The sequence below is a fragment of the Amblyomma maculatum genome, chromosome 4 (assembly GCF_055883805.1).
Source record: "Amblyomma maculatum isolate TAMU_Amacu chromosome 4, ASM5588380v1, whole genome shotgun sequence".
Classification (NCBI taxonomy): domain Eukaryota; kingdom Metazoa; phylum Arthropoda; class Arachnida; order Ixodida; family Ixodidae; genus Amblyomma; species Amblyomma maculatum.
Window position 1 is genome coordinate 118,339,612 of NC_139347.1, and position 59,151 is coordinate 118,398,762.

Below are 59,151 nucleotides of genomic sequence, written 5' to 3' on the forward strand. Positions count from 1 at the left end.
CTGTGAGTGCAGCGACATGAAGAGTTGGTTGTCGAGGGGGCGGAAGTGCGTCGGCAACTTGTTCTTGAATAACCTGGCGTATGGTCGGAGCCAGGTAGGAGCTGGAATGCGGAACGTTTGGAATTAGTGACAATTGCCGTGCAACGTCTTTCCGTACGAAGTCTGATTTCTTGAATAATTAAGTGTGGAGCTGACAGTGGCATCAGACATAACCGAGATCGTGGTTTCAGGTTGTCGAGGGACGATGCGTAGGCGACGAAGGTCGTCGTAGCTTTGACACATGACGACAACATAACGTACAGTGAGGGGCTCTTTGGCCATGAACATGTTGAATGCGCCTTCGTGGATTGCCCTCATGATGGGACGAATCTTCTCGGCTTCAGTAATCCATGTATTTACGCAATAGCATAAATTTAAAACGTCTTCAATGCAGCTAGTGAAGGTTTCTCCTGTGTGCTGCACCCGCTCGCGCAAACGGTGTTCGGCGCGAAGCTTGCGGACCGCAGGGGGACCGAAGACATCCACAAAGCGAGTTTCGAGCGAGGCCCAAGTAGGAATGTCAGCCTCGTGATTTGTGAACCACAACTTTGCTACTTGTGTGAGGTAGAAAATCATGTTCTTAAGCTTCAGGATGTCATCCCACTTATTGTGCGTGCTTACGCGTTCATACGAAGAAAGCCAGTCCTCCACATCCTGATCGTCGGTACCGCTGAAGACCGGCGGGTCCCTTTGTCGAAGCACCCCTTAGCATGGAATAGAAGGGGCCGAGGGAGCGGGCCGGTAGTGTTAGTGCTGGAGTCAGTCATTGAGGTCGGAATGCGGCGGCTGCGGAACTCCAAGGCGAGGAAATGAAAGCTAAATCCTGCTACCTCCACCAAGTGTTAAGCGGAGAGCCAGGCACTGGTAGCGTGCAGATCCGGATCGGTGGTGGCTTAACTTTAAGTCAGCTAATCCGCAAGATCACTTCCTCTGTCGCAGAGATCTGTCCGCTTAATTGGAACTTCTTCTGTATATATATATATATATATATATATATATATATATATATATATATATATATATATATATATATATATATATATATATATATATATATATGTGTGTGTATGTGTGTGTTTGTGTGTGAATGGAAGATGGTTGAAGCGCACCCATCTCTTCCTCCTCCAACTCGTGAGTGAGCTCTATGCCAAGGTTAATGCAAAAGGTCGCGCTACTTGGAAGGAAAAGCGTGCAGCTGCCCATTGTAAGCGGCATCAACTCAATGATGGTGATCAACGATACAAGGAGTCCCTGCGAACTGTGTGGCAAAATATTACAGCACAAAAAATAAGAATATTCCAAAGAACTAGAAAGTGAATATAATATTCACGCGCAAAACTTATTACAGTTTTCCTTTGTTTTGTAAGAAAAAACATGTCATGTTTGTAACACTATTTTAACTTGTTTTTACCGACCTCTCTCGGCCATTTAGTATCCGCTGCGTACTTGCGCAAAGCTCAAATACTCAGACCGAAGCTTTTTCACCCTCGAGTGGGTGCGCCCTTGGCCCCGGTTCAACGTTTAACGTTGCGTGATGCGTGCAAAGTGGGTTATCAGTGTCAAACAGCCAGTATTTTGTTTTTCTGGTTGTGGTGGAGCTTTACAGCACGGCGAAGACTGTGCGTGCTCGATGAGAAACTGATTGCCGCTGCATGTGCGCATTTTCAGACGATGGGACAACGCTGCGTCACAGCTCGACGGCTTAGCCAGCTCGGCCTCACAGGCACGTCGAAAAAGTGGCAGTATGTTTTACGGATACACGTTGGCACGTGCGGCGTCTCGCTGCATCTATTTTAATTGAACGGTTAAGGTGAAATTTGATTGCCCCCAGGACGCATGTCGCGGACGCAAAGCATTCCGTGTTTTACTTACTGCATCTCATTGTCGCACCAACGTTCGTTGAATGTGCTTTAGCTGAGTCACGGTGATGCTCCTATTGTCATCGGGATCTTTTTCATGGATATGTCAAATGCGGAAGTTTTAAATTTGTAGCCCTCACACTGGCTCTTCTTAGCGACAAATGAAGCGCGAATAAAAGAATGGAATCATGAACAGGGCGAGGTTTTAGTACTAAGGAGCGAAGCTGTATCGCAGATATTTTCACTTCTCAGACGCATTAACTTCTAAATGGCAACAATCCCCATTTGAATCTCTTACCTAAGCGCTTGCAGCTGAGTCTTCTAACGCTGGCGTTGCAGTTATTCCGTTCTTTTTTCTTTGACACTGATACGTACTTTGCTTGTTTCAAAATCTCTTACCTTTTTATAATCTTATCGCGTCTCGTTTGCAGACCTAGGCTCAGATAATTTTGGTATCGCGAGGATTTCATGAAGGTCATGAGAGACGAATGGTTGGAGCTCGCGTTTTTGCTGTTCAATGTTTGCATTGTCATGACGCGTGTATGTTAGTAATGGTGAATTAATAAAGTCTGGCTTTCGATGCAGCACAGCTTCACTCATTTATGCCCTTAGTGAAATCCCTCAAGCCATGGTGATTCTTATCCATGTGCTTGCCTTTATGTTCAGAAACCTGCCCGAAGAAATAGCCAGAATGCGTTTACATGACGCGCGACGAAAGACTAGGCTAACGATGACGGAGCCAGAACGATGCTATGATAAGGCGGTTGAAGATGTCGCAACATTTCAGTTAATGTAAAACTTGACAGTAAAAATCTATGTCAAGTAAAGTTGGCTGAACAGTTACGATGTCTTTTTTTCCGCCTTATCCGAGCATCGTTCTGCCTCCGTCGTCGCTAGCCTTGTTTTTCGTCCAAAGTACAAAACAAAATTTCCCCGTCAATGGTACGTTGCTGTGACGTCACGAGCTTTTTTGTAGTCACAAAGTCTCATGTTGTCGTTGGGGTAGAACGGGAAGATAGTGTAGAGGAAAACGTGGGTAGATTCTGGCATATGGCACATAAAAGAGGGAGTACCCGGTAACCTCGTAATGGGCCGTGTCAAAACGTACGTCACTTAAAGTAGTACTGCAACCCATTTGCGATGGTCAGACGAGACGTACATGAACAGCATGGTTGTCAGGGTGCGGTTGATGGGTTCTGTGAGACTGTTGGTTTACGGGTGATACGCTGTGCTATGTCGTTAGTCTGATCCACAAAGACGGGGCATTTCTTCCACGACTTCAGCAGTACATTGCCGTCCATAATCACTCATTATAACACGGGGTACGACATTGCGAAGAATAACAGAGTGTAGACAAAATATCTGCAGAGTTGCAGTAGCGAGAGGAGCAGTCTGCGCTTGCATGGTGAGAAAGTCTAGGCGAACAATAACCAAGCGGCGGCCCCCTAAAGTGCTTAGAAAAGGTCCAAGCAGGTCAATTACTTTTTCAAAAGTGAAGTAGGTGGCTTGATGGGCGGCATAGAACCGGCCGGCGTGGTGGTCCGCGGCTTATTCCGCTGCCTTTGTTCACATGCTGCAACGTACTGCTAAGCCGTCTGATAAGCTGATGATCAATAAAAACGTTGGCGAATTCGATACAGGGTACAAGAGAAGCCTAGATGTCGAGATGTGACGTCATCGTTCACAGCATGTAAAACGTGCGCGCGAAGACTTTTCGCGGCGTCCAAAAGCATGGCTGCACCATCAACTGTAAAATACCACATTTGATTGTAAATGTTGAATCTGCTCTGCCTCTTATAAAAAAGAGGCCACAGAGAGAGATTGCTGCGTTAATTTGTTTCCTCTAAAGGTCGCCGTACTGGGAAACCTGAGCGCGAACGAGGCTAAACACCTTTCGAAACCGTCTTCACCGTGGACTGAAGTCGGCAGTGCGTGGCGAGATAAGCAGCCTGCTTCACTGTTATGTCGCCCTCTTTTGTACGCTACACCGAATTCGTGTAGGCGTAATGGCCAGAGCGCCAGGCGACCAGATGTATAGCAAAGCCCGATGAGCCAGCATAGAGAATAATGGTCAGTAACGATAGTGAAATTTGGCCGTAACTTGTGCACAGCGAGACACTCCAATTCGGTGACTTTGTAGTATCGCTCACATTTTGTTAACGTGTGGCTGGCGTAGGCAATGACGTACTCAGCCCCACTATGCATTGCTGAATAAGCACTGCTACAAGACTGACGCCACTGTTGTCAGTGTGAATCTCCGTCACAGCTGTTGGGTCGAAGTAGCACCAGAGGGGTGCTGAAGTTAGAGAAGACTTAGCATCCGCACGAGGTGTCCACATGAATTGCAAATCCTTGTGCAGGAGAGGAGTGAGGGGGTGGGCAATTTGCGCAAAGCCAGCAATGAAGAGACGAAAATAATAAGAGTCTGAAGCGGTCCGAAGCCCTTTCAAGATGTGTGTAGTTTCGAAGTCTCGTACTGCAGCGATCATGGCGGATCCAGCCTGATACAATCCTTGTTGACGAGGAAGCCAAGGTTTGTCTATCTTCAAAATGGCACTTCGTTGAGTTCAAAATTAGTCCCGCTTTGCGGACGCACTCAAGAAAAATATGGGACCTGTCATTGTGCTTTTGGAAGGTCTTGCCGAAAATGGTGACGTCATCCCTGTAATTCATGCATGTTTTTCATTTTAAACCCAAAGGGATAGTGTTTATATTTCGCTAGAACGTCGTGGAGGCGTTGCATAATACGAACGTTATCACAATAAATCGTACCAACCATCTGGTGTTATCAAAGCAGTCCTCTCATGGTCGTATGGATGCAAAGAAATTTGCCAGTGGCCAGGTCGCAAATACAAGAAGGAGGAATAGGACGCCGAATGCAGACAATCGTTCGCGCCGTCAATACGAAGTAGCAGGTAGAAGTCTTTCTTTTTATCCGCATTCAAACGACGGTTGTCTGTGCAGATTCGCAAGGAATTGTATTTTGTTTGCACTAGTATCACAGATGCGGCGCACAGACTAGAAAATTCTTGGACTATTATTTTATGCAGAATTTCGTCCACCTGTTCTTGAATTATCTTGCGCCCCGAGGTTTTTGGCGAATGGAGGTTGCGATTCCTGCGTTAATTTCAGGATGTAGTCGAGGGACGGTGAAATGCTACCAGATCTTTGGAGGCCAAGTCGAGCACTTGAACGTTTAGGCATGAATCGTCAAAATGTCTTGCAGCATATGGCGTCACTGGACGGGAGTGATTTGTTGACCATGCGATCAATCTCAGAACGCCACTCGGACTGCCTTTTCGCAGCTCCTCTGCAATGAGAAATAGTTCCTATGGTGTGTGCGGCATGGTTCTCAAATTTCACGAGTCCTAAACCAGAACGAAACAGGCTTGTCTGACACGTTCACTATCCAGATGTGTGCCTGACCATCCAAAGCGTTCACGACCCCCCCCCCCCCCCCCCCCAGCGCGTGGCACCAAAATATTTTTTTTTTTTGCTCCGTTCGAGAGATCTGCCTCGACGTCTATTAAGTGTTTGCCCACAAAACGTTCGGATAATTTTACGGGCACAAATGTTGACGTCATCGCAAGCAAAACCAGATCATCCTGCACATAGAGAACGCCTTCATGACACAGGGACATGTTCTCTACTATTCTGCGGATAAATTTCGGCTTCAAATAAAATTCACCAACACTGAAGTGTACAGAAGCACCACACTCGCGCAAGAAGTCAACACCCAAGATCACTATGAGTGACACGTCTCAAAATAACTAAATATATACGGTAGCACAAATAACAAGCACGACTGCAGCCGAGCACAAGCCAACCAGAAATAGTTTCACCCCCAACTCCACAAAACGTACTGTTTTTGTTCCACACAAACATAACTTTCTGTCGAAAGCGGTTCTTAAATTAAAGGCTCATAACTGACACACAGGCACCAGTGTCAACAAAAGCATCTGCTTTAGCAGTGTCCACACACATTGAAATTTTATTTCTAGCATGATGATAGGCAGAGGTATTCGTGAAGTTGACTGTTCAGCGACTTTACCCCCATCGGTCGCACCACTAGTTTCCCAGCGGTGAAGAAACAAAGCGGCGACGGGGGAATAGCGCCTTTTCGCTGCGGCGGGGCAGTGATGCTGCGATCGGACTCGGGGACATTGCGTGCACCGTGTTGTGAAGAAAGCCGATAGAAGGTAGTGGGTGCCTTTTCCCACTAGGCGGCATTCTTGAAGCCATGGTGCTCGTTGTAGAGGGGCTCGAGAAATTTGGCGACGTGGACAAAAGCGGGAGATGAGTCCGCTGTACCCACAGCCGTAACATATCGGTGGCTGGCTACTCTGGTAGCTGACAGCAGGACATTTGGAGGCCGAGACGAGGTGACAGACACGCTACGATGTGCATCACGATGCACTTAATCCGAATTGGATGTAAGCTACCGAAAATAAGGGCGGGAGGCCGATTGCTGCGTCAGCTCAATACCGTAGTTGAAACTGTTCGCTCCTCGTTATCATCGAACCGATGTCTTCCGCCTGCCGGTTGTCTATATATATATAATATAAAATAATATATATATATATATATATATATATATATATATATATATATATATATATATATATATATATATATATATATATATATATATAGAAGTACGGCAGGAATATCTTATTATTAAAGCTCCTTTGCACTAATAGAGATATATTTAGGGGTGCATTCGGAGGTGTTAGACTATACCATTTTTTTTTTATTTGTTGATGCGCGCTGACGTTCACCTGTTTCTTTTTTAGGACGACGTCCTCTGGATGAGAGCATGGTTTGAAATGCCGCTCGCCGTGTCTGCTACCGCTGGCATCTTTCAGATCAAAGAGGAGTTGTCGGGTTCTAGTGGAGGGACGTTGTGCCGAAAGGTCAAACTGTTGCCTCGCGGCATTGAGGTATGTACACATTTTCTTGCAGACGCGCCCTCATAATTGCAACTGCATATCTGAGTCCTATAATAATAAAGAAAAGCTGAAAAACTTTCACCGCGTGCCTGTAGCCTCTGCCACCTGTCAGATAATAGGTGGGAAAAGCTACTTGCCAGCGACGAGGGGCGGCAAAAGAGAAAGTAAGGAATCCATTCTTTGCTCCTCTAAGGAAGAAGTGACATAGATGAAGACGGGGTTATAACTAATTATTCGGATCGAACGAAATTGCCAGATGTTTCAAAAAAACGAATGACAAAAGACATGCTAATAACAAAAACTTTTATATAACGAAACAGACAGGCATTGTGCTCCTTGTGACTGCATCAGCAAAGTAGAAATTACTGGTGCTTTCCTATTTACTCATCATCAATAGGATTGATTGCGATAACTTTTGCTTTATTTATTTGCTAAATGCATTATCTAAAATGCCTTGGCAGAATAAGCAGAACGTGTCATACAGAGATGCTTCTTTTTTGCTGCGAACAAGTATTACTGAGCGAAATAATATTTTATGCAAAATACCATAATATAGGACATTATTAACAATAATTCTTGTACCACAAACAATAGATCGCAGACAGACAGTTAAAGAATCGCAGTTGGAGCGAGTGAACATCAGGGATTCAACTGTCAAAGTAAAGGCATGTCTGTGGAAATATAAACAAGTAGCCTCGAACCACTCTCAATTTTATTTGGGAATTGAAATCTCTAAATAGATTAGAAACTTTGCATAAAGGTGGCTGTGAAAAGTGTTTCGACATTTTGTTACGCGTATCCGTCCAGTAAATCTGGTACCAAAAGGCCTATGTTTTAAGAAGAATTTCGCGGAAGTGTTCGGCCGCCCAGCAGCGCGTAAGCTTCGTTCCCAACAACGTTTACATGATCGTCCTCCTTGCACCGACGAGACGTTTGCAAGTTACATTGGGGAAATCGTTGACCTCTGCAAACGCATCAGCCCATTCATGCCGGAAGCGGATAATGTCGTACTGAGGACGCCTTTCAGATCCTGTTTCAGGATCAGAAAGATCCTGTCACCGTAAGTGAAATCGTGAAGTTTTGCCAGAGCTACAACGAGCTCCGCAAGCAGCGCGCTTCTACGCGGCGATCCGATGTGTGCGGCGAGGCCCTCCCCACAGCTGGTTTCTTCATGCACGTTCCTGCCTTCCATTCACCGTCGCAGGCTGAGCCTTCATTGCAGTCCCCTCTAAGGTTTCGTACTGCGGACAACCGTCCGATTCGCTACACCTATGGTCGGCCGGGCCATGTTGCACGCCTTTATCGCCAACGCCTTCCAGCTTCTCAGCCTGGCATGAGGTCCTACCCGAACTATATCAAGACACGCTCGCAGACTACTCAGCCTGGTCCTCACTTCGTATCACACGATTGCCAAACATATTGTTAAGGTTTATTTACAGAATGGTTCTGCACCTTAGCCTGATGTGCTAACCAACAGATGGTGAGCTTCCTCTTCTTCCACTTCTATCCCGGAGAGCCTCTTTTTGCACTTTGTTCTCTTCTGTTCGCATGCCTGACATTTCCCCCTTCGCAGACGAAGCCCATGGGCTGTCAGTCAGAGTCCCGAGCGAGCGTGGCAGCGCTTCATTCTTGCGACATGAACTACCTGTGTTTTCCGAGAGGGGCGACCTTGGGAACATTGGAGAGACACGACGTAGTTCAACTCATTGATGCGTTTGAGCACAATAAATGGGCCTGTGTAGTGCGACAACAGCTTCTGGGACAAACCACGCTTGCGGAGAGGTGTCCAGAGCCACACTAAGTCGCCGGGAAGATAGGAGACATCCTGATGCCGACGATCGTAGCGCTGCTTAGAGCGGTCCTGCGAGGCCAGAGTGCGTAATCGGGCGACCCGACGAGCCTCTTCAGCGCGGCAGAGGGTGCTCGAAACAGACGGCTCGGTGTCGAGCGAGAACGGCAAAATGGTGTCAAGAGAACGTCGAGGCGGACGGGCGTAGAGGAGGAAAAATGGACTATAGGAAGTTGTCTCATGCTTCGAGGTGTTATAGGCGTAAGTAATGAAAGCAAGCACGTCATCCCAGTTCTTGTGCCGCGAGTCAACATACATCGCAAGCATGTTCGTCAGTGTCCGGTTTGTACGTTCGACGAGGCCATTTGTCTGGGGATGGTACGGCGTAGAGTGACGCAACTGGCAAGTACAATAGCGCAGAAGCTGTTCCACAACATCTGCCGTAAACTGGCGGCCTCGGTCACTGATAATTACACGAGGAGGCCCATGACGGAGGACGACAGCGTGAAGAAGAAAGAACGAGACGTCAGCGGCGGTGGCGGAAGGGATGGCGGCAGTTTCACAGTAACGCGTCAGATCATGAACGCACACGATGACCCAGCGATTGCCTTTGGACGAGCGGGGAAACGGGCCTATGAGGTCAACACCCACTTGCTCATATGGTGTGGTCGGTGGAGTCACCGGATGTAAGTGGCCCGGCGGAGAAGTGGTGGGGAGCTTGAACCGCTGGCACTGCACGCAGGAGTTCACGTAACGCTGAGTCGTTCGACGCATATTTGGCCAGTAGAAACGTTCCTTAATGCGCGTAAGAGTCCTGGCAAACCCCAAGTGCCCAGCTGTAACGTCATCGTGCATAAAGTGTAGAACAGAGGAGTAGAGGCTAGCCGGAACGACTAGCAGAAAGCGTGCACCGCCAGACGAGTAATTTTTTCGATACAGCAAACCATCGCGAATGCAGTAAGGGTTCGCAGATGCCGGATCATGAGCTTTTTCAAAAAGTAACACCAAGTCTTAATATTTTCGTTGTTCTTGCTGGAAAGTTGCAAGATCCGGAAATTGTACGGAAACGGCGGCAAGATAGTCGTCAAAGTTGTCATCGCAGAGGGTAGTTGCGAGAGGCAGCCGCGAGAGGCAGTCAGCGTCAGCGTGTTGGCGGCCACTTTTGTAAGACACTGTAAAGTTGAACTCCTGAAGGCGTAATGCCCAGAGGGCCAGCCGACCGCAGGGGTCGCGTAGATTCACCAGCCAGCAAAGCGAATGATGGTCGGTGATGACTGTAAAGGAACGTCCATAAAGGTACGAGCGAAACCGCTGTACGCCAAAAACGACGGCAAGGCACTCTTGCTCTGTCACGGTATAGTTGCGTTCATACTTGCTAAGGGTGCGACTTGCGTAAGCGACAACGTATTGGTTTCCGTCATGCCGTTGTATGAGCACAGCACCCACGCCGATGCCACTTGCGTCAGTGTGGAGTTCAGTGGGAGCTGTCGGGCTGAAATGACGCAGTATGGGCCGCGAGGTAAGAAGAAACTTGAGCTGGAGAAACGCAGAATCACATTCAAGAGTCCATTTCAAAAGAATATCCTTCTGCAAGAGGCATGTGAGGGGGTAGGCTACTTCAGCAAACTTAAGGATGAAGCGTCGAAAGTAAGAGCAAAGTCCCAGGAAGCTCCAGAGTTCTTTCACAGACTTGGGCTCTTTGACGAAACTGACAGCTTCAATCTTCTGTGGGTCAGGCCTAACACCGTCTTTGTCAACCAAATGCCCAAGCACAACGATCTGTCGTTCACCGAAGCGGCACTTCTTAGAGTTCAGCACAAGACCCGCTTCCTCCACGCAGTTAAGGACCACAGCTAAACGGCTGTTATGCTCGGCGAAGGTCCTCCCGAAGATCACTACGTCATCTAGGTAACACATGCAAATTTGCCACTTCAGTCCACGCAGAAGAGTGTCCATAAATCTTTCAAAGGTAGCCGGAGCGTTGCATAGGCCGAAAGGCATCACGTTAAATTCATACAACCCATCGGGAGTCACGAATGCCGTCTTCTCCTTGTCTTTCGGATGCATCGGTATCTGCCAATATCCGGACCGTAAATCAACAGATGAAAAGTAGGAAGCTGAATGGAGGCAGTCAATGGCATCATCAACACGCGGGAGCGGGTAAACACCCTTCTTGGTGACAGTATTGAGGCGGCGATAGTCGACACAAAATCGCCAGGTGCCATCTTTCTTTTTCACGAGAATCACAGGGGCGGCCCATGGGCTAGATGATTCCTGAATGATTCCTCTTTGCATAATGTCACGGACCTGTTCGTCAATTATCTTACGTTCTGAAGGTGAAACACGGTATGGTGTCTGTCTAATCGGGTGTGCAGATCCAGTGTCGATCATGTGATGGGTGCGGGAAGGTGGAATCGGTGGTGGCTGATCTCGAGCAAAGTCGAACACGTCCGCATGTTTCATAAGAACCTCCATCAATATTCGGCGTTCGTTGGTGGGTAGCGATTGATTTATCATGGACTGAAACTGGGAATCAGCATGATCTGGACGTCTAGTTGAACGAGCAACGCCGTCACTGAACGCGGCGATATGCATAGAAAGGCGTTCTTCAAAGTCGGCGAGTTTCAAACCACGCGGCAATACGGCCGGTTCATTGGTATGGTTGACAGTCCAAAGCGTGGCACGGCCCTCGTTCACTCGAACAACGCTGCGGGGTACCAACACACTCTTTTTAGCACCGGAAAGGGAAGCGGGTTCCACCAGAGCGTCGAAGGCATTGGGAACCGCGTCCGAAGACACAACTGGGACGAAGATGGCGGACATCGCCGGAACGACGGTATCCTCGAAGACAGAAAACACTTGGACAGCCCGCGGCGATTCTTCTATGAAGGCCGATCGAAGGCTGGGGCTTATTGATATCTCGCCACTGTTGAAGTCGAGAGTTGCGCCACACTGCTGTAAAAAGCCAACTCTAGAATAACGTCGTGCGTAGAGCGAGGGAGCACCGTAAATTCAGTTCTAAACTCGTGTCCAGCGATCGCTACATTTACATACAAATACCAAGTGGAACCAACGATTCTCCCCCTACACCTCGAAATATGACAGTTCTATCCCAACCAAACATAATTTTGCGGCCGAGACGGTTCTTAAAATCTAAGCTCATCACGGAAACTGCAGCATCCGTATCCACTAAGGCCATAACACAAACACCATCCACTAACACTTCCAAGCGGTTCTTCAGCATAACGACCGGTAGAGGAATTGGCAATATCGATGACTTGGCGACCGCACCTCCATCGGCCGCACACGCTAGTTTCCCGGTGGCGGAGAAGAACGGCGGGGAGAAGGCGATTGTCGGGAGTGGCGGGCAGGAGGCGTCAGGCTGCGATCAGAAACTGGCGAGTCGTTGCGTGGTGGTCCGTAACGGTAGGAGCCCGAAGGAGGGGGATAGGTCGGGTCACGGACTTATGGACTCACGGTAGAACGGCGATTCCACCATTGGCGCTGGTAGCGTGGTGGCGGGTTCCGGCGGCGGCAGAATCTGGATATGTGGCCAAGCATACCACAGCGGTAACAGACGGGTGGTTCACGAGCACGGTCCAAATAATAGTCCTCGGTAACAGGATCGAAGCGATCAACAAAGTCCAGCCGCTGGGGTTGTTGCGGAGGAGGTGGCGCCCTGTAGTGGGTACGAGCTGGGGGAGCAGGGCCATATGAGTGGTTTGGGTGGTTACGGACGGGAGGAGGAGCGGTAGAACGCCAAGAAGTGCGCTGGATGGGAGCTGCCTGCAGGGAGCAGCTATCACAGGGGATTGCACTGCGGTTCACATCTTGATGGCGGGAGAGCTCATCACGGACAATTTGGCGAATCATGTCGGCCAAATGCGGGGGCTCATGTGAATGCTCGTGAGAATCCACGCTTGCAACAGTGGTCACGTTAGGCAGACGGCCGAATTTCGGGGTTATGCGACGCAGCTTTAAAGTTTCGAACGTACGACAGTGCTTGATCGCGGCCGTGGGAAAATCCAAGTTTTCTTTGGTAATTAAAAAGTTTTATACGTCCACCGCGATGCCCTTTAAGAGGTGGCCAACTCTGTCTTCGTCGGACATGCTCGGATCCACCGCTTTGCAGAGTTTTAGGACCTCTTCTATGTACATTGTGCATGTTTCACCAGGCCCTTGGGCTCGCTGGAATAAAGTCTGCTCAGCGCATTTCCGTTTTGCCGTGGTATCCCCGAAACAATTTCGAATCTCCTCTTCAAAACGCTCCCAGCTCGTTAAGGACGCTTCATGGTTCTCAAACCATGTCAGGGCTGTGGAGTCCAAGAAAAAAACATTTGCCAGCATTACAGTGGCATCCCAGCGATTGTACTTGCTCACCCGCTGGTAATTGGTGAGCCAGTCGTCCACGTCTTCGCCAGCCTTGCCAGAAAAGGTTAGCGGCTCACGGTAATGCTGCCATGCGGGTGCCGCTGGACCTGGCTGCCGTGCATCGCCGTCTTGAATCATTGTGGGTGTCAAAGGGGGGAGCCCAGCGAGTCGTCGGCTCGAACGAGGTAGAGAGGTATCCGTGGTTATCTTTCAGCACCTTCCACCACACTGTTAAGGTTTATTTACAGAATGATTCTGCACCTTAGCCTGATATGCTAACCAACAGATGGTGAGCTTCCTCTTCTTCCACTTCTATCCCGGAGAGCCTCTTTTTGCACTTTGTTCTCTTCTGTTCGCATGCCTGACAATATGCTATTCGGCGATCACATTCTCCTCGTTGCCGATCGCCTTCTCCGATGCTCCCACTTCGTACCGGTGCCGTTGAGGGAAACTAGCACCCGCAGCTCTCGGGACAATAACTCTGCTTGTTTAGAATTGCTCAAGTCCTCCGCGGCGTCCCGCTAATGTTACCAAAGTGTTTGTAGAAGGCGCCAAGGTTCACGCTCTCGTCGACATGGGAACAGTCGTCTTAGTCATCATTGAAGCACTCTGCTGTCTATATCGCAAGGTTACCACTCCGCATTCCGAATTTTCGCTCTGCACCACATCATCAAAGCACATTCACCCCTCAGCGTCTTGTGCAGATATGCCATCGAGCGTATTGTTCTGCCAAAATGCTCGCATGATATCATCCTCGGATAAGATTTCCTGTCCACTCGTCAGGCCGTTATTGACTGCGGAATGCATATTGAAACCGTGCGAAGCGACAGTGGCGAAGAGAAGAAAGCGCAGGACAAAACGCAGAGCTTCAACTGAGGTTTACTATAAGAAAAAACTAAATTTATACAAGTCTCGTAATTATATTTGGCAAGCGGCACACATCATCATATCACACAGGCGTGATTACGCGCCTGTCACAAGTTAGCATCTAGATAGTTGAATTCATTTTTGGATAGGGATACCGAACTGGGGCGTATGAAACGGCCATTCTTTTTTTTTTATGCAGCATGCTACAAAAATTTCTCTGCTAAGCTGGGTCGATAATTTTTACACGACAATTGTGTCACGGAACCTGGGTGTGCAGATACGGCAATGGCGACAATGTTTTGCCAATACCATACCTGCACACTCAGGTTCCGTGACACAATTGTCCTGAAAAAAAGTTATCGACCCAGCTCAGCAGGGAAATTTTTGTAGCATGCAGCATAAAAAAAAAGAATGGCCGTTTCATACGCACCACTTCGGTATCCCTATCCAAAAAAGAATTCAGCTATCTAGATGCTAACTTGTGAAACGCGTGTCCCCATGCCTGTATGACATGATGTCTGCTGTTTACCACATATAATTACGACTCTTGTATAAATGTGGCTTTTTCTTGTAGTAATCCTCAGTTGAAGTTCAACGTTTTGACCTGTTCTTTCTTCTCTTCGTTCCTGTCGCTTCGCGCGATTGCAATATGCATTCCATAGTCAACCACCAACTAGCCCGCCTTCCCCTGTTACATTATTGACTGCGATTGCTCGGAAATCGCCTTTGCCCCCTCTGTGACACCCCCTTCTGTGACGCACCTCCCCGTACTGCAAAACTTTTTGTCGCCAATGGCACCGACAATCTTCCGTTTTCTGCTGTCCTCGTACAACTCTCTTGTGAGTGTGCCTCCTTTGACTGCTATTTTCACACCTTATGAAGCCACCTACCCCCACCCCTGCCTCCTTTTTCCGTTCGCAGCTCTCAAAATTAAAGTCTGCGAGAGTTACATTTACGCCTCGAACCTATTTTCTTGCCCAGCAGTCCTCCTCCATGGCGAATGCATTGTAGGTCTTGAAGAACTTCATCCCGCTCATATAAACACTCTTGTTGATACACACCACCACTTCCTTTGACGTTAGTCTATGCATTGAGATGTTGCTACCTGTCACATGTAAGCGGCCAGATACCGAGGCTTTTTGCGAAAGCAAAGACGACAGCGAAAAGGATTAAGTGGACAAACGAAGGATTAGGAAGATGAAGAAGTAGTCGGTGACATGGCAAGCGCTGATGGGTGAACAGAAGACGATGAAGACGACGATAAGGCTGACGTGTATCAACGCGGAGGTTATAAAAAGGCGCGACATGGAGAGGCAAGGGGTTGGAAGCCAGAGAAGCGGAAGCTCCGGCAGGTGAGGAACGCCTTGGCTGGAAGTGAGCAACGCCGGCTGCTGTACCAGTGCCCTCATGTTCTACAGCACTGCACTGTAGACTCCCTGCTGCTCTCGAACCGGTTCTAGGGATAAGGTGACTACTCAGCCACCTGCAACGTCAAAGAGGGCAACTCCAAAACTCGACCACCATCCACCTGCATCGCCCAGGAGGCTCATCTCAATGCCGCCACGAACGCCAACGTTGCTTCAGCCTACGCTTCAACGGGAGGTCGTCCGTTGCGGCCAACAAGATCAGCTAATTGCAAGCCGAACGCCCCCTCGACGCCGACGCCATTGACTGGATCCATGAAACGCATCGCCCGCTTCGAACTGTAAGCTCGAAAGTGAAACGCTGTTTTTTAGTCTGAAGCATCGTGTCTATCATTAGTACTTGCAGGCTGTGTTAGTGTTTGTCAATTTTGTTTGCGTGTTAGCGTCTGCGTGTGCCTGTATTAAATGTGCGTCTGTTTTGGTTACGGCTGGCATCAAGAGTTCATGCTTTCTGCCTGAGCGTTCTCCGGAGATCCGTGACACTACCACTTCGACTCTCTCCGACGTTTTTCAACTTGCCATTGACGCTGATCTTCCCCTTGCATAACGTGATAAACTTGTCGCCCTCCTGCAGAGCTTTATTTCTTCACTCGACCTTCCTCAAGCTGCCTTGGCTCGCATGCCTGTCGTAGAGCACACCATCGACAACCGGTACAAAACACACCTATGCGCCAGCGCCCCTATCGTTTGTCGGCTTCTGAGCACCATTTAATTGATGGTCACGTGGACATGCTTTGCCAGGGAGTCATCCGGCCATCGCACAGTCCCTGGGCGTCTTCGGCTATGTTGGTACCTGAAAACTGTGGTTCCTTCCGACTTTGTGTCGACTATCACTGCTCCACAAAATCACGCGCAAGGGCGTCTATCCTCTGCCATGCATCGATGACGCACTAAACTGCCTGCAGGAAGCCGGTTTTTTCTTGTTAGATTTGCGACCTGGCTACTGGCAGGTGCCAATGGGTGACGCTTACCACTCCAAAACCATCTTCATCACACACCGCACGTATCATATCAGTTCAACGTCACCCTTGAACTTTGCAACGACCCGGTCACCTTCGAACGCCTGATGGACATTGTTCTTCATGGATTCAAGTGACAAATAAGTATTGGCTATCTTGATGACATCGTAGTCTTTTCTACCGATTTTCAATCTCACCTGCTCCGACTTGAGGACTTCCTCACTTGTCTTGCGGCCACTGGCTTGAATTTACAAAAGTGCCAGTTTGCTGCTTGACGAATACCTATTCTAGGTCAAGTAGTTTCTAAGGACGGCATTCTTCCCAACGCCACCAAACTTCGTGCAGTTGCCGAATTTTCGTGCCCAAAATTAGCGAAGCAGCTCCGCAGTTTCATCGGCTTGTGCTCCTACTTTCGCCGCTTCGTCTTAAATTTCACCTCTATCATAGCCCCTCCCACCCAGCTACTCACCGGCAGCTCCTACTAATCCGCCTGGACGGCAGCTTGCGACGAGGTCTTCAACACTTAACGCGCCTTTTGATTTCATCTCCCATCCTCCACCACTTTTACTCGGACTGCGCCAACTGAGATTCCCACTGACGCCAACTTTAGCGGGCTAGGTGCCGCTCTCACCCAACGCAAACCTGGTTTCCGCGAGAATGTAGTGGCGTACGCCAGCCGGACCTTGACGAAAGCGGAGTCCAAATATTCCGTTATGGAAAGAGAATGCTTGGCCATTATTTCATCATCACCATCGGCCTGAATATACCTACTGCAGGGCGAAGGCCTCTCACATATTCCTCCGATTAGCCCGGTCCTGTGCTAGCTGCATCCACTTGACCCCTGCGAACTTCTTAACCTCATCCACCCACCTAACTTTCTACCGCTCTCTGCTACGCTTTCCTTTCCTTAGAATTCAGCTTGTTACCCTAAGCGACCGTCGGTTATCTCTTCCCACTGCTTGTCCTGCCCATGCCCATTTCCTCTTGATTTCCACTAAAATGTCAGTAACTTGATTTATTTCTCTGAAACATTCTGCACGCTTCCTATCTCGTAACTTTACCCCTCCCATTTTTCGTTCCATAGCCCTCTGCGTTGTCCTCAACTTAAGTAAAACCTTCTTCGTTAGCCTCCATGTTTTAACCCCATAGGTGAGTACAGGTACGATGCAACTGTTGTATACTTTCCTCTTGAGTTATACTGGTAAGCTGCTAGTCATAATCTGCGAGTGCTTGCCAAATGCGCTCCATCCCACTCTTATTCTGCTTGTTCTTTCCCTTTCATGGTCCGGATCTGTGGTTACTACCGGTCCTAAGTAGACATATTCGCTGACTACTTCCAGTGCTTCGCTACCTAACGTAAACTGCTGTTCTTTCCCGAGGCTGTTGAACATTACATTAATCTTGCATAATCATTTTCAAGCCTACCTTTCGAATTTTCCTTTTTAGGTCATCTCATTATTTGCAATTCACCCTCAGAGTTACTTAGCAAGGCTATGTCATCAGCAGATCACAGATTACTGAGCTATTCTCCATCACCCTTATCCCTAACTGCTCCCATTCCAAGTTTTTGAATACTTCCTCTAAGCAAGCTGTGCAAGCTGTGAATAGCAGTGGGGAGATCGTGTCTCCTTGCCTAACACCTTTTTTATAGGAATTTTGTTACTTTCTTTATGCCGAACTATGGCTGCTGTGCAGCCACTACATGCATCTTGAAGTACTTTCTCGTACGGCTTCTCTACACTGTGACTTCGCAATGCCTGCATGGTCGCCTTGGTTGCTACCGAGTAAAATGATTTTTCGTAATCAATGAATGCTATTGTATAGGGGATGAATATATTCCGAGCATTTTTTCTATCACCTGGTTTATGGTATGACCATTATTCGGGCCATCGAAAAATTTCGTCCTTCGTATACGGCCGACCGTTTTATGTGGTCACTGATCACCACGCTTTATGCTGGCTAGCGTCTGTCAAGGACCCCTTTGACTCAATTATACCAACTCGGATGCTCGTTTGCCCTCGCCCCTGCCTCGCCCTTCATCGTCTCATCAAATCTGCGCCTACGATTTGTCTTCATATGCCAGTGACGACATGGCCACGGAACAGCGGCAAGACCCGTGGATAGCTACCCTTCTGGACTTTCTTTCAAGTCTCTTTCCAGGGCCCGCTTGCACAAAACAATCTTAAGACTGTCTTAGCTAAGTCCAGACTTAACTGGAGTCTAAAGAATAGGCCACTAGCATGGCCGCTTAAGACTGGAGTCAAGACTGGGCTTCAGTCCTGACTTGAATAAGTCGCTTGTATGATTACGACTCTAGTGCTGTCTTGGTTAAGACACAAGGACGCCAGGTGTCTAAGTAGAGAAATTAGGAAAATACAGGGATGCGCTGGCACTGTCCCTGCTGTAAGATGTACACATTCCGTCAATTTTGCGTTGTGTAAAATCCGTGCCATTGCTTTTTGCGGCTTAAGATTGTGTTACGAAGAAAAATGCCCCAAGTGGTTGCTGAGGCCGTTCTGAGAAGCCACTCTGGTGAACATGAACCCGAAGCGTTCGACGTTCGGAACACGAGCCGTCTTTAATAAGCTTGGTCTTTCTAAAGACACCATTTAAGTCTGGACTTAGCTCGGACTTTATCGTGCAAGCCGGCCCAGGTCATTCCTCCAGAGCACACGTCCGCCAAGCCTACCATTTTTTTTTCATTCGTAATGGTCTGTTTTATCGCTGAAATTACTTTCTGAATGAAAGGAAATTGCTTTTAGTTAGTCATTCCCCGTAATCTCCACACCGACATTAGCGCAACCTTCCATGCTGATCACCAGTGTGACCATAGTGGAGTGTTGGAAGTCTATATGTGCTTGCTTTTACTGGCCTGGAATGTACCGTTTTGTCTGCCAGTTTGTGCACTCTTGCTTATTTTTTTACATTTAATTTGTCCTCTCGAACATCTGAAAAAAAAGGAAAGAGAGCCCAAACCAGCAAAAGGTTTACAGGGCTCAAAGCTAATTAAAAATAAATAAAAAGGTGCAAAAGCTCAAAATATAAAAAAAATTGAAAATGAGGAAATAAAAATAAAATAACAATAAAAAAGTCAGGAAACAACTAGATCCGAGTCGTAAGTCCACGCTGGCCAGAAGGCAGCATCCAGATCTGCAAATAAGGCAAAAACAGGAAACAAAAACGGAAAACCAAGAAACAAGAAGAACAGATACACAAAAAGTGACGAAACATACGGTGAAAGAAACAGATGTACATAACAGAAAACGTCAAAACACTCCTCACAAGTCCCCTGCTTCGTTGCAGCCATTACCCTCTCCTTCCCGGCCATTTGATCGCGTCTGCAAAGGCCTATGGTCCTCTTCCTATCACTTTTGCTGGCAACCGTTGGATGATCGGGACAGTAGATCATCTCACCCGATACACTTAGACATCGCCGTTACCTTCTGCTTCCATACGCGACGTCGCTGACTTTATTCTGAAGAACCTGGGTTTTCACCATGGTGCCTCTCGCGAACTGCTCAGCGACCGCCGACGCGTTTTCCTATCTGATGCTCTCGAGGACCTCCTGGAGGAATACCGTATCATACACCGCACCGCTACCTCTTACCACTCTCAGGCGAATGGCCTGCGAGAACGTTTTATCCCTACTCTCAGCGACATACAGGTTATGTACGTGAACGCCGACCATTCCAATAGTGGCCAGGCTCTTCCTTTCGTTACCTAACGCATGTAACGCCGCGAAACAGACCACCACTGGATTCTCTCCCTTCTTTCTCCTTTATGAGCGTGAGCCACCCTGTACTGTGGACTAATTTTTTCCCTACCGCCCTGATGTTTCTGAATCGACGCCACTCTCCGACGCCATCACGTTCGCAGAATAATGCCGTCAGCACGCACGCTTCCTTACGACAGAAAGACTTAGTAACATCTGCTGAACTCTATTGTGTGGCTCTGAGTGCCTTCCACAACCCCTGGTCTTTCAAAGAAGCTTCTTGCTCTGCAGCACGGCTCATACCGGGTCCTTCAGCAAACGTCTGTAATCAGCTACATAGTTGAGCCCCTCGCACCCTCGGCAGACTTGCGTCGCCGTGGCCGAGAAAGAGTCCATACAACCGACTGAAGCCCTACTACGACCCCTCTGTGCTTTCTGCATCATAAGTCGCCAGGATGGCTCCTTTTCTACCGGGGGTGGGGGAACGTGCGGAACTGTTTCGTGACATGCGGAACTGTTTCGCTTTTGTCTGAAAATTTTCACGCTCTTGTATCTCATAGAAAAAGTTTATTCGCCGCCAGTTCCCTTCAAAGTGATATTTTTTTCTTATTTTAGCCCCAGTTTGCGGCCAGGTGCTAAGGGGGTCTTGCGAACCGCTTTGCCCGCTATTTTTTTTCATGCAAATAAGTGTAAATAATGATTAATTACTAAGAAGATAAATTCGTTGTCTATCTCTATCTAAAATGAATTGAAAAACATTAAAATTCTTGATTTTCGGGATTTCTTAAAGGAAATGTTTCGCTGACGTCTGTTGTTACTGCGAAAAATTGGGAAAGATGTTCCAGCTCCTTAAATTACTAATCTAAAACACGTATATTTTATTAATTATTAAAATATCGATTGTTCATGATTGATTCATCAATATTTCCAGATTGTTTTGGCCAAGAATTATTGCAAGTTCACAATTTGGGCAGGGAAAAAAAACAAGAAAATTTTAGAGAAACGCCTGAACTTAGTTAATTCACTCCTAGAAATAGTAGTGTTGAAATTTGTTATCAGTAAGATGCATTGGCATGTCTTGTTTTGTTTTTCTACATTTACCAAATTACTTGGGGCAGACGTTTGTTGAAACGAGGTAACCATATTATTTACCAGTAAAAAGAGATAATGCAAGTTAAAAACAATTAGCCTAACACAGAATATAAGAAATTAATCCCAAATGCCGTCAGGAGCATTCCATTCAGTCCCGCGCCATCTAAGGAGTCAACCACTAATCGAAATTATAATTCAATCAAGAGCGCATGACTAGACTGGTATATAGGGAATTTATTAAATTATAGTGCCATCAAAACTTCGAATTGAGTAGTTCCTTGAAGAGTTGTGTTTATACACGATGAATAAATTAGTGCAGGTAGGTGCATTACTGTATACTGAAACTGTCAGAAGCTGCAATTTGATCAACTGCATTTTCTTTATGACGCTGTTGTGGAAGGGTTAAATTGCCACAATATGTCTATACAATTGACGCTAACGCAGACAACAAACGTCGCTCGTTTCCAGCTTAAAAGTGCATACTGTCAGCGAGTCACAGTGCGAGAATTGCGAGCATATATGTGCGTCGTAACATATCGCACTAATTATATATGTCTTGACTAATCTCCGAGCAAGTTTACAGCTTTATTATGCGCGCTAGGTCAGTTTATAAGGTTAATGATGCGGCCTGTATAAGAATGATGGTCTAGTTTCTTATTTACAGCAGTATGCTTTTCTTTTTGTGAAGCATAGGAAGCTGTTTTTTCTTTTACTTTTTTTGCGATATAGTGCGTTCGATAGCTACCAAGGTAGCATGGACTGTTATTTCTCATCATTTCGATTACTTATACCTTGAAACCTTAGGTGACTGTTCGTTTCTACATCTGAAGAGAGTGCAATAAAAAATGTGAAGAAACAAATTTCTGTGCATGTTATTTTCTGCTGTAGGCCGGGACTAGGTATATTTTAAACGTAACCGAAACTTGTACATCTGGCCGCAGTCGGCTTTGGCAAAGGCATCCTGCTGCTAATCCACCGGTCATAGGCCCGGCCCAGGAAGCAGCATACTGATAGCCCTAAAATAAAACAAATTGGCTGTCAAACGTCGTTAGCCGAGCATTAGTTGCATTTTACATGACTTTGCGTTGTTTAGGTTTTAATATTGAATTCTATTCGTCGAGATCATTTCAACAATACATGGTTTCAAGTAGCAGCATCAAGTACAATCTTTACCAATTACTATTCAGAAATTACTATTCAGAAGTTCGGGCCTTAGTATAGTGCAATGACATAAGTAGTTCAACTACTGTTATAAGCGCTGTAACAACGTAGGCTTTGAAATTGTAGTATAAATTTTATATTTAGTCGCTGTTAAATAATTAGCACTAATAGTTATGATGTGCCGTTAGTTCAGCGCATTTATACTCGGCAATAGCCATCTAATGATATAGGTTTTGAAGCTACATCAATCTTTATTATTATTCTCAATTAACTAATTAGCATTATTAATTAGAACCTTGAAATATATAATGTAGAAGAAGGACGTTCAGGACGGCGTAGAGGCTGATGAAAGTCGAATGAAGAGCGGAACTGATGAAGCAGTGCGAGGAGTTCAGAGCGTTCAGGGCCAGGAAGACTGGCATCGATGGAGCGGAGAAAAACGGCGGCAGAAGACTGGTCCAGCGCAAGAACAGGCGGTGTGAGCGCAGCCAAGTCAGCGGGCTGCGAAGAGGGTGTTTCGTCAGCGGTGAGAATAGAATCCATGAGCTGGATGGTGCCGAGGCATTCACCGCGACGCAGGGATACGGGAAGTGAGAACGGATTAGAAATCCAGAGCGCGGTGAGGCCAGCTGATATAGAAAGTACGGCATAAGGCAGGGGCAGGCTTTTGCGGTTTAGAAAGGTAGTTGATGGGGTGAAAAGTACGTCGGTACTGAGGGAAAAAGCAGAAGCGGTGGCCACAAGAACGAAAGAGCACGCAGGAAGATCAGTATCCTCGGCAACGACGACTTTGGGATAAGGAACGTCTGGTGATGGTTCGCCTAGCGCAAAAATCTCCAGTTCGGCACGAGCACAGGTTATCACCGCATTATGACGCGGGGACAGGGACGTGACAGGGACGTCGGTGTATACGAGGGGCTCCGCGGCCGGCGCGGTCTGAGGCATGGGCGCTGGCGGAGTTGCAGATGGAAGGGCCTCTGCCACGCGGTCGGCGATGACTTGTCGAAGGGGCGCCAAATTGCTGGACAGCTCGCAGTTGGTTGGCAGCAGAGATATTTGGCGAGCAACTTCCTCGCGGATGAAGTCTTTGAGCTGCTGCAGCAGCGAGGAGGTCTCAGATGTTCTGGAGAGGCCAGAAAGTGACTCTGCAGGCGCGGAAGGTTGTCGAGGGAGGATGCGCTGCTTGCGCAACTCATCGTACTCTGGCAGAGGTTTATAACTTGAGCAACAGTAATCAAATCCCGAGAGTTTAACATCTGAATGGCGTCATGTTCGATGCCCTTCAGGATGTGCTTTATCTTCTATGGCTCGGACATCTCAGCGTCTACGCGACTGCACAGGTGGAGTACATCTTCAATATAACTTGTAAATGTCTCCCCGAGCCGCAATGTTCGATCCTGCAGACGTTGTTCGGCGCGGAGCTTTCGTACTGCTGGACGACCAAAGACGCTTGTAAGACTAGCCTCGAATGAGTCCCAAGTCGTGATATCGGCTTCGTGGTTACGATACCACAAGTTGGCAACACCGGTCAAATAAAATATGACGTTTGTTAACTTCGTGGCGTCGTCCCACTTATTGTACGAACTCACTCGCTCGTACGAAGCAAGCCAGTCTTCGCAGTCAGTGTCGCCAGTCCCGCTGAAGAGCGCAGGGTCTCGCTGGCGTAAGGAGCCAGAGCAGACAATCGGCGGGGTCATCGGGTTGGCTGAGGGGTGTTCGTCGTTAGCCATACGAGTTACTGGGAGCGTGCGGGTGCGAAACTCCAGCGTGAGACAAGTATATCAGGCCGCACCTCCACCAAATGTAGAAGGACGTTCAGGACTGCGTAGAGGTCGACGGGGAAGCAGGGCGATCAAGACCAACACGATCTGCGTGATGGCAATTCCACACCTTCGTCTTTCTCATCAGCATCCAGCGAAACGGTCCATCTTCTTCTTCACAATAAGTGCAATTATGCTTGACATAAGCTATAAATGAATCATTAATGTCGCATAAAACACAAAGTTGGCTGACCGTTAATTAATCAACTATGTATAATATCTGCAATTAATCTATTGGTATTACACTCGACGTAAGATACACAACTATGTACGGCACGCTTTGCTATTGCTTGACTAAAATAATTGGCATTCAGGTTGAGCTATGACTTTTTGCACCGAGAGAGCTTAAAAGGCCTCTGTAATCGGACATCATCGAGGATGTTAAAAATCGAAATGACTGAAATCGATTCTTAGATGTCCAGTATGGCATCTTTTGGTCAGCCGAAACACACGCAAGCGCAAGAAGCACACTACTTGTTTAGATCGGTGACGTATCTGCCATTAGCCTCACTTAGGTACTGAATTGTTCTTGGCGCGAACTTATGCGCTCACCGTGAACAGAAAGCGATTTAAATATTTTGAATCTCGTGTTGCCTGCGGAGTTCAGTAACATGCATTATTTTAATATTTTTTATATATGTTACGGACGAGGAAGGTGAACCGGCCAATAATGTGGACAGGAGCGCTCGCGCTAGGCCATCTGAGATTCATTACATTTATCTCATCGCCATTCGCCATGGTCTTTCTTCAAAGGCAGCCTCGGACTCCTAATCCAAGGATTGCCGACCATTGCTCCCATACCAACTATTTCCTAACCCACCAGCCCTATATAACCCCCTTTTTCAGATAATAAAGTTTATCAATCAATAAAGTGCCAGCCGTGGAGATGCAGTGGTTCAGATGATTACTGTGCCAGAGCACCCGTGTTCGATCCGTACCGCCGCCGGCGACGTTTCGATGGAGCGACGTGGAGTGGCGTTCGTGTGCTGTGCAATGTCAGTGTGCGTCAAAGTACCCCCAGCTGGACGAAATTTCTGGATTGCAGCGTCCCTCATAGCCTGAGTCGCTCTGGATCGTTAAAACCTACAAACCGAATGAAATCATTAAGTGGCCGCCCCGTAATGATATCACTGAATTTCACTGCGTCCACTTAAAGCTGCCCTTGTTATATTCAGTGAGCGTGACTGGAAAGTGACAGCAAATAATTATTCAATGTTTGTTGTTGCTTTTAAATGAGAACTTGAATACGTTTTCAATTTTGTCTACTTTTAACGCTACTCTAATCTCTATTATGTAATAAAGAAAACTTGTGGAGTTTTATATTGTCACGTAGTGATGACAACCCCGGTAGCCTCAAATGAAGACACTGGCGTTGCATTCAAATTAAACTCTTAATATGGCTGATTTGCCCCTCAAAATAACTGAGCAAGTCGGTGGCAGCGATAACAGAAAACGTGTTCTTCGGTCGTCGAACTAAAAATGCCCGTCGCATAGTTCAACGCTCAATTTGAAGGCGGCGAAGGAACATCTAGACAAAGCTGCTTACAGTGACTAGCATAACCTGGAACATTGCAGAAACACACGTGAGTGGCTAGAATCATCGAGCTACATCTCGGTGCATCTAGCGCTACAAAGAAAATAATAAAGCTGCGCCTCGTGACGAGCATGGGCAAAGAAAGAGTGCGGAATCGATGTGTACGCAGCAATCACATCGATAACGCAGCAAGCCAGAAGGCCGCATGCTGTAAGAAATACAGATTTGAATAGTGTGCGGCATTATTCCCACTTAAAAAACATCGCCGCGATGTTTCTAAATATAAACAGAGAAAGGTTAACATAAAAATTCAAAATTTTAAGCATCACGGACTCATTGATGCGTGTAATACGGCTTCAAACGCCCAACATATCCTTGGGAGACTAGTACCGTCGGGACTGACTTCATAGTCCAGTTGACCGACGCGGCGAAAGATTTTTGTACCACCCGACGCATTAACTTAACAACTTTTCCCTTGGTCCGCGTCGGCAAACCGGCGTCCGTAACCAGACATGGTCTCCAGTCTTATACTCTGCGTCGCATCATCGCACGTCGCATCGTCGGACGTCAGTGCGTTGTTGGTCTTTAATGCGCGGCGGGCCGAGTCGTCGGGCTTCCTCTGCACTCTGCAGGCAGGCGTTGACGTCGAAGTTGTTTTCTTCTGTCACATGCGGCAGCATCGCATCGAGCTTTTTCATGGGCTCCTTGCCATATACAAGCTTGAACGGGGTTGCTGTTGCCTCCTGGACGATCGTATAATGCGGGAAGGTTACGTACGGCACGATGGCGTCCCAGGTCGTGCGTTCGGCGTAGACGTACATGGCGAGCATGTCCGCGATAGCTATTGCTCTGTAAGTCCGTTTGTCAGCGGGTGGTAGGCGGTCGTCCTTCGGTGGCTTGTCCAGCTGTACTTCAAGATGGCTTGAGTGGCCTCCACTGTAAACGCTGTTCCTCTGTCCGTGATGAGAACTTCGGGGGCGCCATCTCGCAGAACAATGCGCCCGACGAAAAGCTTAGCTACTTCTTGTGCGGCATCATTAGGCAGTGCTTTTACTTCAGTCTAGAGGGTAAGGTAATCGGTGACCACAATGCCCCACTTGTTACCTGTAGATGAAGTCGGAAAGTGGCCAAAGTCCATTCCAATTTTCAGAAACGGCTTGGTTCGGGGTGGTATGTAATTCAGCAGCCCAGAAGTTCTGATTGGAGGTGTAGTGCGTCGCTGACACTCGCGGCACTTTTTGACGTAATGTGCAACAAACAGGTAACCTTAGCCAATAATACTTCTCTTGGACTCGATGTAGACTGCGTGCCATTCCGAGATGTCCTGCTGTCGACTCATAGTGAAAAGCCTGAAAACGTTTCCTTTTGGAGTTCTTTAGGCACGACACGAATGTATTGTATCGGGTGCGAAATTCTTCACATCGACGTCGTTGTGCAACGCTAAGGCCGACAGCTCACGCCTGAAGCCCGTCGGAGCAGAAGCCATCTTGCCCTCTAGGTCATCCACCAGATCTCTCAGCAGAGAGTCCGAGCGGTGCTGCTGCGCAAACCTGGTGGTGTTACCGGTCTTCTTCCTTCATAGGCGCGTTAACAGGGGCCCGTGACAAGATGTCTGCGTCAGAACGCTTGCGACCAGGCTTGTACACCACTGTGATGACGAATTCTTGTTGGCGTAAGCTCCATCATGCAAAGTGCCCTGAAGGGTATTTCAAACTGGCAAGCCAGCAAAGCGCATAGCGATCGCTTACTACTTTGTATGGTCGACCGTATAGGCATGGACAGAGCTTCGGCGTGACCCAGATGATTGCGAGTCATTCCTTCTCGGCCGTCGAATAATTGTTTTCGGATTTTTAAAGGGACCTGCTGGAGTAAGCGATAACTTTTTCTACTCCGGCAATCTTTTGAACAAGGGCGGAGCCTATACCCACGCTGCTTGCCTCAGTATGAATTTCAGTCTCAGTGACCGAGTATCAGCATCACCGAGAACAGGCGGGGACTGTGCTTCTTTTCTGCTTGCAGTGCTTTCCATTCAAATGGCACGTCTGCCTTTGCAGGCAGCGTCAATGGTGCGGCAAGGCGAGAAAAGTTCTTGACGAATCATCTGCAGTATACGCATAGTCCGAGGAATCGGCGCACAGCTTTCTTGTCCCCAGGCAGTAGAAACTGCGCTATCACAACTGTTTTGTTTGGGTCTGGACGAACACTGTCGTTGCATACGATGTGGTCCAGGAACAACAGCTCCTCGTAAGCGAAGTGTGACTTCTCTGCTTTAAGCGTTGGGCCTGACGACCTAATTACGTCGACCACTGTGCAAAACCTTTTCAAGTGGTCCTCAAAGGTCGAAACGAATACAACGACGTCGTCTAAGTGCACCAGGCATATTTGCAGTTCCAAGCCGGTCAGTATGGTATTCATTACTAGCTGTAATGTCGCAAGTGTGGAGCAGAGGCCGAATGGCATTACCTTGAACTCCAAGACACCGTCTGTTGTGATGAACGTGGTCTTCCAGAGATCTCTTTAATCGACCTAGATTTTCTAGTAGCCGCTAAGTCGATTGATGAGAAGAACCTTGCATTGCAGAGCTGGTCCAGTGTGTCGTCGATGAGAGGAAGAAGGTAAACATTTTTTTTTCGTTATGTTGTCCTGCGGCTGCGCATGCGACAACAGGAGTTGGCGCAGTTCTTCACTACCGACTTGACGGATCATCTCACGGAGGTTATCTCCGCTTGTAAGTGTGGTGTAGTAGCGGCTTGAAGACAGCGTTTCAAAGGTAGGGTTCTAGAGTCGCATCCTTCCTTTAAGGTCTTTTCGATATTAGCATCTTCCTGGCTGGCAGACCTCCGCAACAGTCTTTGGTGGCTGGCGAAGAAGACCTGAAAATCGCTGATTTTTCACATCGCACGTAAAAAGCTTCGCTTTGGTCTCCATTGTCATGCCGGGATCGGCGTGGCGGAAAAGGCGCTTCATCTCCTCGACGTAAGCCAGTACACGCTCATTTTGGAGCTGAATTCTTGATTGGATGAGGGTCTGGGCTCTCTCTTTTGGGATGGAACTTGCAAAGGCCGTCAAAAACTGCACTTTCAATGTCGCTCAATGCTTCAAAGAAGTCTCATGATTTTCGAACCAGACCCGGGCTGGTCCTTCAAGCGCAATGTAGATTTGCTAAGTTTCGCAGCGTCGTTCCAGTCATTGAATTCTGCCACACCGTCAAAACGCTCCTTCCAGTTTTAAGAAGTCTTTAGAAAATGGTGGCTCACAGGGCTACACGAAGACAGCCAGGGCCATTGTCAATGTTGGCGTCTTACAGGGGCCATCTGGGTCCGGCTGGAGGCGGTGTTCGGGTAAGAGAAGTTGAAGTCGGCGGCTTGTTCGGTGGCCTGGTCGCCCAGAGTGATAGGAACAGAGAAGTGGTGTTTGCTTGAAGGGGTTAACCGGGACTGGAAGGGCAGCACCTCCACCAGATGTCACATTGTGGTGACAAGCCCGGTGGCCATAAATGCTTACACTGCCGTTGCACTCGAATGTAACTCTATTGGGTTGACTTGTGCCCGCAAACTAAGCAAATCGGCGGCGGCGATAGTAACAAACGGGTTCGTCGGACGTCGAATTTAAGAATATACGTTGCACGCGCCAACACTCAATTTAAAGCCGGAGAAGAAGCATCTAGATGAAGCCGCTAACGGTGACTAGCATAACATGGAGCATTGCATAAACACACGTCAATGGCTGGAATATTCGATATACATCTCTGTGCAACAGCGCGCTAATGAAAATGTTAAGGCTGCGTCTCTTGACGAGCATGGACAAAGAAAGAGTACACAATCGATATGTGCGCTACAATTACACTGATAAGGCCGCATGCCAGCAGCTGTACCAAATACGGATTTGAATGCAATGCGGCAATATATCTATAAAGCTCGGGAGAACCATATATTTTCATTTTTTTATTTATCGAAGGACGCTAAGCACTTGACGTTCGCGGCGCTTACGTCCCTTTATCGCAAGTGACAGACACGAATCCATAGAAATCCAAGGATCAAACGGTGGCTCAGAGCAGTGCCTCGGATTGCTCCTTGAAAAACAAACTGTATTTAGGCTTCCGGTTACCATAGCCCCATAATTCTGGCTTAGTATTGAGCCCATTAGCTCTAAAAGCTGAGAAAGAGGGGGGGGGGCTCCCTTTTCTATTTACGGCTTCGTAGACAGACTTTCATTTTGCAACAGGTTGTTTATGTCGGTTTATTTACTATTTGCGGTCTAATATTCAGAGGAATTCCCTGAAAAGGTGTGCCCCGTAGGTGATGCAGTGATTTGGGCACTCGAATACTGCGCCCAAGGATGCGGAATCGAATCCCGTCCGCGGCGCTAGCTTCTCGAGGGAGGTGAACAGAAAGGCGCCCATGTTCTGTGCGATATGAGTGCACATTAAAGAACTCCACGCGGTCGAAATTCCGGAGCCCTGTACTATAGCGTCTCCACGTAGCCTGATTCGCTCTGGGATGTTAAACCCCATGAATCAAACAGAACAAAACCACACATGAAGAGGAGTGAATATCTAACAAAAGATCCTCACAAGCTTGTAGAGCTATAAAATAAAATTCTCCAGCTTCAAACCTATTTGAATCCAGAACCATTTCCTCACCAGCACAGTTGCTATCCCGGTTGAACTAACCGGCACAATAATCTATTGTAGGCGCTTAGCCGCGTTTCGTTTTGTAAGCATCCGCTCCTGCATTACTAATTCGTCATAAAGTGTCGGATATAGCACTCAGTAAATACCCACTTGAATAATAAAATTCCCCTCCGCATTGAGGGTAGGCGTTACGCCGTGACTCGTCAGGTAAGCGGGGCTGACCAGAGAGAGGAGGGGGTAGCGGCATCCAAACAGGTCCGCGTGCGGGCAGGGAGGGGAGGGGAAGTTAGTTTCCGCACTGCGCTCCGGCACCCCTCCACTGAGACCTGACCTAGTGGAGCGGGCAAACGTCTGTCAGCAACGCTTTGAGAGCGAGAATCGGTTCGTAGCAAACGAAAGGCACAGTATCTGCCACACTTGTTTTTGCGAACAGCTGAGCCGCTCCGTAAGAAAAATAGGGAGAGCTATGGCTACAACACAGTTTTTGTTCCATCACTAGGTTCAAGCCATGCTTAACCCCCTCCCCCTTCCCCATTTTATTGTAGCTCAGAAATCGTGTTGCATTTTTATTAGGCTTCTTCAAAGCACAAGGCTAATGTGAACGATTGGCTGGCAACGGGAGTACACAGTGAATAGAGAAATATTAGCTGTTCGGTCTTGTCACTCACGCTCCCATTCGGTGCCAGGGCTTCCCACACACACATATCACGTTGATTTGAAAATACATCGCCCCTGAAGTGACATTGCATACTATCGCACTTTGTTCTATAGTGTACTAGGTCTCTCACGAAGAGGCACCATCATAGGTGCGCTGTGAAATCATAAAGTGCTTTAGAGACGTTTGTTGTCATGTTATTTTATGAAGCGCCTTCCACTACGAACGCAGAAATGGCCACTGGGGGCACGCACGTCTCTCTGGTGTTAGAATATGTCCTCAGGCTGCCAGAATATTACTAACTCAAGGACACTCCGAACAAGACAAATGCCTCGTCAGGACACCGAGGCATCAAGGCGTGGAAAGGAACGAGTGCACCCATTTCGCTGTCCGAGCTCCCCTCTCCCGAGACGCGACCCCTACATCCCTCGCACTTCCTGTCCTGGCCCTCTGGCGACGTACACAAAGAGGTTACAGCACTGTAGAAGGGCAAGCGACTCTCCAAAGCGGAGGACGTTAGATGGCGAGGTGTTAGACAGGTACCCCCGTAGACAAAAGTGGTATAGACCTCCTTCATGTTTGCAAACAAACAAGATGATCGAGGTGGCGCTGCTATCGTCAGCGATCCCACGGTAGGCAAAAAGCACGACCGCGGCCGCGGCACTGTGGCCAAGCTTGTTAAGGCCGTGTTATTGTGATTTGTAGGCGCCTTCTTGGCAGACGAAATGACGATGTACTAATATTCGTGAGACTCAGCGGTGAGGACAGAAGTGATACATTGAAAACCTCTACCTACACGGCGTGCAGCGTACGGACCCGCACGCCGTACCGATGGGAATTGGGTTCAAGGCGCACAAGAGAAGCGTTGCTGCCGCCAGGAAAAATGAGCGAAGTTGACATCTATTTGCTGTTTTCTCCGAGAAAATTAAGCGCGGAACGCATAGAGAATTACAAAGCTTCGGATGCTTACAACTACTTTGAGTCGAGTAAGCTGACGGTGATTTTTTTCGCTCATATATAGCGCCGCAAACCGCGTACAATGTATTCCGCTCAAAGCGTCATTGCGTTATCGGATGATTCTTCACACCGAGCGGCAAATGAGTGTACTTGGTAAGCACGAAGCACCTCGCTAGCGTCGAGCGGCTGTATGGGTAAGGTGATTTAGGTCAGCATGGCAACGGTAGCCTTAACACTGCACGGACTTGCGTATCATTTCGTTATTCATTGAAATCACAACGCTGGGCGTCTGTTATATCTGCTCTGTTCTTGGGCGGCTGTCGTCGTTAATGGTAGCAATTTTATCACGGGTAGTCACGCTGTTAGCTTGCATTACAATTACGAGCTGCAGCGGCCAATGTGGTTACGTGGGTTCCGGTTAAAACGTCCCAGGAAAAAGTGGTCCCGGAAAAAATATTCTCGGAGAAAATGTCCCCAAATAGATGCAAATAAACGCACTACAAAGTCGAGCTTTCGCCTTGGCCGGTGCTTGATTTATCAGCGATAAATTTCGCTCATTGTAATCAACTTTTACTGTTTTTATCTGCCATCTGTGTTTATGGTTTTAGCTTGAACAGTATATATATTTTGAACCCCGCCGTGTTTTTTTTTGTTTTGTTTTGTTTTTCACGTCCTGTAGTTCTTTTACTAAAGGCCTATACTGAGTTTCCTCGAGTCTAGCCGCAGTAGTGTAGGCTACAGTGCTTCTTTCTACCCGTCCGCTTGAAATTTGCAAAACATGGTACTGATGCTGTGCATTCGCAAAAAAAAAAAAGAAAATCATTATGGCACCGAAATTTGTGCGGTGGAGGACAAGCACATCTCTCGAATGTGTAATATTAGCCAGCTGATTAGACCTATATTAAAGAGCGATATTTCCCAGCTTGGAAACTGGAAACTATGCACCGCATAATACTCGCTGGATATTATATAGTGGTGGGGCCTTTTTTTTTCGATATGCTTTCATGCTAAGTCTTCTCCAGTTTCTGTAAACGCGTAAAGCACCCAGAGGACCCAGTACCCAAACAATGGTTACATCTATTCTAAAAAAAAAAAAAAAGTTGTCATAAGATGTTTAATTTTTCGCGAAGTGAGTTCCGGGCAGATTTCATTCAATTTCTTCGGTGACATTTTTTCCTAGGGGCCGCTTCCTGAGTGGACCTTTCTGGACGTTTTTACCTGGGCCATATAGTCCAGGGGCCTTTGTTTCGTGGCTGTATCTTCTGGGGACCTCTTTTCAGGTGCCGTTTTTACCCTCACCCGTGGTTCCGTAGTTAGGGTGGCCCAGTTCGGTCTCGCCACTGTCGCCGCGGTAATGTAGGATAAACCCCACAACTCTCATTCACAATCAGCCGGTGTGAATACAAATAAAAGCGCTCGGCATAAATAAAAAAATGCAGCTCCGATCCAAATCACTAGCTGTTAACGTGAAGTGGGAGTTTTCATCTGGAAGTAATTAAAATAATTTGACATAAACGTGGCGAAGGTTAGCCACAGCATATATATCACAGATCGAGGAGTGCAACACAGATCTTTCGAGTAGCAGCTCACTGCGCATACATACAATTACCAAAGTGAAAAAACGGGCATGAGGAACAGTTCACATAGGTAAACATCTATGCATGCTCCAACAAAGAAACAGGCCTACGCAATACAACATATATATGACTGCCTCGTCTATGTATGTTACCAGCGCACCTGCGCCCGCACACCAAGATCCCATCACGCGTCGTAATAAGGCCAAACTCGAGTGATTCGCGACCTTTTATCCGGTAGACCGCTCTGGCGTAAAGGGGAATAAGCTCCAACTTAGCCGTAACGAAGTGTTTGCCGCATATTCGATGAGCAGGCGTCGGTATTCAGCCTTGGCGCTTCACCGCGGCGGCCCACAACTGTTTACGGCGACCATTGTCTGCAAGAAGCCTTTGCAAGCTTACTAAACTTCCTCTTGTGTGCCTTTCAGCACATGTCATAGTGAAGCGATTAGTCGGCATGGTGCTCTGCATTTCCCGGCAGCAGCAAGCCATCGCACAATCACGGGAGGCAAGGCGACTGAAGCGTTGTTTTGCCTACCACGCGACAGTCACTAACGACGACAGCGCCACCGCATTTTCGTGACGTAGCCGGAGTGAAGGAGGTCTATACTCCACGCGCTGCGAGAAACCTGCCCACCAGATTTACCTTCTTTGATATACTGGCGATCTTGTTCAAGAAATTTTGTGTGGCAGATTTGTTGATTCTGAAGAAAATCAAATCGTTGCGGTTCGCGCGGAGTATACCACTTTTGTCCACGACTGTACATACAACACACCAGCCCGTTTAAACGCACTGCACCCCGGGTTCTGCGACCCCAAATATAAATATTGCGGGGAGAAGGCAAGCCTGCACCACATGTTGTGGACCTGCCTACACAATCCACCTGATGACCCAAATGCAGGTCCAGCTATTGATGGGTGGAAGGCTGCCCTATCCAGCTCTGGACTAGAGGCCCAACGGGCCCTTGTGACATGCGCGCGGATGGCAGCGGCAGCCGCTGAAGCCGCGGACTACGGACCCCACCTACACATACCCCTACCATATATTAAAGTTTTTCAGTCAGATAGATTTGCACGCAGCCAATAACAAAACGTCATGTTTGCAACCGGGGCGCTCACATATGCCGCAGAAGACTTGGGCAAAACGTAGGCTCAGCTCTCGTAAGAATACATGGGAGCAAATGTTTTCATATTAGTTTTCTAATTTTGCAGAGTACCCACTGTGTCGTTCTTTTTCTCAGGGCCACCCTAGACATCGTTGAACAGATTGAGAAAGTATGAAATACCGTTTCAAAGGCGGAATATTTTTAAACACGACAAAGGTCATAAAAGTACGGGTCGAGAGAACTAGTCATAGAAATATATCTAAGCCAGACATACCGTAATATTTATCTCATTTCACGGAGTACGTGTGGAGGCTGCTAGCTGTTAACAGTTGGCGAGTGCTTTGAAGAAATGTGCGGTGAAGTATTCTGCGTAATTCCCAGCTGGGAAGTGCATTTTCATCAGTTCAGTTCAGTTGAGTCGTTTAGTCGTGTCCAACTCTTCATGACCCTATGGACCATATCGCGCCACGCTTTCCGGTCTCTCACTATCTTCCTAACATCACATAACTTCATCTGCAGCGCCTAGAGGATGCCATCTAACCATCGCGCTTGCTGCCTACCCCTTCTCCGGTGACCATCAACCTTTCCCAACATCAAATCTTTCTCCAGCGACTCCTCTCTTCTCATCAGATGCCCAAAGTACCTGAGCTTTAACTTTAGAATTTGACCCTCCAATGAGCAGTCAGGGTTTATGGTCGACAGTATCAACTGATTTGATCTTCTGGCCGTCCAAGGAACTCTCAAGGGTCTCCGCCAGCACCACAATTCAAACGAGTCAATTCTTCGGCGGTCAGCCTTCTTCAGAGTCCAACTCTCGCATCCATACATCACAACTGGAAAGACTACAGCACGAGTTATACGGATCTTGGTTGGCAGTGTAATGTATCTGCTCTTTACGAGGCGGTCAAGGCTAGCCATGGCTCTCTTTCCCAGAAGCAGGCGTCTCCTAATTTCATGGCTGCAGTCTCCTTCCGTGGTAATCTTGGAGCCCAAGAAAAAAAATCTGTCACAGCTTCCACTTCTTGTCCCCTGATGCTCCGGGCCTTGATAGGGCAAGACGCCATGATCTTTGTCTTTTTAGTGTTCAGTTTAAGCCCAAACTTCTCACTTTCTTCTTGTACGCGCATCAGAGGTCTGTTGAGTTCCACTGCACTTTCTGCCATTAAACTGGTATCATCCGCATATCTAAGGTTGTTGATACGTTTCCCAGTAATCTTCACGGCAGCTGAAGACAATTGTTTTCATAACGCTGCTCAAATATCTGCAGTGATGCCGTACATACCTCTAAAAGATTTGCTATCATCTAGGCGTTTTCTTAATCACGCAAACTTCTCTTCACCCAATAAACTGCATTACTAAATTTGCTTACAAATAGCGGGCGACTACTGTGCTCAAGGACGCGGGATTGAATCCCGGCCTCGGCGGCCGTTTTTCGGTGGAGGCGAAAAGCTAGGCGCCCGTGTGCTGTGCGATGTCAGTGCACGTTAAAGGACCCCAGGTGTCCGGAGTCCTCCAATACGGCGTCTCTCATAGCCTGAGTCGCTTTGGGATGTTAAACCCCAAAACCAAACCAAACTAATACCGGACGTTCAAGGTATGCATCCCAGACAAGAAATAAATTCAAAAGCACTTCTAGAACATCATTTCAAGGGAACGAAAGAGAACGACCAACAGTAGCAGACGGCAGTGCATATGACGCTGGCGTCTACGAAGACTCCTTCCTTGGTTTGGTTTGTGGAGTTTAATACCTCAAAGCGAATCAAGCCTTCAGAGACGCCGTAGTGGAGGTCTACGAAAATTTCGACCACCTGGGGCTCTTTAACGTGCACTGACATCGCACAGCACACGGATCAAATCCCGGACGCCGCGACCGGGATTTGATTCTGAATCTTTGTTTTTTTTAGTGCAGCTTAACAACTGCACCACCGCGGCATGGCCGAACCCGACTTGTGTGAGAAGGGGGCGGGGGGTTCGGTCATCTGCTGCTGACGCGGTTGGGTCATCGCGCTGAGGAGTGCATTCAGTTTAAAAGCTTGTATTATTCACGCGGCACTATATAAGACGGAATTGTAGCCTGCGAGGCAGCACATAGGACAAGATGAGGACACAAAGGATAATGAGATTTTCAGGTATATATATCGGTCTGTACGACACACATATTTCGTGGCATTTTAAAAATAAACTTTAAAATGAAGTAACATGCTTTGTCGTACTTTTTCTTCCAAACAATCGCAAACTGTTAACCATTGGCCACATTTTTTGGTGCTTTCCGAAACCAGAAAATTATTTTGGTAAGATTTCTTTACACGTGTCTTCATCATTCTCGCTCTCGGTTTGTATCCCGTTTTAAAATATCGCTCATCTGTAATTAGATTTCATTCTTTCACAATCGTTTTTACGATGCTTATGGTTGCTCTGCACCGAAGGATACTACAGGTGCTGTATAAAATGGGAAAACTGCTTTGAAAATGACTGGTTCCATGTATTCTTATGCGCGCTGACTCATTTGCACCCCTGTCAGAACAACCTCGCGACAGCGGCGCCACTGAACCTTCTTTACGTCACAGATCGATGTTGTTCTTTAAACCAAAGTGCAATTCAATTTTTATTCTATTGTTTCATGGAGGGGACCTGGTTATCATGCTTTGTTGCTCCCCTCTTTTCCGAAGACGTGTCCACTGGTTCACGGCAGCAAGGGCAAAAAAAAGGACAAATCAACTTGGTACTATTTCAACACTACCGACGACGCAAGGGAGCTGGTAAGTCCCGTGACTGACATTTCTATTGTTACTTTGCTACCTTCTATATAGAAACTGCAGTTCAATATCATATATATGCCTTTGTGAAGAGTGGAAGGTGCTTCTTTCGCAGTATTTTAGCCCTGTGATGAAACTATTACCAAACAGAGGCCCGAAATGAGCTGCTATATTTCGTTAATCCTTCTTATGCAGTTTGCTCTGTTTGCCTATGTAATGCTGGCGTCAAATTAAGGCATGCCAGAGCTTGAAGCAGTATAAGAGGCGAGATTTCAGGCTGGGCGAAAATAGCAGATTATATCTCATATTATGTCCCTACCAGAAGGACTGTTGGCTTGCGTCCGACCCTGTATCGAGATTCTTAGAATTGGTTCGTAGTCTGTTGGCGTGCTAAATTCCAAAACCCAGAATATTAAACGGCACACGTTCAAGCATAGTGTGCGAACAAAGAGGCGCATTTTATAATACATCTTGAGAAGTAAGCAGATGGTACGTGTTGACAGTAATCCGCGTCGCCGTCTATTACTTAGCTAACCAATAGCAATAGTAAATATTATCGGCTTTTTAATATACGGCTCTATTAACCGAAATACAGATATGCATGCACTTATACCTTGGTCGTATCCTTAGCCTCTTGTTTAGATAACAAGAAATGGAATTAGAGCGGACGCATGAAAGTAGTTGGATCAGGATTTTCGATTTCTGATTTTGTTTTTAGCATCACTTTCTGGCAACGAAACACCGTAGCCACATATAAAAAACAAAATCACAAACTGGCCATTTTAGAATGAGCGCCGCTTAAAAACTGAGAGCGAATGGAGTGACTATAGTCGCTCCAGCGCATTGCGAATTACGCAAATCTCGCCATGAGAGAGAACCACCATTCAGTGTCACTGTAAAGAGCAGAGATAAGAAAATGAGGTCTTTGGTTTGTTTCAGTGTAGAAGTTTCATGAGCAGGGGTAAAAGTGCACGAAGCGATGAAGGAATGAGGCTAACGATAAGAAAATTCTTTGAAGGGCAATTTGTTTTCAGCATTCGCATTTTCTTTGACCATCATTCATCCTTACGGCATTTCGTGGCGGATGAGAGCAACGTACAACTTCAGCCATAAGGATTGAACTAAAGTAATCGATAGTTCTGCCTACACAATAGTTCTGAGACCTTTTTGTAAGCTATTTCGTGCCAAAATGTATGTGCTGATATACCTCTGTTCTACCTCCTTTTAAATGACCAGAGCTTTGTGAACGGGCTCATTAAGGATAGTGCATTTTCATCTCGCGGCGGAAAGATAATACGATTGCTCCATGTTATTAAGCCTAATCCAGCTTACTCAAATAAAATACACTTCTGCAACTGACACAAAATGTTGCATCTTTATGCCGAAAGTTGCTGAGAATTTATACATTGCACATAATAACAAACGTATTACTCCGATACCATATTTTTCTTTTCTTTTTGTTGCGGGGAAATTCTGTATGCAGGTTCTGAAAGTGGGCGGGGTTTTAATCTCGAGCTGAGCCTCACTGGGGATCGGAAAACAGAGTATATTTCAGAAAACAAGTCGAATATAAAGAAGAGTGCGCTTATGAGGAGGTTTGGGACGTAAATTTCGTACAGATGAGTTACCTGTTTTCTTGAAGCCAGGAACAAAATAAAGTTCAGTGCTGCACCTCGAGCCATGTTTGCCCCGCATCGCCGCGTATGGTTTCGCCGCGTCCCGAGAGTCACACCTTTCCAGGGAAGCGTGCTACAGCAAACATTGAACAGACAAGTGCTCCAGGGGACTATATGTCATCAACGAAGCAGGAGAGAGCAGACCGCAGAGTAGGATTTCTCGAGTCTTTTGAGGCTCTCTTCCATACCTTCGGTCGTGCAGTGCATGGCAACAATGTTCCGAGGGGTGGCTTGAGCTTCATTTTTTTTTTTCTAGCTTAAGCCCGGTTCACACTGTGGGAACACAACAGCGGCATATACAAAACACGTCCGCCCGTCAAGCCGCGGACTTGTTTCCCAAGACACTTGTTTCCAAACAGCTTGTCACACTGCACAAGCAGCTGAGAAGCAAGGCAGGTTGCCGGGGTGTTACGTCGGTATGGCAGACTTGGGCAACGAAAGCTAACTGCAAAAAGCGGCTGTCAGCAGTATTTGGCCCGTTAGCTGGCTGAGCGAAAACTCCGCGACAACACACCACCCAAGCATGCACGTAACCGTGAATAATCGTTTTTTAATGGTTTTCATGCTCGCAAACAGCACTTGAAAAAAAAAAAACTCCCCTCCTTCGCTTTGTGTGCCGCGGTATGGCGTCTTCTAAGCACTGGGGCAGGGTTTCGAGTCGTTACCAGCTTTGGAGGAGCCTCGCCGTGGCTCCCCTCCTCTTTTGTGCGCCGGAGTCACCCGCGGCTGCACAGGAGCGTCGCCCAAGTTATGTCGGTGTGACAAGGAGTTCACCAAGGATTCCTGCAAAAGTTTCCGTTCCCTGTAGCCGGGCGACAAATACGTACTTCCGGACAGTTCGTGTTGAAACAGTGTGACAGGGTAGCTGGCATTACGTGAACACGCTGTCGTCCATTTATCAAATGTTTCCGCAGTGTGAACCGGGCTTTAGTTGCGTCATCATATGTTCAGTGATGCGTTCGCCTGGAGCTGCTGGGTTCATGGCCCAGAATTAACGAAGTATGCCAGAGATTGACCAGTCGGTGCAAGATAGTCGCTTCACTGTATTAACAATTCATTGAGATTTATCCAACCCTGAGAATAGTACCATCATCATCGACAGCAGCAGAAGCAGTAGCAGCCTGACTACAACCACTGCAGTGTGACTGTCTTCTGTCTCAAATAAAATTCTTTTTGGTCGAGTTGGTTAATCTTGAATTTAGGAAACTTAGCAGCTCTATGGCATACAAACACAACAGAGGAGAAGGCGACGTCACACAAGCGTTTGTGTCACGTCATGTTTTTTTTTTCTGCCTTGTGGTTCCATGCTTTCGTGCTGTTAGATTTCCTGAATGCAAGATACCGGAAATAACCCGGTCCTTTAGCAGATTAATTTACGAAGTATTTGCACACTTCCTAAGCTCATTCGAACACCGAATTTGCGGGTTATCTTATTCAGACGCCGGTAGTCCACACAGAAGCGGATCGTGCCATCTTTCTTCGTCACCAACACTACGGGGGAGGCCCAAGGGCTATGAGATGGTCGTATGATGCCCCGTTGAAGCATATCGGCGACATTGTCACGAATGACGCGGCGCTCAGTGGGCGACACGCGATATGGTCGCTGCCGCAGGGGAGCATGAGGACCAGTGTCGATTGCATGAGAAACGGTCAAGGCGCGGCCCAAGGAAGGCTGGGACACATCAAAAGATGCACTGAAGCGCTGAAGGAGGGCGACTATTTGGTCCCGTTGGGCGGACGTAAGGTCGGTCGCGATAGCTCGATGAAGGGCGTCGACAGGAAGCTCATCACTCGTAGCAGCACAAGACGTCAGGGCAGCGACTTGAGGAAAAATTTCAGGTTCGGAGAACATGTAAGTGCGATCAGGATCCAGCTCTTCAATGTAGCCGAGGCACTCCCCGCGAAGAACAGCCGTTGGGCAGGGAAAAGGGTTGGAAGCATAGATGACACAGCTGCCATCAGAAATTGTTAGAACGGCGAAAGGAAGAAGGAGGCGGTTATGGTGGGCGGAGGCGAGTTTGGGCGTAAAGAGAACAGGAGGGAGGGCAGATGTCGAAATAAGGGGAACGAGAACAGAAGAAAAGGGAGGAATGTCGGTGTCTGCAGCTACAAGGAGTTTAGCAGGGCGCACAGGCGGGTCACACAGGGAAACATTACACACAGGGGAAAGCTCAACTTCAGCACGGGCACAATCAATCGCAGCACTGTGAGTTGACAGAAAGTCGTAGCCGAGGATGATGTCGTGGGAGCAGTCGTAAAGCACCACCATCTCGACGAGATACGTAATGTCTTTGATGCAAACTCGTACCGTGCACGCTGCCACAGGGGTGATGCGCTCTGAACTGGCCGTACGAAGCGAAAAGGCAGAAAGCGGCGTCGTGACCTTGCGAATTTTGCGGCGAAGGGTATCACTAATTACGGAAACGACAGCACCTGTATCCACCAGCGCAAGAATGGGAAAACCTTCTACGAACACTTCAATAACGTTGGCGGGAGAAGGCGGAGGACTTAACGAGTTCGTCAAACGCGCAGTTCTTGCCTCCGGAACTGCGGCATTCAGTTTTCCCCTTGCGTAGGGCCCTGTCGCCGGACCATTGGCGAAATGTAACGTCGGCGAGGCGAAGGCGAACGGCGTGTCGAGTACTGAGCCCGAGGTGGAGACGATCCAGAAGAGACGTTGCTCAAGGGCGGCTCGGGATCGTAGTGGTACTGACGGACTGTGTTCTCAGGATGAAGCGGGCGCTGACGGCAAAGGCGAGCGACGTGACCCGGGAGCCCGCAAGCATAGCAAATTGGGCGATTGTCGGCGGTTCGCCATGGGTTCGTAATGCGGCGTCGCGGTCGAGGGATCTGAGACTGAGGGGCCATGAAACGAGGTGGAGCATAAAATGTAGGGCCGTTCTGGTACGACGATGTTGGAAGCGGACCGCGCGTTCCAGCGGTTACTTCAGCGTAAGTGAGTGGTGCTTGCACAGGAGCGATGGGAACACAAGAAGGCAGCGCTTCTGCGACTTTCTCCTCGATAACTTGGCGGATAGCCGGCGAGATGGATGGCGCGTTGGCCGGCGCTAATTGCGAAGTGCAGACGGTCGGCTGAACTGGGTGGAGGAGGGACAGCTGGCGTGCAACTTCTTCGCGGATGAAGTCTTTGATATTCTGCATAAATTGAGACTGTTCCGCAGACGGCATGGCCAGTGCCAAGCCAGCAATGCCGGCAGGTGTGGCAGCCCGCCGCGTAGAAGCGCGTTGCTTTCGTAGCTCGTCAAACCTCTGGCACAGTGTTATAATGTCGGATACGGAAGTAGGGTCTCTGGCCGACATCATATAGTACGCATCATCAGTGAGACCTTTTAGAACATGTGTGACTCTTTCGGGCTCGGGCATGGACGGATTGACCCGCTTGCAGAGGTCAACCACGTCCTCAATGTAGCTAGTAAACGTTTCTTCGGGACGTTGAAGCCGTGCATGGAGGCGTTGTTCGGCGCGGAGTTTACGTACCGCAGGACGGCTGAAGACATCCGCGAAGTTCTTCTTGAAGACAGACCACGTCGGAAGATCGGCTTCGTGGTTTCGAAACCACAGATTCGCCACGTCCGTGAGATAGAAGAGGACGTTGCTCAGTTTGATGGAATCGTCCCAGCGGTTGTAAGTGCTGACGCGCTCGAAAGAGGCCAGCCAGTCGTCAACGTCGTGGTCGTCGGTACCACTGAAGAAAGGTGGGTCACGGGGGCGTTGTGCCCCGGGACAGAAAATGGTGGCAGGAGTGGCAGGGATGGGCGTCGATGGTTGGCTGGGAGCGTCCTGCATGGTTGTGACCGAAGGCGGTAGCGTGCGGTTCCGAAGTTCCAGGGTGAAATTTGCGAGGAGGACTGGGGCGACGACCGAACCTCCACCAAGTGTAAGGTGTTTATAGGAGCACCAAGACCGCAAGCAACGTCCGCAAACCAAAGCGACGGGGGTATCGTTCTAATCAACAGGGCAGTGCCAACAAGGCTCCGGCTCCACTTCGTCTACCTCTTCGGGTTGGCGCGCGAGCTGATGGCGATCGGGATTACTACACCGCTCTCTACTGCACTTGTTTTTTTCTTTTTCTCGAAGCCTATCCTGCCACCCTTTGCGATCATCAGTCATCACGTATGCGCATCGCATGTCTGGCCCATGTTCATTTCTTCTTCGTCTTGATAAGATTGTCCAACTGGCGCTATCTTCGCTACTCAAGCTACCCGGTTCCCGTCTATTTACATTGCATCTATATTTTAAGTCGAGAGCCTTCAATGGCTCATTCCCACGTCCGTCTGGCATTACATCCAGTGCCTGGGATGATTCATCGACGAGCGCAGCTGTCAAAAGGTGACGTCATCTTCGTCGATAGGTGATGCTGTCGGCGCAGCGACATCTATGCGGCATCGAGCGCTGCTCCGTCCTCAGTACGGGCAGTGTGCGGAAAGCTAGTGGAGGAGGATGGCTCCCAAGCGGCGCAGCTATTTCGCACCACGTGTTTCGGCTCAGCAGAGGAAGGCAACTCTCCGAACACGAAACGGCGAAAGTTAAACGAACTCAAGCATCAGCGGCATGTCAGCAGCGGCTAAACGCGTCGCCAGGCACAAGACAGGGAGGCTGAACCGAGGTGCAGTCAACGAAGGCGTGAACAGCGTCAAGCCGCTTCGCCTGATACTAAAACTCAATGCCATAAACAAAGCATTCACAAAGAAACACAATGGTGGGGTCTCAGTCGTAATAAACATAGGCCGTCATTGGCAGTGGAAGTTGCGCGACAAAGGCTTTCGCCTAGCGCACTTTAGGCTGACAAAGTGTCCCTATAGTCTTCTAATACATAGCCGCAATTCTAATTTTTTTCTCAATTCAAGCTGAACTCTATCCTTAAGCTGAGGAGTTTTCCCGCGGGTGAGGACAGGTAAGATAGAGCTTCCGTATACTGTCATCTCGGAGAATACTGGTAAGCTGCGATTTATAATCTGAGCGCACCTGACAAATTGACTTCACGGCACTCTTGTTCGTCCAGATATTACACTTTCATGGTCCGGATTTGAGGTCATTAACATTACTAAATATAATGCACCTCTTTCCTTTTGCAGCGCATCACCGCCTTTCGTAAACTAGTGTTCCTTCTGAGGGTGCCAAACATTATTCTTGTCTCCGTCATGTTACGTTTTAGGCGTACCATTCTTTTACTGTCTAGGTTCTTAATCGTCTTTTTAGATTTTTCCCTTGAGTTACTCATCATGGCAATATTTTCATTGAATCACGTATTGCTCGGGTATATAATCTCCAATTAATCCATAACTGTTCCCATACCATGTCTCTGAACGCTTCCTATAAGCATGTCGTGGACAGCGCTGGAAAGGTTCTGTCTCTATGCGTAGCACTCTTAATTATGACGATATTATTGCTATATTTATAGAGGTCTACGGCAGCTTTGCAGCCACCATTGATCTATTGCAGTATTGTATGATTCATCTACACCTCAATTCCGCAATACCTGCATGACTAGTGGAGTTTCGACTAAGTCAATGCTTGCGCTTAATCGATGAAAGGTATGCATATAATTTGGTCGTATACATACGAAGAATCACCTGTTGATAGTGTTGGTATACTTCAAACATATATTGTCGAGTACCCTTTACAAAAGCGTGCCTGGTTGTTAGTTGATTTGAGTCGAAGGTTTTCAAGAATCTAATATTAGAGATTATCTAGCAAAAGCTTTGTAACAACGAAGAGTAAGATTATAGTTGGTGATTTTTTTAGTCCATGATCAGCCCCTTCATATGAAATATAATAATGGCAGCTTTCTTTCACGATTACGATGCTGTCGAGGACATGCGGCCTTGCGTGGATACAAGGTGACTGAAGTTTCTAGCAGGATCTCTCCACCGCCCTTCACAAATTTGCGTTTATCAGATTCTCCCCATTTTCTTTGCTTCTAAGGCTTTACCTTGTTCTTTATTGTGGGAACCACTGGTTTCCCTGAACTGCTGGCACTCTCATCATCGACTTGATTCATTTGGCTACGGTGTTGGTCAGGCTACACCACCTGGCTTTATCCATATTTGCAATGACATTATCCAACTTGTACATTAATGTATATATCCGCGTTCTACCAATGTTTGGCTTCCTCTTCACTACTGGTAAGCTTCTCCTTTACGGTTTTTTCTGTTCCATATTCAAACCTAGAGTTAAGAAAACACGCAAAACAAGCAGGACGGACGCAAAAGAGGCAGATCGGATGACGCGCTCCTGGCAACTGATTCTCTTAATGAAAGACACGTGCAACATATGGGTGCATCGTCGCACCACCTAACAAACTCATACACGTCAGAAGGATAAACCTTGAAAAATTATAGATTCGTGGTCAGTACAGAATAGGCTTCTGGTTTTTAAGCAGAGGGGATACGCAGCGCTCATCGACGGTTCATGTTCCCTTAATATTTCATCCAAACTGCGCTCTGTCTGATCAACGTATATCTGACAAACGCTGAATGATTGGTTGTCGTTTCCAGTTTTAGCACACTCGATGTTACACATGCATCTTTTGCTCTTTTGATAAGAGAATATATTTCTGACGTGTACGGGTAGTGTGACGGCGCACCCATAAATTATACGTGCCCTTAAAAAAGTGACCAGTTGCAAGTACCGCATCAATCTGTCGGCCTCTCTCGTGATCGTCTTGGTTGGCGCTAAATGATTTCATGCAAAAGGCACAAAAGCAAAGAGTTTTTTTTTTTTTTTTCAATCAGTGGGTACCTTGAGGCCTTACAGTCTTATAATCACTGAGTCGCGCCTTGCCGATTACCTCTACATCCTCCATAATGGCGTTGTTATTGTACAATATGGATTTATTTCATTTGTATTCTCCCCATTTGGGCTTTCATATATGTCTGTTTCATTTCATCCGTTTGCTAAAGAAGGTATTATTGATTCGTAAGTTATTGCGTTTTACTGTTTCTATATTCTGTGCTATAACCACGTGATTGGGGGTCTCCTGTCTACGTCTTGCCTAACTACACAATGAAATAATCCTTCAAAACAGTGTACTCGGTTTTTATTTTACGCATTGAAGATTCTACTTCTTATAGCATCTTTGGACGGCCTGGTCATTATGACTAGATGTAAGCGCACAGTTTATACCACTTATTAAGCCTAATTACGATGCCTGTCAGCCCACCATTAATGCTATAGAGCTCTATAGCTTACTACGCTCATACACGGCATCTAGTTCTCGTCTCTCCTCTAAGCAGCGACGGCATTGAACGTTACCAAACATTTTCCGCGGACATTTTTTACGTGCACCTAACCATACTAAACACTGATATGCCACTTAGTGCCAACAAGTTGCTGGGACTGCAAACTAGTCTAACTGATTAATGTTCTATACAGCGTTAAACCTTGTTAGGCTTAGTATTCAATGGCGACCTGTCTGTAGTCCGATTTCTTTACCTTCCGCTCCCATTCACGCCGGACCACCGCCATGGTCAGCATCTCGACAATCACTCACATCACATGAAGACGGCGTTATTTTGCTCTGGTGAGGTATTTCGGTACTGGTGGTGACCGACAAGATCAGGTCGCTCCGCAAGCCTGTATACGCGATTCCTTCCATGCACGGCCTCTTTTTTTATGCAACTACGTGTTCCTCGGTGCATGTTCACCTAAAAGTAGACCCCTTATTCCTGCCCGAACATTTCTCTACCGTATCAGACACTCTCCGCGTTCCCGAATTATCATATCAGCCTTATGTTGATGTAGAACACTACGTTTTCTTCCAACCCGTTGCAATTCACTCTCCTCATTTTCAACATCCATCTCCGCAAAGTGGCGTACTTGGCTAGCCTCGGGTCATGCATCCGGCGGACCTGTTGGCCTTGATGAAACTGGCTCAGTACATTCTCGACCTCAATACTACGTCTCAAAGAAGTTTTTCCTCCTGCTTTCCTGGTGGAAAATATCGGGAATTAAAGATTCTCTTACACTCTAGGTGGATTTTCTACAGCTACACCAGCACTGCATCTCCCCGTGTTACTCAAGTACTTGTTTGGAGCACCATTTAAAGAGTACGGTCAGCCTCTAAAGTTTTGGCGTATGGGAATTGGTAAAATCCAGCGGGCGATGATAAAAACAAGGTGGTTCAATTCGTTTCAATGGTCCCTTGATTACCCGGCTCTGAGCAACAGACTTGAAATAATTCAGTTGCGTGAAACAGTTGTGCCCTGGCCCGCGGCGGTTAAATCTTTAAATATGTGTACATCATCGCTTGTTCCAAGCGCAGTTTAAATGGTTTGCTATGCCCTTTGTGCGTACATTCTGTATAGTTTATTTCCATCACTGATCGCGCTACTCCTCGTTTCCTTCCACAATGTTTCCTTCCATTGTGGTTTTTCTTTCTCTCTCTCTCTCTCTCTACGCAGCTGGTGTCGGCCGTCTCACATGAGGAGGAGGAGGTACACTTTGCCGTGGCCGTGTTCAACCTTGAAATGCTGAACCAGGACCCCACGTGTCCGCCTTTCGATCTTAGCGCCTTCAAGCTTGTGGATACGAGGATGGAAAGGCTCGCGAGACGAGCGCGGCTGTCTCGGTCACGGCTGTTGCCCGGACCGTAGGATGTCGACTGATCCCACGAGACTGCTTAGGCTTCCACACTCTGCTCTGCGGACGACCACTTCCGAAAGATGCCGAAGAGGCATCATGCAAAAAAAAATAAAAAAAAAAAACCTACGATCGTTTCTGTGGTCAATACTGACAACTCATTTAAATACAGTGCTGCGAGACGTAAGACTGAGAAAATGGCTTTTTGGACGAGTTTGTTGAAAATTATTTTAAAACATAGCTAGAGCACGGAGAGAGAAAAAGTAACAATGTGTGTTTGTCACTTTGTCTATCTGTCAGTGCTCTAGCACTGTTTTAAAATGAACAGAGAACTTGAAATGCTATCAAGGGGATTTTAGGTGCATTCAGATACCACTTCATGAGCCTAAAAATGTAAGGTTACAAGAAATCTGTTATTTGAGCCAAGTCATAAATATCTCTTCAAGCCAAGTTAGCAATAATTTTGATTTTGTTAGTATTTCATTATCTCGCATGAGTAAATACAACTTTAGTCTCGTGCGCGTATGTTCATCAACATCATCAGCAGCATCAGCCTGACTATACCCACTGCAGGGCAAAGGTCTCTCCTATATTTCTCCAATTAACACGGTTTTGTGCTAGCTGCATCCACTTGAGCCCTGCGAATTTCTTAACCTCATCCGCCCACCTAACTTTCTGCCGCCCCCTGCTACGCTTTCCTCCCCTTGGAATCCAGTTTGTTACCCTAAGCAACCATCGGTTACCCTCTCTTCGCACTACATGTCCTGCCCATGCCCATTTCTTCTTCTTGATTTCCACTAGAATGCCAGTAATTTCTGACCCACTCTGCACGGTACGTTCTTGTATGTTACTTATGGGAAAAGATGAGTTGCAGGAAGTATCTGAGCCGTATGGTGTTCGATTAAACAAGGAAAGCAAGCGAAAAAGTGAAAAGAGTATACACATAGCGCTTGCGTGAGTCTTTTCTAATTACTACCACGTTTTTCGCGCCCCGTTTCGCTAGAAAAGCGACATCGTCAGTGATAAGCACCTGATACAACAGAAAGAAACCGCAGGCGTTACCTCGAGCCACGAAAGAATAAACATTGCGAAGGGAAGGTGAAAGTGTGCGCTGGAGTGCCTTTGGAAGACAAAGGTTATCACCAATTACGCAAGATGTAGCACTAACCTCAAAATTGAGTCATAAGATGCAATCTCTGATATTAGGTTTCAATATTATCGGCTTGTGTAATTGATTTATTGAAAGTGGTCCTCGTGAGAAAGCATAAAAGCAGTCGCGAAAGGATTCCTAAGGATACAGCCTTGAAGCAGCACCGTGAACTATGCCTAACAGCTTCTGCGCACAAAGAGCCTCGCGGATAACACTGGAGAAATCAAGAAGGCCAGATCCAGAGGGCAAGGTCGTGAAGGCAAGGTAAGGTATGCCGTATCAGCGTTTAATCCGATGGAGAAAACCCAAGCGCGTGCCGGAGCCGGCGCCGCGGGACGATGATGATGGTATGTACAAGAGGAAGAAGAAGATCATGGTATGTACAAATGAAAGAAGGTCCGTGGAGGGCTCACAATATTTCATATGCCTTCTCCCACATCGTAACCCATCATAATCTTCTTTCTTCTCCCCTTCCCCTTCCCCAGTGCAGAGTAGCAGGCCAGATTTGAATTATTCCGGCCAACCTCTCTGCCTTTATTTTCAATAAATCCAACTATCTATGATAATCATGTATAATTAGACAACATTTCTGACTATCCACACCTGAGAATAGACATTTTTCGAACCAATTTAAATAATTAGATTTACAAACCACTGGAAAAAAACACTATTTTTGCTAAGCATCTTAAGTGTCGCATCTCACACATGTATTGCAGTTTCACTGCTTGCTCACCATTCAACCACAAAGAGTGGAATAAGTCTTGCATATAAGTTATGGTTTCGGCCCACACATACCGAATATTGTTTCAGTAAATTTCGGAGCATGCCAATTTCCTTTGGCTTTTTGTGAACTGCAAATTTCTCTTCTCTGTTCGCTGTGGCAGTTTCTGACCGTGGTCTCACGGACGTATAGCTATTCCATGTGGTGTATTACAGCTAGAATTGGCTAAACGATAACCCGTAGCTTGCGGCAAGAATTTTCGTCACGAGCTCATGGAGGCTCGGGAGCAGTAGCAGACCACCTATTGTAGGGCGCGCCCTCTGCTGTGGGCTTGAGCGCCAAAGCATTGACAGTTTTCGCTACCGGTATTTATATTTTTAGTTCTTTCTTACTGTAAAGATAAATTCAAAATTAGCTGAACTTGGTCGGTCGGTCGGTCGGTCGGTCGGTCGGGACCGGTTCTCTTTTAATTAAAGCAATGGGAATGGTTCTCTATAAATTACGCTCTCGCCGCGGTATGTTGCGCCGCAAGCTCACTGTTCGCTCTACACCTGTTGCAGCAGCAGCACCAGCGGGCGGTTTTTGCCTGGTTTCGCTCTCATCCACTGGTTTCGTAGAACGCGCAACGCCGAAATAAAAGAAAGCGTAGCATAATTCCTTTAGATGCACGTCTCCAGTGTATTCCACATGTGAATAAGCCTTTATAACAAAATCTTCCAGTTAGAATTATAAAAAATACGGATCAATCTTCTTCAAAAATAAGACGTGCATACATGACAGATACTGCTCTCTTAAATGCAGAAGGTTGTGTATTGATCCATTCTTTGCAAATATTCATACTGGGCTGACAGTACTATAAGTAAAGTTGTTAATGCCAGGTTAGCTTGGTGGCATGTCTATGTGGTTTAATGTTTGCAAAGAAACTGGCTATGAGGGGCGCTGCAGTGGAGGTCCTGGAAATTTCGATCACTTGGTGTTCTTTAATGGGGACTACATTGTGCAGAAGGTGGATGCCTTGACGATATCGCTTCCATTGAGATGTGACCGCCGCTGCTTGGATCGAACCCGAGAGAAATGAAAACCGAAGCTTTTCAAGCTCGCACTCCTCGATATCACCCTGTAAAAACATCTAGGAAGACTACGGCCACCAAATTTCAGTTTTATTGACACCAGTCGTAACTTTATATTCTCTAATATGAATGCTGGCAATTGCTGTCAAAGTTGATCTAATTTTTGTGGACACCACATTTTTTCTGAGTTGCGCATAGTTCATTCAAAAATAACTATTTCGAATAAACTGTAGAAATAGCAAATAATATAGAAAATAAAGTGCTTCTGATACTAACATGAGTCTTATGTTCATAACTGGAAATGCGGTTTCTCCAGTGGCAGGTGTGTCTATTTAGATGTTTTACGTTAAATAAATTCCTTATGCCCAAATGGAGACGCTATTGGGACAGGTGCTCAGCGCCGAGACTCTCCCGGCAGGCGAGCTGCTTTCGAAGCACTATTTAATTATTTATGGCTGCAACAACGCTCGAAGCAATCGCCCCCAAAACGCACACACACGTACACACATGCCGTCCTGTCATAGATCATACTTAAATGAAATAATGGACAGAGCTATAAAGAAATGTTCAGTTTCTTGAAGGGAAATATAATTTTCTCCTTCATTAAATAAGGGTCAGCTTTAAAGTAGAACGATCTTCTCTTGCCCGTCGCTCTCCTTACTTCTGCTGTACAAATATTCACGCACGACGTCCTGATCAAAAGTTGTTGCGTCAGTCGCGAGACTACATACTCTTTCAGCCGATTGATATTGCTTTGAATGTAACGTATGCGGAACTTAGAGAAACGTTCACTACATTGCAAAGCTGCAATTTCAACTCTGAATAAATTTTTGCTCTTTAATCTCAATCTGTGAAGCGTCAGGAATGATTATTAATGCCGCTTTTTAGCTAGCTAAATAAGAACGGCATCGATTGAGATTCCAGGATATTATTTGAACTTCAGAAGCCACACAAACGCATTTAGTATGTAATTCGACACACTGCGCACTGCGTGAAAGGATTCGTGGCAGTGGCCGTTGCGGTGGCTTACGGCATCAAGACAACGGCAATGAGCGTGCGGTGCACGGACGCCACAGACGCCGAGGAGGTTGCCATCGCTCTGGCGATCTCGGAGGCCGAGTGTCGCACCGTACGTACTCAGCGACTCGAGTAACGCTGTGCGCAACTTTGCCAAGGGGCGATTGCGCTCGCCGGCGGCCGCCATCATCAGTAAGCTCCAGCTCCTAGACCGCGGCAACACTATCCGCATCAAGTGATTTCCGGTGCACGCGGGAGATTGTGCATCCTCACCGAATCACGAGACGACCCATTCGGCGGCGCGAGCGCTTACCTTCCACGCCCCCGAGAGTGACCGTTCCGAGTGGTGGTTCGAAACAAAGGACCGAATGACCAGCTACGATAAAGTGACTAAGTGTTACCGCCTAGCTCGACGGACAATACCGCCGCCTCACCCGGCATTTTCTCGGGAGGAGGCGGCCATCCTAAGGCAAATACAAGCCAAGTCACTTCTCGCCCCGGCAGTGCTACACGTCCTGCACCCAGACATCCACACGAGTGATATGGGCAGTGCATGTCAAGTGGGTCCGACGCTGCATCCAAGACACACCCGCTGTGTCTTAGCACTGACACTGTGCTAAGTGCTAAGCACCCACTTTCTTCAGTGCTAAGCACCCGCTTAGCACTGAACTTCAAAGTTCAGTGCTAAGTACAGACAAGGACATTCAACTATGGGCCGTCCAGCAGGCCTGGGGTGCGCTCGAAAAGCACAAGCCTCACAACCCACCACAAACGGGCCAGAATGAAGTAATGCAGATAGTGCATATCACCGGGTCGACGCTTGGCCAGTGTCACGACGCTTTAAACCGTGGTTTGCCGGCCTCTTCCGGCCTTCGAAATTTCCGGAAATTTACATCCCTACGTGGCTGTGCGTGGGTCGCTTTCGCCCTTCTTTCTTTCTAATCACGCGATTCTATGGTCACAAATGAATAGACCTCCCCCTCGAGTAAACAACTTGACGTCACCGAACGCATGTGCACCGACTGCAGCGCTCTTCGATGCAGCGGCGATAGGCAAAATCGATTGTTTTTCTCGGCCGCCGCCGTACTGAATGCCGCGGCGCGCGCTTGTGTCTCGATTATAGACCTTATGCAAAATTGCTGCTTCTATCGGACCTTCAACGAACCGGGCTACGCGACGCCATGTTCAAGGGTTGAGTGCACCGGCTGCGCTTACGGCTGCTGTCGTCGCGTTAGCTGCATCTGCTTTGTGCTGTGATTTCTGTGTATTTGTTCGCATTCAAAGCAAAAAATGACGAAATAATAAACGATTGACTTGTCCACGCTGCCTACATTCCAATTTTACTTCGTGAAGCGATACTGCACTGCCAAAACTTTTGCGAACTGTGGTAACAGCGTAGCTAAAAATGGCAAAACCCTCGTTGTTGCTCCGGGGCATTCCTTATACGCTACTCAAATACGCGTCCATGAAAGTGCAAAACATATTGATGTTGTTTCCGGGTGTAAAACATGTCTACGATGTCATTACGCGTACACGAAGGAGCTCGTCAGGCGCATCCGCTGATGGATCGGCATCCGCGCCCAAACGAAACCTTCTCACTAAGGAGGCTACAACCTGACCAGATTTTCTTTATACTTTATTGGAAATACGAATGAACAAATCAAGACTCCATTTCATGTGCTCGCGTTTCGACACTCAGCGGAAGAGGAAACAAAAAAATTTCAGCATTTCGGCATCTGAAATTATTTTAATAGCATTTATCAGGTAACATTCCGAAGTAAGCCTATCTTATGCAACCAAAACTAAATAACAGCAAATAAACTATATTAATTCTGCAGCCTTTTCAGTGCTTTTTCCTACTTAGAAGCAGCCATCTATCATTGAGTAGAAATGTTCATGTTTCTTTAAGGAAATCATGATTTATGGGTTTTTTCCGGTTTTCCATGCCTCAGGAAAAAAACGAGAAAAAAAAGCAGTTTTTTTGTTTTTCAAAATTTCATGTTTTTTTCTGAGCCCTCCCATCTCTACAGCCACAGCCGGACTCGAGGCCCGCCATGGCACAGCAGATCCGCGAAGTCCCTCAGGCGCGAGGTGAGCGCCCATGCATTCGTCACGTAACTCTGCGCCGTCGCTCGGAGGACGAGAAGGGAGGATAAATTAAGAAAAAGGAAGGAGGAGGGGCCGGAGCGGAGAGGAGAACTAAGGAACGCCAATTAGGAAGCGGGCGTGCGGGCCACGAATGGGCGTCATTGACTGCGCTTTGGCCGTGCTTGCCACCATGCCGCGGTCCAATTCACGCAAACCTATCGTCATGCCGCCCCGTACTCTATCGCATTTTGTAGGTCCTGCACGATAACTATTCTTGCCAATGCATTTATTATTAGTCATACTTGCATGTATGTACCTGCATGTGTCAACTTTGATTTCGGTACTGCTACCACAAATACGAAAGATTAGGCAAGATGGTGCTGTATCTGGAGACGGCATTGCTGACGCATGGGCTAAATATTTTAGAACATTTGTCTAAAATACCCAAAATATATTCGTAATCCACCAGGCTTTGCGGATCTATCCCGGAGTAAAAAGCACCGGCCTAGTTGGCGTTGCATAATGTTTTTTTAAGGCTCGTCCTCGAACGAACTTGATATTGCTTGGAAATGTAAATCAGACCCCTGCGACGCGGTTCTGTATGCCGGAGGCTCTTCTGGTGCGTCTGTGTCTAGCGGTAAATAGAGGAACTTCGAGTCCAGTGCCGCACGCCATGCTCGCAGTTAGGCCGGCTTAGTTGGCGTTGCATAATGTTTTTTTTTTGTTTTGTTTTTTAAGTGCGTCCTCGAACGAACTTGATATTGCTTGGAAATGTAAATCAGACCACTGTGACCCGGTTCTGTATACCGGAGGCTCTTCTGGTGCGTCTATTTCCAGCAGTAAATAGAGGAACTGTGAGTCCAGCGCCGCACGCCATGCCCGCGGTTGAGCCGGCCTAGTTGGCGTTGCATAATGTTTTTTTTTTTTTTTAAGTGTGTCCTCGAACGAACTTGATATCCTCGAACAAAAGCTATCTGAAAAGTTCGAAGCAATGGCCCAATGCACAAATTCATGGGACACTGACCTCAGCACTCGGTAGACAGCGATCGAGCAGCAGCAATCTTCCCAAGCGAAAATCGTAGCCCAACTCCCGTCCAAGCTCAATGACATCATAGTCTCTCACCCCAAAACATCGACCACACCAACTTGCAAGCTACCTAACGATGGCAGGAAACCGCAAGGAAATTAGAGTGTGGCAGTGGAATTGCAGGAGTATTCGCTCCAAGCGCAGCAACCTGCAACTCCACATTCAATCTCTGTTCGAGGCAGAAATACCTACAGTCATGCTTCTGTTAAACTCCTAAACTATACCCCCCCCCCCCATACCAACAATTACAACCGTGCCTAAAGTAGCTACATTGTTACACCGTAACTACACCGCTAAAGATCACCCGATGGAATTAGAAGACGTCGACTGTCATCTTATTGGACTCCTGCCCCGAACCAGAATGATCCCCAGTCTCTTTATCCGAAACATTTACAGTCACCCTAATGGTAAAGCAGCTCCCGTCATGGCAGCTCTACGAAAAACATTCCAGATCAGCACACGCCACCCTCTGATTGTGGTAGGTGACTTCAACGTTGGACACGTCATTTAGGGCTGCACATCAAATTGTTGCAAATGATCCTAACTCTGGGTGCTCGTACAAAACGAGGGCTTTACACTGGTGAAGGAACCGCAGCAACATACGCGTATTGGCAGCAGTGTGCAGCGAAACACTACACCTGATCTTACACTTACAAAACATCTCACACAATGCCAGTGGTCGAACACGCACACATTGTTGGCAGCGACCACTACATTATCCAAACTTCCTTCTCTCTAACCTCCATCACGCCATATGTCAAAAAGCGCATCAAAATAAAAAACTGGGACAAGTTCCGAAACCTCCGAAAAGATGCCCTCACTTAAATAGATCACCTCGTAAATTAGGTCAATGACCTAACCCGCGACATAGCCACGACCACGTCAGAGGTCCCGAACACCAAAGAGTCGGACGTCACCGATAGCCGCCTTCTACATATGTCGGAGGCACACAACAGCTTGCAAAAGCGATGGCTCAAAAGCAAGCATAACCGATCCCTGACAAGAAGGATCTCAGCCTTGATTAAGGACACAGAGTCACATGCAGCGCAACTAACCTGACAACAGTGGGGACAGGTGTGCGACCGCATGGAAGGCAGCCTCGGACTTCGAGACATGTGGAAGCTTCTCAGGTGCCTTCTAGAGCCCAGTCACACAAAAAGCTATCAACACCGCAACGTAACTCGTCTCATCCACAGCTTAAAAATAGATGGTGACATTTTAATAGAAATCCTAAAAGCCAAGTATCTCACAACTACGCCACGAACTATACTCCCTTCATACACGGGAAAGCCCAACCCCGATCTCGATGCAGACATAGCGACATGGGAGGTTCGAGCAGTGATGCATAAAGTCCGTACTATGTCCGCCCTGGGAGTAGATGGGATAACAGACAAAGCTCTGCGCAACCTAGATGACCATTCTGTCCAAGCCGTGACAGACTTGTTCAACAACTTTCATTGCCAAACCAGGCAAACCACTAGACATAACCAACTTCCGACTAATCTCTCTCCATCATGCATGGGCAAGCTTTTCGAGCATGTAATGCTTAACAGATTACACAACCGCATATATACTCGCAGTCTCTTCCCACACACGATGCTGGGATTCAGAAGCTTTTATCCACACAAGACACCATGCTTCAAATTTCCGAAGACTTTCTACATCCGCACCATCGAAACCGCACGAGAGCCTTACTGTCTCTGGACCTCATCAAATTATTTCACAATATACAACATGACTCAATCCTTGACGCCCTTTCCAGCTTAGGGGTAGGAGACCGCACCCACTCATATATCGCAGCCTTTCTCCGCGACCGCGCCGCGGAACTCAGTCCCCCACTTTCTCTCTAGGCAATCGTGGAACACCCCAGGAATCAGTCCTCTCCCCTCTGCTATTTAACATCACCCCCATTCCTATGGCCCACAAACTAACAAAAATCCCAAGCCTCTCCCATACCCTCTATGCGGATGATATCACCCCGTGGACAACCACGGGAAATGTAGGAAACATAGAGGACACTCTTCAAGCAGGAACGGGTGTAGTGGCAACGCACGCAGCCTAGCGTGCTCCCCCACTAAATTCGAACTCCTGTTGCTCTATCCAAACCGCCGCCTTACCAAGCAAAAACATGCCTCCATACACATCACCATAGATGGGCTCCAAGTACCCGAGGTCAGTAAACTTCGAGTTCTGGGAATGTTTGTGCAAAACAATGGCTTCAACACAGAAACTATCCTTAAACTGACTATCATCACCCATCAAACTATCAGACTAATCACGCGAATAGCGAAAAGACGCAGAGGCATCCGAGAGCCCGATCTCCGGCGCCTTGTACAGGCATTCGTCATCAGCCGAATGGCCTATTCACTCCCGTATCTCTATCTTACAAAGGCAGAAACGGAGAAAGTGGACGCACTCATTCGTCAGGCATACAAAACAGCACTTCACCTCCCGAAACATACTTCTATCACACGCCTCCTAAACATGGGAATACACAACACAATCCAAGAAGTAATGGAAGCTCATCGTACTGCCCAGATCAAAAGACTTTCTTCCACAGAGACGGGCAGGTTCATTCTCGCAGCGCTAAAACTCCAACCAATTGGTCCACCCATTGAAAACAGCCACCTTGTCCCGCAACACATCCGGGACAACCTTACCGTACAGCCCCTACCTAAAAATATGCACCCTGCTCACCACAAGGCACGACGAGAAGCGGCCAGCCAAGGTGTTACACAAACCAGACACGACTGACACCGAAGCGGCCTACGTAGACGCGGCAGAATACAGTCACCCCACGGCTAATGTCATTAGTGGGATTTCTTATAACTTCAATCACATAGTTTCTGCCTCTGTCAAAGCAAAAATGTCGACAGAAGCCGAAGAGCAGCCACAGCGCTAGCCATCTCCTCTTCCACTGCCACACTCATTATCAGCGATTCTAAAACGGCATTCAAAATTTTGCAAGCGGGAAAATACACCCAGTCGCCCATCAAATTTTAACCTCTGGTTCAACAGCGCCCCGATTCATTCACATCGTCTGGGTACCAGGCCATGCAGGCAACCCCGGTAACGAAGCAGCCCACTCAACTGCTCGAGCGCATGTCAACCGAGCGGGGCATACCGAAGACTGGGGAAGCACGCGGGACAGACTTCTCACCTATCATGACATAACACTTTACTACCGAGAACGACGACTCTTATATCCCCCATCTCTTACCTCTCTTTCTCAAAACCCCATCAAATAATCTGGCGACAGCTACAAGCCAAAGCATTTCCCTCCCCAGCTTGGTTGGCCTTGGCACACCCGGGCCGGTACGACCCCACATGCTCTCTATGTGGCGCACCTTGAGCCACCTTCAATCACATAATGTTTCTATGCGAAGATTTCAAGCCACCGTTCCAATGGGGCCTCACAGACCAAGAGGGGTGGAAGATCGCGGTCTCCAGCTCGGACCCAGCAGCACAAAAGATGCTGGTTAACTGGGCCATAGCCTCCTTTATACACTCTGCGCCCGGCAACTCAACGCTCCGCGGCCGTCGCCGTCACTCCTCCTCCGTTGACTCCTCTCCGTTGGCTGCCGAGAGATGGCGACAGCGACGTAGGATCACCCTCTTCAGGCGAGTGCCGGGTGCGCCGTGTTGCAAAGCGGTCCGGATGGCCACGCGCTGCCGCTTTCTCGCTGTTTCGTCGACTGCTTTGCAGTGTGAAAGGTCATGCTTCTACTTTTCTCTGCCTTCGGGTGCTGCAGGAATACAGCATTGCACCAACTGGTATGTGCCAGCTTTCCTTTGTCCTTCCGGCGATCGCTTCGTAGTGTTCAGCTGTTTTGATGCTTGTGAAAAATAGTGACAACACCAAACACTATGTTTATTAAGCGTCTATACTGCAATAGTAATGTTAGATGTGTACCTGTGCTTTCTGGACAGCAATGCTAATTGCTTCCCAGCCTAGCTTGTCAGCGTAGTGTGTTAGATGTGCTCCTGCGATTATTTTTTTTTTTCAGTATACGCTAATTTCAAACTTTTGTAATAAAATAGAAACCCAAGATTTGCCTACTGTGAAGATAACTACTTTAGTGTGGTACAAGTCATGGCGCTTCGTCCCGTCACTTACCTTTTTGTTTGTCTGTTTTTTGGCGCCTTAAACTATTTTAATTATGAACCAAAACCTACTAGCCCAGCAGCAAGTGCTTTTAGACTTGAGTGTGAGTTAAACCGAATCGTGCAAAGCCTATATTAGTTTTCCTTGTCAACTAAATCGCTGTCCCTCTCTAGCATCGGAAACAGCAAAACTCGTACTCAACCGCAGTAAGGCCTGTGAAAAACAACGACAGCACCAGAAGTGTGTTTATTACGCGTCAGTAAGGTAATGATAATATTAAATGTGCACGTGTATTTTCTGGACCGCGATGCTAACTTCCTCCCTAATTAGCTCGTCAGTGTGGTATGTTACATGTGCTCCAGGGCATTTTTGTTTGTTT

The 59,151-nt window shown here is 47.4% G+C and overlaps 1 protein-coding gene across 1 annotated transcript; it reads left to right on the forward strand.

The window, feature by feature from the left end:
- The first annotated feature begins 6,697 nt into the window (after positions 1 to 6,697).
- Positions 6,698 to 47,596, forward strand: LOC146192224 (uncharacterized). The gene is made up of 3 exons (XM_084600026.1): positions 6,698 to 6,838; positions 37,171 to 37,260; positions 47,357 to 47,596. Exons 1-3 carry the CDS (start codon positions 6,707 to 6,709, stop codon positions 47,546 to 47,548), a joined length of 414 nt encoding a protein of 137 aa, XP_084456152.1. The 5' UTR covers positions 6,698 to 6,706; the 3' UTR covers positions 47,549 to 47,596.
- Positions 47,597 to 59,151: the final 11,555 nt, after the last annotated feature.

Coding starts and splice junctions, on each gene's coding strand:
- LOC146192224 (XM_084600026.1), top strand. CDS start 6,707: ATGAGAGCATGGTTTGAAATGCCGCTCGCCGTGTCTGCTACCGCTGGC. Junction 6,839..37,170: donor TGTTGCCTCGCGGCATTGAG/GTATGTACACAT, acceptor TCTTTTCCGAAG/ACGTGTCCACTGGTTCACGG. Junction 37,261..47,356: donor CCGACGACGCAAGGGAGCTG/GTAAGTCCCGTG, acceptor CTCTCTACGCAG/CTGGTGTCGGCCGTCTCACA.